The following is a 71,845-nucleotide window of genomic DNA, read 5'->3' on the forward strand; positions in this document are numbered from 1 at the left end:
AGATAATGTAAGTACTATAATAAAATGTAGGTGCTTGGTAAGTAGTTGGAAGGATGAAAGATAAAGAAAGAGAATGGGCAGAAAGTATTGCTTGGGGGTTGTGGCAGAATCTGCCAGTTATTTCCCAATGTTTGTTCTCTCCTTTATTCTTAGTAAGAGAATGCCTAATTTTTAGCAGGGGATATGGTCACCCAGGATAAAAACTACATTGTCCAGTTCTCTGCTAGCTAACTTTGGTTATATGACTAAATTCAGGTCAATGGGATGAAAGTGCAAGAGCTGTATATGAATGTTGTGTCTTTAAGAAGAGGGCATTTTGCTTTCTTCATCTCTTCCTTGCTTCTTGCAGGCTGGAATGCTATGAGAGCTGCATCTCAGACACACATTTTGGATCAAGAAGAGGAAGCCAAGTACTGAAAATGGTGGAGCTGGAAGACTGAAAATGTATGTATCCCTCACTACCTTGTTCAACCAATGGAACTGCTGACTCCAGACTTTTTCACATGAGCAAGAAATAAACTTCTTTCTTCTTTAGGCCACTCTTATTTTTGAAAACTGTCACTTGCCATTGAACTGAAATCTAAGTAGGTTAGGAATCATCTGCAGAGAGGAGGTGATGGAGGGAGAGGTGAGTTATTCAGGAAGAGCAAGGCTAAAATCCAACGCTGCTTCATGAACAGTCATAGGGAGGCACTATCGAAAGAAACTAAATAGAACAAGTGACAAGAGAGGCACCAGTAGTGGACAATATCATGGAATCCAAGAGAAGAAAGGGTCTCAAGAAGGGGGTTGTCATGGATGTTTAGTGATTCAGAGGGTTCAAGTGGAATAAAGACTGAAAATGGACTCTAGGTTTGTCCATTAGGAGGTTATTGATGGCCCTTGAGAATATGGTGCAAGTACGATGATTTGAATGGAGGCCAGAGTCTAGAGGATTGAGAATAGAATAAGTGCTAAGTAAGTGGAAAATCTTGATAGTGAAAGAAAGGGGATGAAATAGAATGGTAGCTAGAGAGGCCAGTAAAACTAATTTACTTGATTTTGTCTTAAAACAGAAGAGATTTCCTGCATATTTATGGACAATTAATTTATGAGAGAGAAACCAAGGACATCTAAGGGGGAAAGGACGGTCTCTTCAATAAATGGTGCTGGGAAAACTGGACAGCCACATGCAAAAGAATAAAACTAGACTGTTATTTTATACTGTAAACAAAGATGAACTCAAAATGGATTGAAGACTTGAATGTAAGACCTGAAACCATAAAACTCCTAGAAGAAAACATAGGCAGCAAGTTCCATCAATCTGAGTGATGCATTTGTAGATCTAACACTAAAAACAAAGGAAACAAAAGGAAAAATAAACAACTGGGACAACATCAAATTAAAAATCTTCTGCACAGTGAAGGAAACCATCATCAAAACAAAAAGGGAACCCACTGAACAGGAGAAGATATTTACAAATCATATATCCGATAAGGAGTTAATATCCAGTATATACAAAGAACTCATACAACTCAACAATGAAAAAACTAATGACCTGACTAAAAAATGGTCAGAGGATCTGAATAGACACTTTTCCAAAGAAGACATATAGATGGCCATAAACACATGAAAAGATGTTCAACATCACTAATCATCAGGGGAAAGCACATCAAAACCACAATAAGATATCATCTTATACCTGTTAGAACGACTATTATCAAAAAGACAAAAAATACCATGTACTGAAGAAATAAAGAGAAAGGGAACCCTCATACACTGCTGGTGGGAATGTAAATTGGTGCAGTCACTATGGAAAACAGTATGGAGATTCTTCAAAAAATTAAGAATAGAACTACCCTATGATCCAGCTATTCCACTTGTGGGTACTTAGCTGAAGAATATGAAAACACTAATTCAAAAAGATATATACACCCCTATGTTCATTGCAGCATTATTTACAATAGCCAAGATAGGGAAATAATCTAATTGTTCATCAATGGATGAATGGATAAGGCAGATGTGGTACACACACACACATACACACACACACTGGAATATATATATAATATATTACATATAATGGAATATATATATAATGGAATACTATTCATCCATAAAGAAGAATTACATCTTGCCATTTGCAGCAGATGGACCTTGAGGGTATTATGCTGAGTGAAATAAGTCAGAGAAAGACAAATACCATATGATTTCACTCAAATGCAGAATCCAAAAAAAAAAAAAATACTACAAAAACAAACTCATAAGTACAGAGAACAGATTGATGGTTACCAGGACAGGTTGGAGGGTGGGTGGGCAAAATGGGTGAAGGTCAACCATATGGTGATTGACCATAACTAGACTTTTGGTGGTGATCATTTTGTAGAGTATACAGATGTCAAATTATAGTGTTGTACACCTGAAACTTACATACTGTTATATACCAATTTTACCTGAGAGAGAGAGAGACAGAAGAGGTTAGTTGGGGTAGGTGGTAGGGAAGAAGACCATGTAGAAATTTCCCTGATCAGCCCTGCTCTAGGTTAGGTGCTCCTACTCATGGGCTCTCTGGAGCTCTGTTTTTCCTTCATGGTACTTGCTATGTTATGTGGTAGTCATGAACCTGTGTGTCTGTTTCTGAGCACTGTGAATGACTTGAGTCCAGGAACAGTAACTTAAAATCCCCAGACCCAGGACAGTACAGGGACACAGACCACTAATGTTTGTCATGGAACAAAGGATGGAGGCAGGAAGTGGAAGGCATAGATTTTCAATCAGAAGAGAGTCATGCCTCATCTGAAGTGGAAGGGGAAAAGAGATGATGAGTGAAAGGACAGAGTATTTTGAGGTATTGTTGGGGATGGGGATAGAAGAAAGCCTGCTTGGTGAGGTGAGGGAACACAGGTTTGAGTCAGGTGGCCTGTGCTCAAGTTCAACCCCTGATATTTACTGAGGTCCTTATCTTACTTTACTACAAGATGGGATGTAATAATACCCATCTCATAGAATTGTTTGAGGACAACTAGAGGTGCTTAACACACAGTGGACATTCTGGAGTAGAGAGGATAAAATAGAAGATAGTCATGCTTGAGGACCGGCATCTCTTTAGTAATGTAGAAGGTGAGGCTCTCTGCTAAGGGTGAAGAGGTGAGGGTGGGACTAGGTAGGAAGTGTAAAGATGAGGAGCACAGGTGTTGAATCCAGGTATATTTGAACCTAGCTATGCTATTTTGAGAAAATTACTGAAATTCTCTGATCCTCAGGTTCTTCACCTCTCAAATGTGGATAATTATTAAATACATTTATGAGGCTGTGCAGTTAGCACAATGCCTGACACATATAAATGATAAATATAAAAATTTTGAGGAAATGCTACTATAAGGAACATTCTAGAGGGTCAACAAGACATTGATTAAGGGGATGAAGGGGTTGTTGAGCAACCTTGGGAGGCCAGTGAGGAAGAGGTGACCCACTCTTTTTATTTTTTAAAGATTTTATTTATTTATTTGACAGAGAGAGACACAGTGAGAGAGGGAACACAAGCAGGGGGCAGTGGGAGAGGGAGAAGCAGGCCTCCCACTAAGCAGGGAGCCCGATGAGGGGCTTAACCCCAGGACCCTGGGACCATGACCTGAGCTGAAGGCAAATGCTTAATGACTGAGCCACCCAGGTGCCCCGAAGCGACCCACTCTTACAACATGTCCCAGTGACTGTGATTTCCTGACTTCCACATACCAGACCACAGAAGGGAGGGGTGAGAAAGACAACACTAGAGGAGAAGCAAAGGCAGAAAAGGCTGGAACCCTAGGGTGTGGGCTTGGGTGTTCACTTAGTGAAGAAGAACCTGACTGTGTGAACTTGGGACCTTGGGAAAGTTAGCAACCTCTCTGTGCTCCGTTTTATCAGTTTTAAAATGAAGCTAATAGTGGCACTTACCTCATAGACGTGTTATGAGAGTTAAAGGAGTTAATATTTGTAAATTTCTTAGAACGGTGTCTGGCATATACTAGGCACTTGTACGTGTGTGTTATATAAAACAAAGACCCGTGGTTAGAGAGATGAAAATAATACCCCAGTGAACTCTGACGGGAAAAAGGAAAGTCGGAGCACCGGATTTCCGAGCAGGGAGCTGAAACCGAGAGCAGAGATGAGGAAGAGCATGTTGCTGCTAACAGCCACCTGAACCATTGCCCTCTCCCGACTTCTTTAGGATCCTTCAAGTAAGTGCTTCTTGTGCTTTGAGGGCACTAGCTAACCATCCCCTCCTCTCCTTCCACCCACTGCCTCCTAGATCAATAAGTGAGGGGAATGACCTCCCTAAATACAGCAGGCACAGAAGGGCGGCTGGAGATGACTGCACCCTGCACCCGTCAGGACAGAATGGGTTACAGTGCGTTACGCGGAGTGAAGGCAAGTAACGGACAAAGAGGAAGCAAAGGGTTGAGTAGCCAGTTTTGTGTCATTCTCTGTGAGGGTGGAAAGTCCTTGGTCACAAGGGCTTAAGTAAAGGAACCTACCACCTCCACACAATAGTATACTAATGTCTACTAGATTTTTTTACTTTCTTTTTTTCCCCTAAAGATTTATTTATTTATTGGGGGGAAGGGGCAGAGGGAGAGAGAGAATCCTGAAGCAGATTCCCTGCTGAGTGCAGAGCACAATGTAGGGCTCGATCCCAGGACCCTGAGATCATGACGAGCTGAAATCAACAGTTGATCATTTAACAGACTCAACCACCCAGAAGCCCCAACTTTCTTATCACCTTTTTTGAGATCTGGGTTGACTTGAATCCGTTTCTTCAAAACAAAAACAAATGCACACACAAATTCTCAAAACCGAAATGGGATCCTGGCCAGCCACTATTTCCCTCTATTGGTGTATAATGAAAAATTGAGTATAACAAAGAAAATATGGGTACATAGCGCCACCAACATCCCAACTGATTGCTCATACCTCTTTCTTTTCCAGCTTCCACACAGGTGAGCCTAGTAATCCCAAACTTGCAGGTTCATTCCTCTCTAAGGTTCAAGACAAGAAAGATTTGATTCAGGAAACACATGACTGGCCTATGTCTACCACTGAAACTTGGAGCTCTTGTGAAAGCATGCTGGCTGCTTGGTCAGTCACCATGCTGATCTCCAGGCCTGCTTCAGTGCACCAGGCTGCCAAGGTAGTCTCTACTGCCTCCTACAATCTTGTGTTTGCACACTGATGCTCTTTCCCAGCCTCTATTTGGAAACAGGATTTTTGAGCTGATGTCTTGATATCCAGTTTCCCCCATACATATTTTTCCATTTCTATATCTGGGCTTCTGCTTTTGAGACCTTTCTGAATGTCTGCAGTAATAGTCTGCTCAAACCTCTTTCTAGAACAGAGGCTTTATCTTTATCTCAAAGGCCCTCTCTACAAGGACTTTGGACTAATAGCAAATTGGATCTCACCAGGACCCCTCCAGCCATGAAATCCTGTGTCTAACCCCCAGGACGATGGTCAGGACCTACTTATCTGTGGACAGATATCCAGGTGGGCCCACTCACCTCTTGGACTTCTCAGTATTGACTTCTGGAATCCTTCTACTGTGCTATACATTCAACAGGACATCAAGACCTTGTTGATATTGGACCTTTGTTTATTTTGAAAAAAACTAATTCAAATCCACTCACATCATATTGATATGACTGATACTTGAACCATGTCTGGATATGCTCATTTCCTTGGATATTCTGCTTCAGTGGCCTGCTTAAACTTCTGTGATTGGCAAAGACCTGCCCACCAGTCCCATTCTCTGCCTGAATGATTCTGTCTTTATGGGAATAAATCACCACTCTCCACTGATAAATCCCAAAATGTGATCATGATCAATAATAGGGGCAGTATTTCCATTCCATTTCAGCATCAAGGGCATCAAAGGCAAAGGCAGCCTTGTTCAGTGGTTAAGTTTAACGACATTGGAGTTCAAATCCTATTTCCTCCACTTTTTGGCTAAATGACCTCTAGTTTTCTGTGTTTCATCTGTAAAACTGGGGTATTCATAGTGCTCATCTCATACAATATTGTGAGGATTAAGGTAAATAATAAATATGACTACTTAGAGAAATGCCAAACATGTTATGATTGCTCCATAAATGGTTAGCTATTACTATTATTGCTGGGGGATAGGAAATGGGAGCCAGGCGAATGGTTGAAGAAACTGAAGCAAGAAAAGTGTAGAGAAAAGGAAGAATTAAAAGAATGTGAGAAAGAACATATAGAAGACAATGGGCATGGAGCAAAAGTGGTGGATTCTTCCGTCTTCCACCCTAGAGGGTGGGTGGCTAGACCCTTGCAGAAGTAGTCAGAATCATAGTCACAAGTAAGGGTGAGAAAGCGGAATTTGGAGCATATGACTGTGAGTCTTGGTTCTTTGAGAAAACTTTTCCAACGTGGACGAGTCATGAGTTTGCATACTCAGACTTCTCTTATTTCAGTGATTTCAGAGGAATTCTATTGGACATGTCATTTGGCCATTTAATCGACTCAGCCACCCAGGTGCCCCAACTTTCTTATCACCAACTTCTCCCATTCAGTAGGTTGTCATTTAATTTTATTGATTGTTTCCTTCACTGTGCAGAAGGCTTTTATTTTGATGTAGTCCCAATAGTTTATTTTTGTTTTTGTTGCCTGTGCCTCAGGAGACATACCTAGAAAAAGGTTGCTAGGACCAGTGTTATAGAGAAATTAATTGGCTGTGCTCTCTTCCAGGATTTTTATGGTTTCAAGTCTCATATTTAGGTTTTTAATCCATTTTGAGTTTATTTTTGTGTATGGTGTAAGAAAATGGTCCTGTTTCATTGTTTTGCATGTAGCTGTCCAGTTTTCCCAAGATCATTTGTTGAAGAGACTGTCTTTTTCCCATTGCATATTCTTGCCTCCTTTGTTGAAGATTAATTGACCATATAATCATAAATTTATTTCTGGGCTCTCTATTCTGTTCCATTGATCTATGTGTCTATTTTTGTGCCAGGGTCATACTGTTTTGATTATTACAGCTTTGTAGTATATCTTGACATCTGGGATTGTGATGCCTCCAGTTTTATTTTATTTTATTTTTCAGAATTGCTTTGGCTATTCAGGGTCTTTTGTGGTTCAATACAAATTTTAGGGTTGTTTGTTTTAGTTCTGTGAAAAAATGCTGTTAGTATTTTAATAAGGATCACATTAAATCTGCACACACTGACACTTTAAAGAGCCTCAAGAAATTGAAAACCCAATGAGAGGAAGCCAAGAAGAGTGGAGCAGAAAAAGCTCTAGCCTTGGGATTAGAGGAACCAACATCCCTTTCCAACCTTACGAATATCAGGTTGTGAAATTTCAGGTGAATTGTTTGAGTCTTAGTTTATACTTTTTCTGTGTGTAATGGGATTAATAATATCTATTTTTGCTTACTTCAATAGCTTTAGTGTGAATCCCATAAGAATATAGGCATAAAAATTGCAGAATGCTTTGCAAATTAAGTGACATCAAATGTCACCCTCCAGCCCTTCTCTGGAAGATTGGGGACATCCTTGGATTTTTCACTTAGCTTCTATCCAACTCTCTTCCCCATCTACTTGCATTTTCTGTCTACCATGCCAGGGAGGTTAGCACAGGATCCCAAAAGTTGTCCCGCTTAGTCGTTGCAATCTCCATGAAGTTCAAATTAAAGGAGCCACATCTTTAAGTGGTCAAGGGAACCAGAGAGACCAAGGTGTATTGATTCTACCTTTTTAGGAAATCTCAACCCACTAGATTCTCCGTGTTCTAACACATAGCAGGAATTTGCTAGTGAGTTTTTCAGAGTGGGTAGGAGAGACTATTAGTAAATTTAGAAATGCCAAGCATAGGGGTGCCTGGGTGGCTCAGTCAGCTAAGTGTCTGCTTTTGGCTCAGGTCATGATCTTGGGGCCCTGGGATCAAGCCCCACATCGGGCTCCCTGCTCAGTGGGGAGTCTGCTTCTCCCTCTCCCTCCTGCTCCCCCTGCTTGTGCTCTCTCTCTCTCTCTCTGTCAAATGAATAAATAAAATCTTTAAAAAACAAGTAAATAAATAAAATCTTAAAAAAAAAGAAATGCCAAGCATAGTCAATTTTTATATACAGAAGGTAATTGTTTGGATTTAATGAGAGACTGCAAAGACAGAACACTCCCAGAGCTGTGTTGATGTTACATAGTTTTCTTTGTACTAACAACAACCAGTATCCATGTGTCCTTATAGTTTACTGTTCAGCTGTAAGTAAGAAAAGCAAAGTTTCAAGTTCTCCATTTCTTTTTTGAGACCTAACTTATTGTAAAATGGAGAAAACAATCTCTTCCTCATTTATTTTGGAGAGTTTTTGAAGGATAGAATCAGAATAATAATTCTGAATGTGCTTTGAAAATAAAGGGGGCTTATAGAGATGAAGATCTTACAATGATAATTATAGATATGCATTACTCTAACCTGATACAGTAATGAAATATAATTTGGAAGGGCATATCTCTGTCAAAAACTATACACCAGAATCTAAAGCCAAAAAGAAATGCTTTTAAGTTATTCAAGGTTTTAGATGATATATTCTTTTGCGGTGCTTTCTCGGTGGGCCTACCAAGTGCTGACTCTCCTGAGCAGAAGGGTTTGCAGAGTGGGCACAGATAAGATTCAGAAACATAAACTCAAAAGCTGAAAAACAGTTAGGTTTGGATCTTAAGTCTCTCCCCAGACAGTTGGATACTTTCTGAAACCCAGGGTGTACTTGTTAAAATAGATGGAGAGAGCATTTCAATGTCTTCCATATGGACAATTTCTAAAACTTAATAGAAAACTAGGAGGGCATCAACAAGAGTCAGAACTCACAGGTTTGCAGGCAAAGGAGCCAGATCCACAGGTAGCGCTGAGCCATGTCCTTCTAGGCTGTAATCTTGTGTGAACAAGAAGGCGTTCCTCCAACAAAAAGCCAGTTGCAAGTAAGGCTCCCTGCTCAGTTTATAGCCACCACTAAGAAAGGAAGTATGAGTGAGCGGATTGGAGAAACATTGGTCTATGTATTATGATGATAATTTTTTCCTATTATATAATACAAAATGCCTAGCATTAATTAATTATTTATTCAGCAAATATTTATTGAATGCTTACTGCATGCCAGGCATTCTTCTGCAAACTGGCACTATACAAAGCAACAAAGCAACTGATCCCTCTCCTTTCACGGAGCTCATGTTCTTGTTGGGGAGATCAACAATTAAATAGGCAATTCCCATATAGTATGATAAGTGTTGCAAGAGAGGAAATACAGGGAACTGGGAGAGCAGCAGGGGACTCTAACCCAGGCAAGGAGAGTGTGAGAAAGGCTTTCTAAAGGAACTGACAGGCCAGCTGAGGCAGACTTGAAGAGCAAGTTAGCATTATTAGGTGAAATGTGGTAGGGGGATAGGGAATAGGAAGAATGTGTTGACACAATAAGAACCTAATAAATGGTAGCAACGCACATTATAGAATTACAGTTATATAATTATATTACATACAATTCTACAATATATAATTGTATTATATAATTATGTTGATTATATAAATTATTATGTGTATTGTATACTATATTACATAATGAGTATATTATGATTAAACTACATGTAATACAGACTGTTCTCTAGTAGAGGCCTCCACTCCCTGTTAGAAGAATAATAGGGGCCTTGTATATGTGTGAGGTGTCAGGGAGAGGTGATGGGAATAAATATTTGGGTCCAGGAGCCAAGCAGTTTAAATTTGAATCCAGCTGTTTCAGGGAGTGTTGGGGAAGCTGAGGACATGGCCTCTGAGCCCTAAGGGCAGTAAGATTGTGTAAAGGTTTTCCCACTGAGAAGTGTCCTTGGCCAACTCCTGGACTTCCAAAATCATTCGCTGAACTATCCTGCTCATCATTCTCCTTATATACTTGCTCAAAATTGAGTAATTGAATACCTTTATCTACATAAAGGTAGTATGTGGTGAACCAGGCAGCTGTTTGGGACCAAAGAAACATTGAAAATAAAAATGAAGTTTCCCAAATTAATTTATTCATTTCATAAGGTTGAACCATATTATTTCCTGAAATATGTAATTGTTACAGGTGCAAAACCACACCTCTATCATCTATTTATTGCACAGAGAAGCAAGAAAGAAAGAATGAATATGAAGTTGCCAAAAGCTGCTGAAAACCCAACTTTGTGTTCCTTTCTTCCTTTTTCCTTCTCTCTAGGAATGTTCAATCCTCTCTGGCCATTTGCAGCTGTTGCTTCGTCTCATGTCTATGTCTTTAGAAATTCTAGATTGGTATCTTACTCAAGGACGTATCTCCTGTTGAACCTGGGCCAGTGTCTTTTCTCTGTCTTTCAGCCTTAGATCACCAGATAACTAGGATATTTTTATCAAGAACATACTAACTTTTTTTTCATCCTTGAAAATAATCTTTATTCAAATTTTTTTATTGTTAATCACCATACATTACATCATTGGTTTTTGATGTAGTGTTCCATGATTCATTGTTTGTGCATAACACCCAGTGCTCCACGCAGAACGTGCCCTCTTTAATGCCCATCACCAGGCTAACCCATCCCCCCACTCCCCTCCCCTCTAGAACCCTCAGTTTGTTTCTCAGAGTCCATCGTCTCTCATGGTTCGTCTCCCCTCCGATTGACTCCCCTTCATTCTTCCCCTCCTGCTATCTTCTTCTTTTTTTTTCTTAACATATGTTGTGTTATTTGTTTCAGAGGTACAGATCTGTGATTCAACAGTCTTGCACAATTCACAGCACTCACCATAGCACATACCCTCCCCAATGTCTATCACCCAGCCACCCCATCCCTCCCACCCCCCACCACTCCAGCAACCCTCAGTTTGTTTCCTGAGATTAAGAATTCCTCATATCAGTGAGGTCATATGATACATGTCTTGCTCTGATTGACTTATTTCACTCAGCATAATACCCTCCAGTTCCAGCCATGTCGTTGCAAATGGCAAGATCTCCTTCCATTTGATGGCTGCATAATATTCCATTGTGTATATATACCACATCTTCCTTATCCATTCATCTGTCAATGGACATCTTGGCTCTTTCCACAGTTTGGCTATTGTGGACATTGCTGCTATAAACATTGGGGTGCACGTACCCCTTCGGATCCCTACATTTGTATCTTTGTGGTAAATACCCAGTAGTGCAATTGCTGGATCGTATGATAGCTCTATTTTCAACTGTTTGAGGAACGTCCATACTGTATCCAGAGTGGCTGTACCAGCTTGCATTCCTACCAACAGCATAGGAGGGTTCCCCTTTCTCCTCATCTTGCCAACATCTGTCATTTCTTGACTTGTTAATTTTAGCCATTCTGACTGGTGTGAAGTGGTATCTCATTGAGGTTTTGATTTGGATTTCCCTGATGCCGAGCGATGTTGAGCAATTTTTCATGTGTCTGTTGGCCATTTGGATGTCTTCTTTGGAAAAATGTCTGTTCATGTCTTCTGCCCATTTCTTGATTGGATTATTTGTTCTTTGGGTGTTGAGTTTGATAAGTTCTTTATAGATTTAGGATACTGGCTCTTTATCTGATATGTCATTTGCAAATATTTTCTCCCATTCTGTCGGTTGTCTTTTGGTTTTGTTGACTGTGTCTTTTGCTGTGCAGAAGCTTTTTATCTTGATGAAATCCCAATAGTTCCTTTTTGCCCTTGTTTCCCTTGCCTTTGGCGATGTTTCTAGGAAGAAGTTGCTGCAGCTGAGGTCGAAGAGGTTGCTGCCTGTGTTCTCCTTTAGGATTTTGATGGAGTCCTGTCTCACGTTTAGGTCTTTCAACCATTTGGAGTCTGTTTTTGTGTGTGGTGTAAGGAAATGGTCCAGTTTCATTCTTCTGCATGTGACTGTCCAATTTTCCCAACACCATTTGTTGAAGAGACTTTTTTCCATTGGACATTCTTTCCTGCTTTGTCAAAGATGAGTTGACCATAGAGTTGAGGGTCCATTTCTGGGCTCTCTATTCTGTTCCATTGATCTGTGTGTCTGTTTTTGTGCCAGTACCATACTGTCTTGATGATGACAGCTTTGTAATAGAGCTGGAAGTCCGGAATTGTGATGCCGCCAGCTTTGCTTTGCTTTTTCAAGATTCCTCTGGCTATTCGGGGTCTTTTTTGGTTCCATACAAATTTTAGGATTATTTGTTCCATTTCTTTGAAAAAAGTGGATGGTATTTTGATGGGGATTGCATTGAATGTGTAGATTGCTCTAGTTAGCATTGACATCTTCACAATGTTTGTTCTTCCAATCCATGAGCATGGAACGTTTTTCCATTTCTGTGTGTCTTCCTCAATTTCTTTCATGAGTATTTTATAGTTTTCTGAGTACAGATCCTTTGCCTCTTTGGTTCGATTTATTCCTAGGTATCTTATGGTTTTGGGTGCCATTGTAAATGGGATCGACTCCTTAATTTGTCTCTCTTCTGTCTTGTTGTTGGTGTATAGGAATGCCACTGATTTCTGTGCATTGATTTTATATCCTGACAGTTTCCTGAATTCCTGTATGAGTTCTAGCAGTTTTGGGGTGGAGTCTTTTGGGTTTTCCACATAAAGTATCATATCATCTGCAAAGAGTGAGAGTTTGACTTCCTCTTTTCCGATTTGGATGCCTTTGATTTCTTTTTGTTGTCTGATTGCTGTGGCTAGGACTTCTAATACTATGTTGAATAGCGGTGGTGAGAGTGGACATCCCTGCCGCGTTCCTGACCTTAGGGGGAAAGCTCTCAGCTTTTCCCCATTGAGAATGATATTCGCTGTAGGTTTTTCATTGATGGCTTTAATGATATTGAGGTATGTACCTTCTATCCCTATACTCTGAAGAGTTTTGATCAAGAAAGGTTGTTGTACTTTGTCAAATGTTTTTTCTGCATCTATTGAGAGGATCATATGGTTCTTGTTCTTTCTTTTGTTAATGTATTGTATCACGTTGATTGATTTGCGGATGTTGAACCAACCTTGCAGCCCAGGGATAAATCCCACTTGATCATGGTGAATAATCCTTTTAATGTACTGTTGGATCCTATTGGCTAGTATTTTGGTGAGAATTTTTGCATCCATGGTCATCAAGGATATTGGTCTGTAATTCTCCTTTTTGATGGGGTCTTTGTCTGGTTTGGGGATCAAGGTAATGGTGGCCTCATAAAATGAGTTTGGAAGTTCTCCTTCCATTTCCATTTTTTGGAACAGTTTCAGGAGAATAGGTATTAATTCTTCTTTAAATGTTTGGTAGAATTCCCCTGGGAAGCCATCTGGCCCTGGGCTTTTGTTTGTTGGGACATTTTTGATGACTGCGTCAATTTCCTTAGTGGTTATAGGTCTGTTCAGGTTTTCTATTTCTTCCCGGTTCAGTTTTGGTAGTTGATACATCTCTAGGAATGCATCCATTTCTTCCAGGTTATCTAATTTGCTGGCATAGAGTTGCTTATAATATGTTCTTATAATTGTTTGTATTTCTTTGGTCTTGGTTGTGATCTTTCCTCTTTCATTCATGATTTTGTTGATTTGGGTCATTTCTCTTTTTTTTTTGATAAGTCTGGCCAGGGGTTTATCAATCTTGTTAATTCTTTCCGAGAACCAGCTCCTAGTTTCGTTGATCTGTTCTACTGTTCCTCTGGTTTCTATTTCATTGATTTCTGCTCTGATCTTTATTATTTCTCTTCTCCTGCTGGGTTTAGGCTTTATTTGCTGTTTTTTTCTCTAGCTCGTTTAGGTGTAGAATTAGGTTGTGTATTTGAGACCTTTCTTGTTTCTTGAGAAAGGCTTGTATTGCTACATACTTTCCTCTTAGGACTGCCTTTGCTGTATCCCAAAGATTTTAAACAGTTGTGTGTTCATTTTCATTGCTTTCCATGAATTTTTTAAATTCTTCTTTAATTTCCTGGTTGACCCATTCATTCTTTAGTAGGATGCTCTTTAACCTCCATGTATTTGAGATCTTTCTGACTTTCCTCTTGTGATTGAGTTCTAGTTTCAAAGCACTGTGGTCTGAAAATATGCCGGGAATAATCCCAATCTTCTGGTACCGGTTGTGATCTGATTTGTGACCTAGGATGTGATCTATTCTGGAGAATGTTCCATGGGCACTAGAGAAGAATGTGTATTCCGTTGCTTTGGGATGGAATGTTCTGAATATGTCTGTGAAGTCCATTTGGTCCAGTGTGTCATTTAAAGTCTTTATTTCCTTGTTGATCTTTTGCTTAGATGATCTGTCCATTTCAGTCAGGGGGATGTTAAAGTCCCCCACTATTATTGTATTGTTGTCAATGTGTTTCTTTGCCTTTGTTATTAATTGCCTTATATAATTGGCTGCTCCCATGTTCGGGGCATAGATATTTACAATTGTTAGATCTTCTTGTTGGATAGACCCTTTAAGTAGGATACAGTGTCCTTCCTGATCTCTTATTACAGTCTTTGTTTTAAAATCTAGTTTGTCTGATATAAGGATTGCCACCCCAGCTTTCTTTTGGTGTCCATTAGCATGTTAGATGGTTTTCCACCCCCTCACTTTCGATGTGGGGGTGTCTTTGGGTCTAAAATGAGTCTCTTGCAGACAGCATATTGATGGGTCTTGTTTTTTAATCCAATCTGATAGCCTGTGTCTTTTGATTGGGGCATTTAGCCCATTTACATTCAGGGTAACTATTGAAAGGTATCAATTTAGTGCCATTGTATTGCCTGTAAGGTGACTGTGACTGTATATTGTCTGTGTTCCTTTCTGGTCTATGCTGCTTTTAGGCTCTCTCTTTGCTTAGAGGACCCCTTTCAATATTTCTTGGAGGGCTGGTTTCGTGTTTGCAAATTCCTTTAGTTTTTGTTTGTCCTGAAAGCTTTTTATCTCTCCTTCTATTTTCAATGACAGCCTAGCTGGATATAGTATTCTTGGCTGCATATTTTTCTCATTTAGTGCTCTGAATATATCATGCCAGTCCTTTCTGGCCTGCCAGGTCTCTGTGGATAAGTCTGTTGCCAATCTAATGTTTCTACCATTTTAGGTTACATATCTCTTCTCCCGAGCTGCTTTCAAGATTTTCTCTTTGTCTCTGAGACGTTTTACTATTGAGAAGTTACTTACTGAGAAGTTTTACTATTAGTTGTCAGGGTGTTGACCTATATTTATTGATTTTGAGAGGGGTTCTCTGTGCCTCCTGGATTTTGATGCCTGTTTCCTTCCCCACATTAGGGAAGTTCTCTGCTATAATTTGCTCCAATATACCTTCTGCCCCTCTCTCTCTTTCTTCTTCTTCTGGGATCCCAATTATTCTAATGTGGTTTCGTCTTATCATATCACTTATCTCTCGAATTCTGCCCTTGTGATCCAGTAGTTGTTTATCTCTCTTTTTCTCAGCTTCTTTATTTTCCATCATTTGGTCTTCTATATTGCTGATTCTCTCTTCTGCCTCAGAAGTTAGTTAGTGCCCCCATTTTTGATTGCACCTCATTAATAACCTTTTTGATTTCGATTTGGTTAGATTTTAGTTCTTTTATTTCTCCAGGAAGGGTGTCTCTAATAACTTCCACGCTTTTTTCAAACCCAGCTACTATCTTTAAAATCATGATTCTGAACTCTAGGTCTGACATCGTACTAATGTCCGTATTGAGTAGGTCCCTGGCAGACGGTACTACCTCTTGTTATTTTTGCTGAGGTGATTTTTTTTCGTCTTGTCATTTTGTCCAGAGGAGAATAGATGAATGAGAGAACAAAATGCTAACAAGGTAACAACGTCCCCAGCAAATATACTCTAAACAAACAGAAAAGACCTGAAACCAAGGGAAAAGAAAGGGAAAGAAAGAAAAAAGAAAGAGAACAAAAAGAAAACGAAAAAGATAAAAACAAACAAAAACAGAACAAAACAAAACAAAACAGAATATGATCAAATATGATCAGGCTAGTGCATAGATCAGTGCCACACAGTAGATTTTGGGTGGATTTGGGTCTGTTAGAAGAAAGTGCCTCCTAAAATTTTAAAGAAAGAAAGACTTATATATGTACAAAATAAGGGTTGATACAATGAAGGGATGGAAGATGACTGTAAAGAAGAAAATTAAAAAAGATTTTACAAAAGGAATTGATAAGATAAGAAGTTGTTTGAAAAAAGAAAGAAGATTAAAAAAAAAAGAAAGAAAAAAAAGGGAGAGAATGTGATCAGGCAGGAGACTAGAACAAAGCCATACACTAGAGATTTAGGGTATATTTTGATCTGTTAGAAGAAACTGTATCTCAAAATTTTAAAGAGAGAACAACTTTTATATATATGTCAAAAATAAAGGTAACTACTATGAAGGGATAGAATATGACCCTAAAAATGAAAAATAAAAAAAATATGTTTTTAAAAAGGGATTGATAAGATGTTGGTTGAAAAAGGGAAAAAGAAAAATTCCAAAAAAAAGCCAGTTAAAAAAATTAACTTTGAAAAACTCATGAATCATGATAAAAAAGCCATGAATTCTATGTGCAGTATTCCCCTAGCGCTGGAATTCTCCCGTTCTCCTTGATCGGTAAACCTGGTCTTGGCTTGCTGGCTGTTCGTGCTGATCTTCTGGGGGAGGGGCCTGTTGCCGTGGTTCCCAAATGTCTTTGCCGGAGGCGGAATTGCCCCGCCCTTGTCGGTCTGGGCTAAGGAAGCTGCTCGGGTTTGCTCTCAGGAGCTTTTGTTCCCTGCAAGCTTTTGCTACAGCTTTGGAGGATGAGAGTGAAAATGGTAGTCTCCCAATCTCCGCCTGGAGGAGCCGAGGACTCGGGGCCCCGCTCCTCAGTGCGCCCCCAGAGAAAAGCAGTCACTCCCGTGTCCCCGGTCTCCGGCCGCACTCCGTGCTCACCCGGCCTGTGACCGAGCGTTTCTATCTCTGGCACCCGACCCCGTGTGGAGTCTCCAAACCCAGCAGATCCCTGCGGTGCGCTCCCACGCCGCTCCTCCTGGGGGAGCAAGGGGAGTCTCCCCGGCTCTGCTAATTATTGGGTCCCTGCTGGAGGAGCAGTGGCCCGACTGGGCCGCGGATCACAGTTTATGGCAACCCCGAGCTGAGAGCCCGCGCCTCGGCTCCGTCTCTGCAGCCGGCTTCCCCGGTCCAATACCTGGGAGCTCTGCTGCACTCAGGCACCCCTGGTCTTTCTGTGACCCCGAGGGTCCTGAGACCACACTGTCACAGGAGGGTTCCACCCCCCGGTTAGCCACTGCAGCGACGTCCCTCAGCGGAGCCGACTTCTAAAAGGTCCGATTTTGGGCTCCGCGGCTCTAGCACTTGCCAGAAGCGGCCAACAGAGACCCCCTCCCCCGCCGTCTATCCTCCCGAATATCGCCTCGGATTCACTTCTCCGCACGTCCTACCTTCCAGCAAGTGGTCGCTTCTCTGTTCAGAGAGTTGTTGCTACTCTCTTCTTCGATCTCCTGTTGAGTTCGTAGGTGTTCAGAATGGTTTGATCCCCATTCAGCTGAATTCCTGAGACCAGACGAAATCCAGGTCTGCTACTCCTCCGCCATCTTGCTCCGCCTCCCTAAGAACATACTAACTTTTGAGACTTCTTCTCTTGATATGATGCAGAAAGATACAAAAGTCCTCCCATTCCATAATAACAACAACAAAAACCAAATAAGAATCATACTTTTCTATGGGACATGCACTGAATGGTGTTTGCAAAAAACCCTTGATGGACTGAATTCCAGTGAAAAATGTGCCCTTTGTAGTTGAGCAGAGAGCTAAATAGCTCAAGACTTCGGCAGGAGGCTGATCTGGGGTTCAGACCAGAAGACACAGACTTTGAGAAGAAGGACAAGTTTAGATGAAACTGGCAAGACAGGATGGAATTTAGAAGCCTCTAATGCAAAACCAAATAGTTTTGCCCAACAATTCCCATCCCCTCCAGAATTTTGCTGAGAAAGTGGCACTGAGGAGGGACTGGAAATCAAAGACACATTGTAAGATACCCCATATTTCATAATAGTTGGATTCTAGAGTTTTAATATAAAAATAGACAAAAAATTTGAAACTACAGCCCAACCCTGTCCCACCTCAAATATTAGCAAGCTCTAAAAGGCACTGGTGGTGAAGGAGGTGAAGGGCTGGGTTAATAACAGATGAATTCAACCTAACGCTGTTGACCTATTCCAGCTCAATTTCATTCTGAGGGAAATATTAATGATCAGCTTCTCCCTCAAACAGCCATGCAGAGGGAAGGGGTTACATTCCAAAGAAAATAAATAAAGCAAAGCAGAATAAAATATATTATACTTGAACATATATTATCTTTTGTTTCAAATTCTATTTTGTCTCACATAAGTATAGCTACTTCAGCTTTCTTTTGTTTCCATTTGTATGGAATATCTTTTTCCATCCCTTCCCCTTCAGTCTGTGTGTGTCCTTACATCTAAAGTTATGTACATCCAATTACATAATGATAAAGGGGTCAACCTGACAAGAGGATATAACATTTGTAAATATTTATGCACCCAACATAGGAGCATGTAAATATATTAAGCAAATATGAATAGACCTAAAGGGAGAAACTGACAGCAAGGCAATAATAGTAGGGGACTCTAATACCCATTTATATCAACACATAGATCATCCAGACAGAAAATGATAAAGAGATATCAGCCTTAAATGACCCACTAGACCAAATGGACTTAACAGAAATATACACAGAACATTCCATCCAAAAACAAGAGAACATACATTCTTCCTAGGTATGCATGGAACATTTTCCAGAATAGGTCATAGGTTAGGCCACAAAGCAAGTCTTAATGAATTAAAGAGAAATGAATTCATATCAATATCTTTTCTGACCACAAAGGTATGAAACTAGAAATTATGCAAAGAAAACTGGAAAATTCTCAAATATGTGGAGATTAAACTGTATGCTACTGAATAATTAATGGGTCAAAGAAGAAATAAAAAATTTTAAGATACCTTGCAATAAATTAAAATGGAAATATGACATATCAAAATTTGTGGGATGCAGCAAAAGCAGTTCTAAGAGGGAAGTTCAAAGCAGTAAATACCTACCTCAAAAAAAAAAAGCAAATAAATAACTTTCCACCTCAAGGAACTAGAAAAGGAAGAACAAGTGATGCCCAAAGTTAGTGGAAGGAAGGGAATAATAAAGGCTAGAGCAGAAATAAATGAAATAGGGATGAAAAAGAAAATAGGGAAGAAGATCAATGAAAAAAAGAGCTGGTCTTCGAAATGATAAACAGAACTGAAAAGACTCTCACCAATAAAAAAAGAGAGAGGGGTCAAATAAATAAAATCAGAAATAAACCCACACATATATGGTCACATAATTTATAACAAAGGAGCCAAGAATCTACAATGGGGAAAGGACAGTCTCTTCACTAAATGGTGTTGGGAAAACTGAACATTCACATGCAAAAAGTGAAACAGACCACTATCTTACACCATAGACAGACTAACTCAAAATAGATTAAAGACTCGAATACCACAAGACCCTAAGAAGAAAACATAGGCAGTGAGCTTCTTGACATAAGTCTTGGTGATGATTTTTTTATTCTGGCACCAAAATCAAAAGAAACAAAAGCAAAAACAAATGGGACTACATTAAACTAAAAAGCTTCTCTGCAGCAAAGGAAACCATCAGAAAAATGTAAAAGCAACTACTGAATGGAGAAAATATTTGCAAATTATATATCTGATAAGGTGCTAATATCCAAAATATAAAAGAACTCATACAACTCCATTGCAAAAAAAAAAAATCCAATTAAAAAACTAACAGAAAATCTGAAAGGACATTTTTCTAAAGAAGACATACAGATGGCCAACAGGTACATGAAAAGATGCTCAACATCATTAGCCTTTAGGGAAATCAAATTAGAACCACAATGAGGTACTTCTACACATCCTTTAAAATGGGTAAAATTAAAAAGACTCACTGGGTTGGTTAATTTTATGTGTCAACTTGACCGAGCCATTGGATACCCAGATGGCTGGTAAAACATTATTTCTGAGTGTGTTGTGAGGGTGTTTCTGGAAGAGGTTAGCATCTGAATTGGTGCACTGAGTAAAGCAGAGGAAGGTTGAATTGGCTCTCTGTGACTGACTGCCCGGGCTGAGACATCAATCTTTGCCCTTCGCCTGGGGCTCGCACCATCCATGCTCCTGGTTCTCAGACCTTCGGACTCTGACTGGAAGTCACACCACTAGCCCTCCGGGTTCTCCAGCTTGCAGACAGCACACTGTAGGACTTTACAGCTTCCATCATCATCATGAGCCAGTTCCTTACGAGAAACCTCATTCTAGCTACCAGATAGATATCCAATTGGTTCTGTTTCTCGGGAGAAACCTGACTCCCTGTTCCAAATGCTGGTAAGGATGCGGAGGAACCGGAACTCTTACACATTGCTGGTATATATGTACCTAAAATGGTTGCTGTAGATTGAATGTTTGTGTCCCCCTAAAATTCATACGTTGAAACCTAACCCTCCATGTGATGCTATCAGGTGGTGGAGGCTTTGGAAAGTGATTTGATCATGAGAATGGAGCATTCCTGAGTGGGATTAATGCCCTTATAAAAAAGGGTGCAGAGAGCATCCTCCGTCTTCCACCATGTGAAGACACGGCACAAAAACAACCACCTACAAACCAGGACCTGGGACCTCCAGGCACCGAATCTGCTGGCATAATGACCTTGCACTTGCTAACCTCCAGAACCATGAAAGATAAATTTCTGTTGTTCATAAGCCAGCTGGTTTACGGTCTTTTGTCATAGCAGCCTGAATGGACTAAGACAATATTACAAGCACTTTAGAAACCAGTGGCAATTTCTTAACAAGTTTAACTTCACCTACCACGTAATTCAACTCTTCTACTTCTAGGCATTTACTAAAAAGAAATGACAGGATGTGTCCATACAAAGACTTGTACACGAATGTTTGTTGCAACTTTATCTGTAATAGCCAAAAACTGGAAACATCCCAAATGCCAATCAACAGGTGAATGGATAAACAAACTGTGTTATATTGATACAAGAGAATACCACCCAGCAGTAAAACATTAATGCACATGCCAACATGGGTGAATCACAGTATAATCATGCCAAGTGAAAGAAGCCAGACACAAAATGTACTCTAAGTTCCATTTACAGAAAAATTTTAGAAAATGCAAACTTATCTATAGGGACCAAAAAAAAAAAAAAGAAAGAAAGCACATCAATAGTTACCTGGTTGGGGGATGGGTGGAGCAGGTGGGTAGGATCACAAAAGGTACAAAATAACTTTTGGAGTGCTCATTATTCTACGTACAGTAATTGTTTTGCGGTGTATACATATGTAAATACATATATATATATACATATATTTTAAGCACATTTTGGAGTCTCCTACACATGTTTTCTTGAGTAGAGAGCACTTTGGGAACATGAAACTCAATTTACACTGTGTTCAATTTTTGTTGCAAGTATGCAGATTGACTGAATATCCCCAAATGTCAGACTCTCAATATTACTGTTAGACATTTTATATATTTGGTGTCACCTTTCCTTGGAAAATGGTGTATTCTCTAGTGATTCCTAGTCCTTGAACTTCTGTCAAGTAGTCGATACACCTGATGTCATCAAGCCTCCAACATAATTCCTAAATTTCCTTTTTATGTGAGCTCTGTGCAATAAGCACATTGTAGTGTGGGGTTTGAGTGAGAGCATGCATGATGATAAAAGGTAGACGCAGTCTGCTTAAAGGATGTAGTGACCGTAAAACTTTCAGGTACCTAACAGCATAGCATTTACATCCATGAAACAAAAATTGCTTGAAATACAATTAGAATTTGTCAGAAGGATGGCCATGTTTCTTTTTATTCAAGTTGACCTGGCCATGTGACATTTTCATGATGGTGCCCCTGGGCCAGCTCGCTGTAGTGTGTCCTCCTAATTTCTTCTTGGTGGAGCATTACATCCACAACCAGGTCAGACAGAAGCCACATTTTCTACTGCCTCGTTCTTTCTCTCGCCAATATGTCCTAATGCCTTAATAGACCGTCCTACATCTGGAAACCAATCGGTTCTACTAGCGATTACATATTACATTTTAAGAAACATATACAGATCTATATTTTTCCATCAGTAATAAGAATTAATTAGTATTGCTATCCCTACCTCCTAACAAAATGACTTAGCATTTATTTCTCTCAGTAAGCTGGAATGATCTCCACATTGTGAATTCCATGGGTCAATTCCTTGTTCTCTTCTTTCTAGAATAATCACATAATTTTATCATCCGAACCAAAGGATGTTTGAGATTTAAAAGGGCACTTAGCTAATTAATACTATTTGATTTCTGAAATATTAATATGTTGGATGACAAATTGGTTTTTATTATAATGGTGAACTGGAAAAATAGTTTCATAAAAATATTTTCAAAAAATTATGTCTACAAATAGACAAAGTTATGTCTAAAAATGACATAATTTTAATGAAAATTAAAATAACTACTAGATCACATACTTGATTGGCCAAGAAAATCAGCTAATATCAAGTGCTATTGAGGAACAGGGACAGGAGAAGCTCTAATATACTGTCAGCAGGAGTATATATTTTGCAGAACGGTTAGAGAGTAAAATATTTGCATAGGTATTTGCATAAATTATGATTTTTTTCCCTCCTCTTCCTAGTCTCAGGTCGGAAGTGTGACTGCCATAAAAGTAAATCTGATATCTTGGTTCGTTTTGGTTTGCTTTGTTTTTAAATTCTGAGCTGCTGTGTCTTATCTTCAGCTGGAAATGTTCTACTTCATTTCCATTGTTACTTCAAACTCCCTACGTAAAATAAGCCTACTCTCCTCACTCCTGAAGTCTTGGCTTTGGTGCACCTCCTCTGCGCTAACTGAGCATCCCTTTCTTCCTCTGCTGAGGAGACTCCCCATTCTGGTTTGCCCGGCCCCCGGCCCATTGTCATTACTAACAGCACCTCCTTCTTTTCACGCGAGTCCCAGTAGGTGACATGGTTGTCTACCTAGCATAAGGCTGCGATCATCGTCTGTGCTCTTTGCCTCTCCCACTAGATGACGAGCTCTGACACTTAGTAGGAACTTAATAACCTTGTTGAATGGGTGAAGCGCTGAGTAGGAATGCTCTGCCTCTCCCACTAGATGACGAGCTCTGACACTTAGTAGGAACTTAATAACCTTGTTGAATGGGTGAAGCGCTGAGTAGGAGTCTTCTGTGACAGAGACTTACTGCAGCGAGCCTTGACTAGAGTCGGCCACCAGTCCACCCTGGGCTTCCTTGTCTCCAGGGGAGGGGTCAGCTCTCCCCGCCAGCCTGTCAGTGCTGTGAACTGATGTGAATCCAGCCCCCGCTTCACTGAGCCCCGCCGCTACCGAGTCCTCCTCCTCCAGACGCGGAAGGGTTTTGGCGAGGCTGGTGTGGAGGGGACGGCGCTGCGACATGTCCCTCTTGTGGCCGCTGTAGGCAACGCGTCACAAATCCCTTCCGACTTTCAACGCAGCCTTTCGGTGGGTGGCTCTGAAGACGTCCGCCCAGATTTCGTTTGGGTTTGAGGTAGGGTTTGGGCATCAGTATTTTTTTAAAGCTACCCAGGCAACTCTATTATTGATATCACCTTGGAAATACTGGCAGGCGTGGGCCCATACAGCTGTCTTCTCTGGGGGACGGTGGCTCCTGACTCTGGTGACTGGGGGGCACAGACCTAACCCTTGCCCGCATCCCAGGAAAGGGACAGACAGCTTCACAGCTCATCAAACCCAATCAGCCACCCTCAGTGTTTCTTTTTTTTTTTTTTTTAAGATTTTATTTATTTAGTTGACAGAGACAGCGAGAGAGGGAACACAAGCAGGGGGAGTGGGAGAGGGAGAAGCCGGCTTCCCGCCGAGCAGGGAGCCCGATGCGGGGCTCGATCCCAGGACCCCGGGATCATGACCTGAGCCGAAGGCAGACGCTTAACGACTGAGCCACCCAGGCGCCCCCACCTCAGTGTTTCATAGCTGCAGAAGCACAAAGCTGTGGAACGTGTCTTGCCATATTGCTATGTTATGAATCTTCCAGGTAGCACAAGACAAAAGGGCAAATTCCTTGATGGACTGTCCGAATTTTATTCATTTCCAGGAGGTAGAAACAAAAACTCAGGAAGAGACGTAACTTACTGTCATCAGTGGTTCTTCAGCCCGCCTGTGCACCGTTCACCAATCGCATGGGTTTGTAGGAGCAGAGTTAAGTGTACTCAGGAGGCTTGGGACTACACCCAGTTGCATTTTGGAGCCCAGACCCTTAAAACCGAGAATGGTCTGTTCCTCTTGAGTTCTCTAGAATTCAGAATATGCTCAGTCAAAAGAAAACATTAGAAAAGAAACATGGGGAAACTGGACTCTAAAGTATCAGTTTCATTTTTTAGGCCTGAGGAAAAGGAAAGCTCCAGCCCCACCAGCAGTGCCCCCAGGGAAGGGTGTGAGCTGAGGCGTGTGCGCTTTCCGACTTGAATCTGGAGCCTGATGGTGCAGAACCTGACATCTAACTGTCATTTGAAGGACAGCCTGAAAGTCCACAAGACACAGCCATCCTCCTCAGTGAGGTCTTGAGCCTCGGTCAGGGAATTTTGAAGAGAGAGCTTCTTCTTTCCCCCTTTCTTTCCTTCCTTCCATCGGGTAGAATTCGGCCACAGAAAAAAACCCAAGTGTTGAGAACTGACGTGCTAGAACACTCTGAGTTGTAGTAAGGGACTGAGTGCTCATAACCCCAAGGTTTACAAATCCTTGATAGTAGCTTCCTCAGTTTTTGAGAACAGACAGCTAATGAGCCTACATTTATATGAGGGTGGTGTAGTGGACTTTTTTGGTTTTTGTTTTTTTCTTTTTTGCCTGCTCAGTGTTGAATCTCACTTGCTTGTGTTTGCAGAATTCCCTAACTTGTAAGAGGCAGAACTCACCAACCACTGTGAAAGTGGAACATGTCAGATATTCACTTCCCAGCCTCCCTTGGAGGCAGAACATGGTTGCATGACCTAACACTGGCCCCTCAGTCCCAGACTCTGAATTAGAAACTAGAACGGAAGAGATGAAGGGACGCTGGAGAGATCACTTTGGTGCAGACAACACGCCAGCAACGTTGACTTTCCAAGTCCAGCGGAGGCAGGGAGGGGGTGGAGGAGTCGGGGTCTAGCTCCAGGAGGACAAGAGCAGTGCCCCAGGTGCCCAGCATCCCTGCGCTGGAAAGTCGGTACCCTTGTTATACGGTCAGGAGATGGCTGGTGGTTCCTGAACCAGTGTTCACCAAGGTCTTCCAAGAACCTATTTAACCAACCGAACTAAGAGCTTAAACTGAAGCAGGCCTGCCTGAGAGCAGAGAATAGGAAGAAAATAGGACTTTGCTAGAAGAGGCTCTTTCTGTCTGCAGCCTGCAATTTAAGTTATTCAGCATGCAATTATTTGAAGCTGTTGGGTTACAATATGTTAATTTTCTACATCAGGATACATTTAGTGTGAGAAGGGGAGTGCAGGTGCCTGGTAAAGACCCAGATGTCATGAGGCCATGGATGTGAACGGGTTCAGGACACAGCGAGAGCATCTTAGCTGAGGATCCACAGGCGTTGCTCAATGGAGTAAACAGAGAAGTAGGGATTTAAAGATCTTTTTGAGAAGTGAAAGATCAGCCTGGGACAAGTTCTGATTACGCCGAGTTCCTCTGTAACGGCGCCACCAAACACCTGTCATGTTTCTTTAAACCTAATGCCATCTGCACGGAATACTTTTAAGTATTCTTATACTTAAACATTACATATGTAAGTATATATATGTTATATAATATTAAACTTAAATATTCTATAATTTTTTGAGAATCTCAGGTGATTTTCCTTCCATTATTCAAAGCTCAGAGACTTCACAGTCATGTTGTCAGTTTATTGACCCTTCAGCTTCTCGGTTTTGCAAATAAAATACTATTAGCTTCTTTCAGAGAATAATCTCAGAGTGTTCTACATATAACAAGGAGTTCACCCTTCACTGCCCGTCCAGAGAGAGAAAGTGAGGCGCAGAGCCTCGATCAGGTCTGGGTGGATCGGGGTCAGCTCCCAGGACCAAGCACAGGCAGCCGAGACGTAAGACATTGCAGACGTCAGCTGTCTGAGAGAGGTACTAGATGTCGCAGCTTCCTGCCTTCAGCTCTTATTGTCCGGTCCCAGCACGGAGCAAGACAACTGGAGGTCTGGGCCCCCTGGACCCACATTACTCGTTCCATCTGCTATGCCACAAAGCTGGAAAGCTGTATCTCTAGTTCTCTCTTCCAGGCCTGGGCTCTGGGGAGCAGGCTGAGTGCTCAGAAAGCCTCAGTCCCTTGTCCATCCCACAGGTGGCTGTGGAAGAAGCATCCCCAGGGAGTTGATCTGAGAAGAGTACAGATGTGCAGAGTGTCACGGGAGCTTGGGACATGGAGTCAAGTTCAGTGTTTATTCCTTCAGGAAGTCCCTTCACTGAGTCTGTGGTGTCAGCTCTCTGGAAGTGTCACACTGGCATAGACTGTGATGGAATTTGGTTCCTGGGGACAAAACAGAAGTCTGTGAGCAGAGGCACCAGCTTCACAGGCTACAAATGGAAAGCACGCTGCTTAGTAAAAGGAAAGAGTCTCAGGTATCAGGTGGCGCAGTGACTTACTGGGAGCGGAACCTCAGGGCTCCAGCTCCCTTCCAGGTGTGTGCACCCCATCACCATTGGGGAGACCCAGAAGATGTCTCTCTTTGCTCTCTGCCCTGACCTTGCCTTATAAGGAAAACCATTTGCTTTGCTGTTGGGCACAGGGCAGAGTTGGAGAAACCCAGAGAATTCTGACGGAGCTTTAGAAAGGGATAGTGAGACCCAAAGAGAGAAGGAAAAATTGGAGCAGAGACGGGAGAGGAAAGACAGGACTGCAGGCGAAGATGTTTTCTAGGTAGAGTAGATTCAAGAGTCAGAGAAAGACAGGAATGGAGGAATTCAGGAAGTTTTGCTGTAAAATGTGAAATACAACAGACTGTTTTTGATGAAGAAAACATCACTAAAAATCTACATTATTTCTTAAAGCTTTTTAAAATCAGAGTCATGTATTTACTTCCCCCATTGAATAGGACAGTGTTCTGAGAATAGACCTCTGGATGCAGACAGGGCATCCTCCCAGGCATCTCCGGGTGTGAGTCCAGTAAGAGCTTTGAGGCAGAGGAGTCAACGTAGGCATTTCTGTGGCCTTTTGTTCCTCAATTATCTCCTAAAATGCTTTATTTAATAGAACGCCACTAGGGCCAAGATTTCAGCCCAGAATTTATTTCTGTCCATTTAGGAAAAGAAATAATTCCTATCGAGTAAACTTGATCCATGCTGGTCTTGCAGTGGGGGTAGATAGTGAGGCTTAGTCTGGGCTGCACACCATATTCTCTTCCGGGCTCATGCCAGGCACAGCTCCAGTCCTAGACATTCTGATGAAACTGGGCTGGATGGAGCCCCCGCATGAGCCTTTTTACAAAGTTGTCCTGTGATTCTGTGATGCAGCTGGACTCAGGAGCTCTTAGACTCGAGATGCAAATCCCAAATGTAAACATGCTCTGGGGAGGCTGTTTTTTTAATGGATAAATGTCTGGTTGCTCACCATGAACTTTCTGATTGAACAGAATCCTAGGAGAAAGCTCCAGGAATCTTTATTTTTAGCAAATATGCCAGCAGATTCTGATGTGGTTTTTGGACAGCTCTCGGAGAAACACTAGTGAACAGAGAGAGAGCTGTCCCATGTGAGCAGCCAGGAGGGGTCCCCCGGAAGTCCCGCAGCCAAGACCATGGAGGATCCTTGAGACCCGCTTTCTAGGGCTTGCCTTCTCCACTTCAGGACTGTTTTATTTCGGCTCTACCCAGGTCCCACCATCCCTTCCCTGAAGAGAAGAGGCTCAGAGAGATGCCTCACCTGGACAGGCTCTGGGACAGGTTCTGTGGCAGCAACGTAAATGGTGGTGCAGGGGTCCTGAGCTGGCAGGGGATCAGGTTTCTTCTGAACAGACTACGAGAGAAGCAAAGAAAGAGGAAATCAGCTGAGCAGAGTTGTTTCCATCTGATTCTCCCCATGGAGAAGCACAAGATCCAGAAGCTTGGAGCCAGAGAGCCCCTCAGAGTCAACTGGTCCAGCCTCCTTCCCAGGTGGAAATGCTCCTGCAAATTCCCCAGAATTCAATTCTCAGGGCTTTGCCTGGACTCCCCCAGTGGCATCGTGGAGCTCACAGCCTCGAGAGGCAGCCCACTGCACCATGAGCCCTTCCCAAATGTTGTACGTCTTCCTGCTGGTGAACCAGCACTGCTGGGGCTGGCCCCGGTGCAGTTGAAGGGAATGGGATCTTCATAACATTTGTCTCACTCCTGTCCTCGAGTTCATCCCATCCCACCCCGCTGCTCCTGCTGTTCCTGACTCTGACAGGGTTTCCTGTGACTTCTCTTTCCTGTGCAAGTACTGAACTTAATAATATAATAAGCATAATAATAAGCATACATACAATGTTTTCCACAAGTGCCCATTTGTCTCACATCAACTCTGCATGTTAAATCCCGTTGTTATATTTCACAGAAGGAGAAGCTAAGGCTCAGAAAGACTTCATACTTTCCTATGTGCATTTAATCATTGTCCACATTATTAGTCTTTATATGATATATCAAAGCTAAGGGTCCCACGAGGCCTCTCAGCTTAAAGTGGATGCTCTTCCCAGCATGCTGCTCTTCTTTGCTTACGCCAACTTATAATGACCTAAATACCCCAGATATTTAAAGTCTAATTTATACATGATGGCACTTAACTGTGCGATATTTAAAGCACTCCGATACATTTACATGTTGTTTTTATGTATTTTATGTATTTTATGTATTTTATGTTGTATTTTATGTTTTATGTTTTTATTCCTATATTTCTTCACATTCCCCACAAAAATAGTACTGGGCACATTTTTTAAAAATCCATTGATGTTACTTTAAATGACTTACAATCCATAATACCAGGATGAAGTCAATGTAGGGGTAAATTGAGACCACATCCCCATTAAATGGAGGTAACAAGACTTATGCCAGGGAAGTCATTCTTTCAACACACTTCAGGGACACCAGTGTAGGATATTGCTACTCCCCACTTCTCCTGGATGTAGAGCAAGACTAGAAACTAAACATGGGTTTTAACTTGAGAAGCTCAGAATCTTGTCCTCTGATGGAAAAGGTAAGGAATTAAAAACGTTTACTAGAGGAAAGAAGATTCAAGGCGGGACATGATCTTTCTCTTTATATATTTGATGGATTGTCATGTAGAAAAAGAATTAGATTTGTCCTGTAGAGTGCTTCGGGTTTAAACCAAGATTGGAATTTGGAGATTCAATATAGTGAAGATCTTTCTAATATTAAGAGATGCTCAAATGTGGAATGGATTGCCTTGGGAGGCAGGGAATTCGCCATTACTGGAAGTGCCTGGGGTAGACCAGGGCTTCTCATACTTGAATGTACATATGCATTATGTGGGTGTCTTGTTAGAAAGCTGGTTCTATTTCAGAAGACTTGGGGTAAGCCCTGAGGTTCTGCATTTCTAAAAATGTCCCAGGTGATACTGATGCTGCTTATTCACAGACTGTATTTTAGCAAAAAGGAGCTAGCCAGCACTTTGGAAGTAATAATGAGAAGATAACTCAAGCAGTAACTGGGTGATTCAAATAGATGACTTTCAAGATCCCATACAACTCACAGATGCTATATTTCGGAGAAAAAATGAATTTAAGAAGAATTACTTGCAATAAGGAGATAGATGAAGAGAATGTGAAACAATTTAAGAGACCTTCATCCCTGCCTGTCTTCCTGTCTGTGAAGACTTTGGTATGACCTGACTTAGAGGCACAGGGGAGAAGTTAGTAACTTAAGCTTTTCATGTTTAGTGAAGAAGTTTGGCAAAGGAGGAAAAAAGTATAAGGGAAACCACCTATACTTACTTCTTCAACACAACATGGTTAGCACATTGTTATTTTTCCCTTCAGGATTTTAACCTGGATTTAGGGAATTCTCTTAAACATAGTTGTAATAACTTAGTACATTTTTGTATCCCTGTGTCTTCAGTTAGGGCATGAGTCCAGGGAGCGTGATTTACAGAAACTCCAGGGGTGTCATTCTCACATATTTTTCATGAGCAGTGTTTCCCAGAGTTGTACAATGTAGCAGTCCTGAGAAGACCTAGGAGAGTTCCCTAGCAGACAGCAAATGTGTGTTACATAATTTTCCCTGTTACCCTAGTCTTTATAATGGTATCATATCATTGTTACAAATAAGAACAAAGAAAATATTAACATTTAATCATTGTCTACGTTATTAGTCTTTATATGATATCATATAGCATTGCAACTATGAACAAAGAAAATTGTAAAAACATAGGTAAGTGCAAATGCATATTGATGTATAAAACAATAACAATTATGTCTCCTATGTTTAAAACATACATGAAATTAAAATAATGGCCCAAAAAAGGCACATAAATCAGAAGGTGAAGTTAGAGGGAAGATGAAGTTTTGTCCAGGAAGAGAATAAACACTAGACTTTGGTGAGTCAAGGATGCATTTTATAATTTCTAGGTTATCAACTAAAAAACAGGAAAAAATTTGCTTAATTATTAAAAGGGAGGAGAATGGTGTAATAAATTATAATTTAAAACCCTCCTACACTGTTGGTGGGAATGCAAGCTGGTGTAGCCACTCTGAAAAACAGTATGGAGGTTCCTCAAAAATTTGAAAATAGAGCTACCATACGATCCAGCAATTGCACTACTGGGTATTTACCACAAAGATACAAATGTAGGGATCCGAAGGGGTATGTGCACCCCAATGTTTATAGTAGCAATGTCCACAATAGCCAAACTATGGAAAGAGCCAAGATGTCCATCGATAGATGAATGGATAAAGAAGAGGTGGTATATATCTACACTGGAATATTATGCAGCCATCAAAAGGAATGAGATCTTGCCATTTGCAACGACGTGGATAGAACTGGAGGGTATTATGCTAAGTGAAATAAGTCAATCAGAGAAACACATGTATCATATGACCTCACTGATATGAGGAATTCTTAATCTCAGGAAACAGAGGGTTGCTGGAGTGGTGGGGGGGTGGGAGGGACGGCGTGGCTGGGTGATAGACATTGCGGAGGGTATGTGCTATGGTGAGCACTGTGAATTGTGCAAGACTGTTGAATCACAGATATGTACCTCTGAAACAAATAATACATTATATGTTAAAAAAAAAAAAAGAAAGAAGAAGATAACAGAAAGGAAAGAATGAAGGAGGGGAAACTGGAGGGGGAGACGAACCATAAGAGACTATGGACTCTGAGAAACAAACTGAGGGTTCTAGAGGGGAGGGGGCGGGGGGATGGGTTAGCCTGGTGATGGGTATTAAAGAGGGCACATTCTGCATGGAGCACTGGCTGTTATACGCAAACAATGAATCATGGAACACTACATCAAAAACTAACGATGTAATATATGGTGATTAACATAACATAATAAAAATAAATAAGTGAATAAAAATATAACAGCTTCAAAAAAATTATAATTTAAAAGATTCATCCCTCAGAGGAACCCCTGACTCAGATAACTTTACCCGTGAGTCCTACCAAATATTTAAGGGAAAAATAACATCAATCCTGCCCAGAGGAAATGTACCCTGTAGTGGGTTGAACTGTGACCCCCAAAAGATGGGTCCATCCAGAATCTCTAAATGTGACCTTATTTGGAAGAGGATCTTTGCAGATGTACTTAAGGTAAGGATTTTAAACTCAGGTCAAGCTGGATTAAATCCAGTGATGAGTGTCCTTTTACTGTTAAAAGGAAAGGAGAAGACCCAGAGATAGAGAGAGAAGAAATGTATGCAGAGGTGGAGGCAGAAATTGGAGTTCTGTAGCTACAAGCCAACTAAATGTCAAAGAGTGCCCGGAGCCACCAGAAGCTGGAAGAGGTAAGGCAACATTTTCAGAAAGAGCAGGGCCTGCCCACACTTCCATCTTGAACTTCTGGCCTCCACAGCTGTTAGAGGATGACTTTGTAGCTTTAAGTCTCCATGTCTGCAAACATTTGTTACAGTAGCACTAGGAAATGAACATGCACTCTTACTCATCTTGTGAGATTAGCATAATCTTGGTATCAAAACCTCCATTACAAGAGAGGAGAAATGCAGGCCAATTCCACTCAGAAGCCTAAACAGGACAGCAACAGCATCCTCTGAACAAAATATTAATAAAATAAAACCCAGCGATATTTGAAAAGGACCAGACTACATCGCCTCTATTCCAGGAATGCAAATGCAGTGTAGTCTGTGCAGATCAGTGTGGTTCAGCAGATAAATAAAAAAGATAATATAAAAAAATCCATATCAATAGATGCAGAGAGAGTGTTGATAAAATTCAATGCCGATTCCTTAGCAAACCAGGAACAGAAGAGAATGTTCTCAATCAGATGAAAAGGCAGCTATAAAAACCTTCAGCAAAAACCATATTTAATGGCCAGATGTTGAAAGTTTCCCTTTTGAGTTTGGAACCATCCAAGGACGCCTCTTTTAACACTTCCATTCAACACTGGATAGGAAATCTCAGCCAGTAAAACAGGAAGAGAAGTTATGTGGTTTGAAAATGAAGAAATATAGTGTAATTTTTTTTACAGATGGTACAATTTTGTACAGAGAAAATCCAAGTCACCTGTAGAAAAATGACTAGAATTTATAAGTGAGTTTAGCAATGTTGCAAATATAAGTTTAAAATACAAAAATTAATTGTATTTCTAGGTATCTATAATATATAGAAACTAAAAAATTTTTAAAAGATAATGTTGATGATAGTATTCCAAAATCTCAAATGCTCAAATGCCAAGTAATAAATTATGATGGACAAGTGTCTTATGCAAAACACTATAAAACATTGTTTAGAGAAATTAAAGAAGGCCTACATGAAGGAAAGGATGTATTATTTTGTGAATGGAAGGACTCAATACTGTAAGTATGTATGGTCTCCTCAAAGTGATCAGTGCAGTTCTGATTAAAGTTCCAGCAGGATTTTTAGGTGGAACTTGACAAACTGAAGGTAAAATATATATGAAAATACAAATGACCAAAAATGGCCAAGAACTCTTGAAGAAGAACAAAAACAAATAAGAAGACATTTTACCAGATATCAGACTTGTCATGAATCTGTAATCTATAACGAATTTGTAAAGATTGTATGCTACTGGCACAAGCCTAAACAAACAGGAAAGGGAGCAGGATAGAGAACCAAAACAATGGATCCTCACATATACGGACTCTTGGTTTGTGATTAAGATGGCACTAACAGGGGCAAGGGCCATCTTTTCAATATGTGGTCGATAGGACATCCATTTGGAGAAAAATGAAACCTGACCCATCTCACACCTTACTCCAAAAGGCATTTTCAGGTACATAACAGATATAAATGTGAAAGATAAACCACACAGCTTTTAGAAAATGATAGAATATCTTCATTACCCACGAGTAGAGAAAGATTTCTCAAACAGGACACAAAAATCGTTATCTACAAAGGAAGAGATTACTGAATTGCTCTATACTGCAGTTAAGAACCTTTCTTTATCAGGTGTCACTGAGAAATTGCAAAGGCGAAACACAGAATGGGTGAAGGTATTTGCTAAAATGTAACTGCCAAAAAAATTTTTTTAATTAAAAAATAAAATAAAATGTAACTGCCAAAAAGCTAAAAACATTTAAAGAACTTATGCTAATCGTTTAAAAAAAGCCTGAAATTCTAAGGAAAATGGACAAGAGATTTAACAGGCACTTTAAAGAGAGAGGATATTAATATGACCAATAAATATAAGAAGCATTGTCCAATTTCCTTAATAATTAGGGGAATGCAAAATAAAACTATAAAAAGACACGTCCAACAGAATGACTAAAATTAAAAAGGCTGATAACACCTAGTTTTGATTAGAATGTGTAGCTGGCCTGAAAGTAAATTGATGCACTCAGTTTGAAAAGCAGTTTGGCCTTATCTAGTGAATTTGAAGATATGCATACTGTATGATTCAGCAATTCTACTTCTAGGTACATACCCAACAAAAATAGGGTGCACATATCTACCAAGAGATACACATGTGGATGTTCATAGTTGGAATTTTTATAATAGTTTCAAACTGGAAATAACCCAAGTGTCCATCAATAGTCAGCTAGATAAATGAACTCTTGTATATTCATGCAGTGATGTTCTATAAAGCAATGAAAATAAATGCATTATATCCAAGCACAAAGACATATGAATCTCATGAAAGTAATACTGAGGGGAAAAAACCAGACCCAAGAGGAAAAATACTGTAGAATCCCATTTTTATAAAGTTAAAGAGAGAGAGAGAGAGAGAGAGAGAGAGAGAGAGAGAGAGAGAGAGAACGCTAAAATATATTTTTAGAAGTCAGGACAGTGATATCTTTGGTGAGGAGAGAGAGAATAGAGATGAAGGAGGGGGTACAGGAGGTCTTGTGGGGGTTGCTGGCAATGTTCTGTTCCTTGATCTGGCTGGTAGCTATATGGTATTAGAGGACTCAATACTGAAAGATGTAATTTCTCCTCAAATAGATCTGTAGATTCAATGCAATCCTAATAGGATTTTCTCCCCTTTTCTGATACTTGAGAAGCTGATTCTGAAATATATACAAAAGTACGAAGGGACAAGACTAGTTGAAAACTGTTGGAGAAAAACAAGGTGGGAAGATTCGCTTTACTAGATAACACGATAGGGTAATTCATTGAGCTGACATTTATACTTTGTGCACTTCTGGTATATATGTCCTGGTTTACAGTAAAAAGAACAGCATCAGACAGAGTAGATAGGGAAGGCACCATGCTAAAGTTGAAACTGGTTACCAAATGTGTAAATGCAAGGGTGGAGTTTACTCTTGGGACTCTCCTATATTTAAACGGAGCCTGGTTCTCAGCGGTAGTGATGGCCTATGTATTAAACCCTCCAAGCCACTAGAGGGCAGCAGAAATAAGAGCTTTGTCCTAGAGTCCTCTGAATGGCCAGATTCTGGTCTGTACATCACCTAGAATTGCCTTCATGTCTGAAGAACTAGAGTGTCTACCCATCTAACCATATTCCTTTAGCCTCCCTCTTACGCCTAACATACCTGCTCCTCAACTTCACCGTGGCTCTCCCTCAGTCCAACTGCCTTCCGTCAGGTCTTTCATCTCCAGCCTACATATCACCTTCCATCTACCCAGCCAAAATCCTCAAGATCCTCCTTCCCTGTCTCCTGGTGCTTTGCAAACTCCTACACTTGGATCAGACCAGCACATCATACAACAGCCTTACTGCACCTTCCTTCTGACCTCAAGCCTGCACCCTTGTCCCTAGAGAGGGTTTGGTAACAGGGAACCACAGACACTCGGAACGCCAGGGCTGGAGGAGTCGTGTGTCATGTGTTTCTTGCTTCCTCATTTTTCCCTAAGAAGACATGGATGACCAGAAGAGTACCCAGTGTTTTCCATTATTTCAAATAACAAATAGTCCCATCTGACACTGAAGTTTAATGCCTTTTGCAAGATGGACTGGCCAGGAATCCCACGGGGAAGCAGGCCCACCCCAGACAAAGAAAATAGAGAACTTACACCTGATTTCTGGACTTGGGCATAAATAGTAAGGCTTTTTGCTTCCATTGTTGGCTGGTAATGATTTGCTTTACCTGGGGAAAAGAAACCACAGTGGTTATCTCTGTCTGGCATGCCCACAAACTCTCCTCAGACCTGTCTGGTCTTTACCCCCCCACCACCTCCCCACCTGCCCCAGGAGTCCCAAAGGCACAAACACCAAGTCCCAACACATGTGTCACATGACCTTAGGTTAGTTACTCCATCTCTCTAATTCTATTTCTCTATCTGTGAAATGGGACTGAAGTATCTGCACCCCCAGGGTTGTTGTGATGATCACAGGAGATATTATTTGTAAAGTGTTTAGAACAGTGCCTGGCACGTAGTAAATTCCCAGTATGTGTTCCATGCAATTGGAATGCCGTTCAATTATTTTAATCTCTATTGTTTAATGTGCATATCTAGTCTCCTAATAAGATTCTAAGTTCTCCAAGGACGGGGCTCATTACTCTTTTGTACCCTCCCGCTTGTTGTACGTTGCTTCACTCAGCTTCTCATCCCTCTGTTTCTGGGGCACTTGAAGGCCTCATACCATAACTGTAAAATGACTGTGTAATGTCCTTTCCTACTGTGTCCTGAAGCACGAAATTGTCCTTTGTTAGCAGGACTTCATGTACTTAAATTGGCTCTAAGGACTATTCCCAGATGCTCCTTGTGCCACCCCCTGCTGGCCATAGGACTTAAACATTGATGTGTTAATTCAACTCCATTAAAAGATTTGTCTATGTGTGTAAGTATCCATCCATCCATCCATCTATCCATCCATCATGCACCTGTCCATGATCCATCGTCTAAGCATGGACGCCACTGTATTTGGTACTTTCTGTGTATGGACTCATGGATCCCCACAACAATACCATGTGGTACATAATATCATCCCCATTTTGCAGAAGAGAGTTCATTTATTTAGTCACATAGCTCGTCAGTGGCAAAGTCTTCATTTGAATGTAAGTTTGTCTGATGCCAAACCCTATGTTTTTAACCACTGTATTCTGGATATGAAATTGCCAGAGGAACCATTTGAACACCTTCAGAGCCAGGCAGCATTTTGGAGGTGACAGCATTAGAAAGTGCTAACAGAATCAAAACAAAGTCTTGCAAAGGGTACAGGAATTAATGTAGGTTTTCCCGTAAGTTTGAGGCCAAGATTTCATGTTCCTGGCTTACAAGGAGTACAGGGTGGCTGGAAACAAGGATGGATATGTGTGCTGAGGAGGGTGACAGGGACTTGTGGGGAGATGGGGGGCATTACTCCCTTCAGAGCGCAAACATGCGGTGAGCAGAATGTGGTTGAGGAAAGAATGTGAGTTAGGACCCTGGCACCCACTCCGGCTAGGTTAGCATGGCTGCGTTAATCTCCGTTTTCTCCGTCCTGGTATCTCAACGTTTCCTTCCTATCCGGCCAATTGTGGGTGCCCTGCCCCATCGCCTTAGGCTCTCATCACAGTTTCTGTCTGAATCACCCTACCCTCACCACTCCCCATCTAACTCTTAGCTGGAGGAAATGAGATAAAAGTAGGTGGATGTGCTGTGATCTAGACTTTCTTATACAAGCAAACCCAGCAAGAGTGCTGTGGTAAGAGCTTTTTTGAGAAGCTTACACGTGAGAACGCTGATCTACTTGAGAATAAGATCAGCCATCGACTTGGTGGTGTGAGGGTCAAGTCCTGTCCTCACCGTGGGAAGGCCAGCCCAGGGGCCTATCCTGGTCTGGGGGCAGGACCTCTGACTTCGGTGGGGGTGGGTGATGAAAGTGTGGCCGAGCACATGTCCCTGTGACGTGGAACAGGGGACCCTTTGGAGGGGAGGCCAGGAGACACATCCCCCAGGCGTTTAAACTGCCAGGGAATAACTGGGCCTTAATAACTACCCTGGTTGATCTTCTATACTGTTTAGTTAGGCCTTAAGCAACCTCACAAATTGTACAGTTTCCCAAGATGAGTCAGAATTTGTGTAAAAATCTTAGTAAAAAGCGTTCCCTCTGCTGTGGGTCTTCCCAGTGGCACGTGGCCTGGTTGTTGGGAGACGTACAGTTCTGGTTCTCTCATTAGCTGGGCGGGTGAACTTGCACAAGTCACACAGCTTCTCTGTGCCTCTGTTACCCCACTGCTAAGTCACGAAGAGACAACTAACTTACTATTCTCGGAGGGAAACTGCAAGAATAAAAAGAGGTTTTAGAAAAGTTTCAACCCTTGGATGAAAACATCTTATTATAATGCCCCTTTTTTTTGGTCCGTAATTATAACTTTTCTTGAACAAGATCCAAGAGTCCCCTGGATTCTGTGTCTAGTGAACGTTGTCAAGTCTCTTGTCTGGACGCCTTCAGCATCCTGTACCTTCCTCCCCAGCAGTGCTAGTCATATTGAACATGAACGATCTCTGTCGTGTCTCCCACGTTCAACCTCTGTGGCTCATCCCTCTTTCCATCCCCATGGCCTAATTAGGGATCAAGACATACTGAATTAGACTGAATTGAGCAAGGTCCCAGGATATGTGTATTTAGTGTTACTGCAAAGGTGCTTCAGGCAGAAAGCCAGAGTGGTGCAAGCAGATCTGCCTGTGCGGAGAGGTTCCCTGCTTACCACAGAGTCTGATATGAATCTCTTTATTGGCAGACACCTACCTCTTCTTCTCAACAGCAGTATTACCACTTCGAGAATCAAGATGACACCAACGATGCCCCCTAAGAACAGCCCAGCATACAGTCCCCATTGTGTTGATTCTGAAAAAAAAAAAAAAAGTCAAAGGGCAATCTCAACAGTACTGTAAGTTTAAAAACATCCTTCACGGAAGTGGGGAGCCCAAGCCCCGTGCTCTCTGTCTATATTCTCTCTCAGGGGACACATCCATTCTAATGGTTTCAGACAGCAGTTGCAGACCACTAACGATTTCCTACCTCTTCTCTTATCCTAATTCCTCTCACCATATTTGACTTTCTTAATTTCCTATGGAAATGTCCTAACTCCTGTAGCAGTTTTTCTATTCAAATGCTTGATTTGCACCTGCATGACCACGTATCCAAAATCAGACTCATCTTTGTCTGTCCCAAGTCCACATCGCTTGCCCATTTCCCTGGTTTTAAGTCTCTGAGGAGTCCTGCAACCACTTTGGTAAAGAGAACATGCCGGTTCCACCTGCTGTCCCCACACTCTCACACCACGCTCATGTGACACTGGGAGGAAGAACGACCGACTTTTGTTCTTTAAAAATAAACATAATAGTACTATTATTGTCCTCCCATGCAAATAACTCTATTGAACCCACTGAACCTGAACTGAAAGAAAAGCATGTGTGTTTTCCTCTCAGGGATTCCAGTGCTTAATACAAGTCCTAGAGTAGCAGTCAGCCAGGCTCAAGGTCATAGAGCTACTTTTTTTCTTCTTCTTTTTTTTTTTTTGCTTTCTCTCCTGTACGCACTTCGCCAAATCCTTCCAAGCCAGGAGCAGTACCTTGAAAAACAGTGAATGAGACCTAATGCCCCAGCAAACAAGACATCCAGCTTACTCAGATAATAACAGACAACTATGGAGCATTGTCAATGGGCCAGGCTTTATTTTTAGTGCATTGTGTGTACTAATGGATTTAATCCTCACAACAATCCTACAAGGTAGTGACTCTCATTACTCTCATTTCGTGCATAAGGAAGCAGGCACGGAGACCTTCATATACTAGAGCTTGGTCTAGGGGTGGAAACGTGGCTGAATGCTGAAGACAGACTTCTTGGAGAGTCAGAGAGACTCATGGTAATAGCATTAAGGCTCTAAACACAGTTGACACTTGCACGGCAGCAGCCAAGCCCCATCGTGTTCCATCAGCCCATGGAACTGACCCAGCAGATTGTTACAGTTGTTCTGACTGTTTTGAGACTCTTTCCTCTTCCTTCATCCCTCACCTAGGTTGGGACCTTCTAAAACAGCAGTTCATTTAAGAACAAAGACTCCAACCATTTCAATCCTTTTAAAAGGTACTATTTCTCTCAAATTTCCTTTGAGATACAAATAAAGTAAAACCAACCAACAAGGGGTTGCCTCTGAACCACAACGTAGCAGATAACAAAATTGCACTGGGAACACCTGCCAAGCAAGCCTTTCCCCTGTCGCCTGGTGCATGCTGCTGATGCTCTGTGGCTCACCTTCTCACATGAACTAAAAAGGACTGCGCCCCAGCCTTCTCTGGCTTTTCCAGGGAGTCAGGAGGATGAAAGCCATCTGCTATCCTTGTCCTATAACATAAATGTTCAGCATCTGCTTGTCTCCCGCCAGATCTGAGAGGCCTTTGTCCTGAGAGATCTTTCATAAGCCCTAATTTTTCTCTTAATTTGAATCTGTTCGAGGACTTAAGTGATAGGTCCACAGAGGCTTTTAATTGTTAAAGGGAGCTATTGCACTATCTTACCCAACTCACTAATTTTATGTTGAGGACCCTGAGATTCAGAGGTGTCCCCAGAGTCACAGAGAAGCCGATGGCAGAGCTGGGCAGGATGAAGACTTGATATTTTGTGTTTTCCCCTACGGCGATGGGCCCCCCACAAGGAAAGCCCTGGGAGGTGCCCATACCGTCAACATCCTCCCTCCAACACCTGCCCATTCTTGTCCCCTGTGCTGTGCCCCCCCTTCAACCTTCAGCTGCCCACCAGGCCTGCCCAATGCTGGCCCCAGGCCAATTCTACCCTCTCTGTGTCAGCTTCCCTGACCATTCCAGCTCCCATTCTTCCTTCTCCCTGGGACTCTGCAGCACCTTGGTTTTCGTCATGTGTCTTAGAACCTGAGTTGTGACACTACCGTTGCGGTGCAGACCATTTTCAGCGAGGTCATTTGGAACCAGATAGGTGGATTCAGATTCTGGACCTACCACTTGATAGCTCTGCGACCTCAGATAGATTGCTCATAACCTCTGGGGCCTCAGTCCCCTTGATTGTAAAATGAGTACAACAATATTTAGTTCACAGAGTCTTTCTAACAAGCCAAGGAAATAATTATGGGAAGTGCCCAGAGCAATGCCTGGAGCATAAATGTGGTGCAGAAATGTCAACTCCTTCCACTAGCCTCAAATCCCCGACCTAGCTGCTAGCCTCTCAGAGGCCAGAGGCCACCTCTTTACCTCTTTTGTGGCTGTCTTAGGACTTGACACACAGTAGGTCCTATTGATTGATTGGAAAGACAGAAGATAGGTTTGATCTCACATCCAGAGAAGTCCCTTCACTGGTGTTCAGAGACACTCCAGCCCCATCCTATTGTTTGCCTATGACTTGGTTTCCCTATCTAGCAGGTCCAAGTGGTCTTGCACTTGGTGCTCATCTATTTGGCACTATTATCTAGTGATTTGAATGTTTATATGGAAACTGAATGTCAGAAACTCTATGCCCTTAGCAATTTGGATAAACATGGACAAAATGCTACTTTTATGGCTTGTTGGGGTCAGGCTGCAGGGGATTCCTGCAATTTCTGGTAATTACTTCCTGGTGGTCCTCCAAGTCTTTGCTCTTGTGGCTCTGCTTGCTGCAGTCGGGGCTATCCTGCGTGCAAGGCTCTGTGCTTTCATCAGTTTCCACACAAAAAATGCCCAAAACCTACACCAAGAATTTTGTGGATATGAATCCTCTACTGAAGAGCTGAAAGGTCACAGGGAGCAGAGTCCATTGTAAACCGGGCAGCTTTACACCATCTGACAGGCTCAGACCCTCTTCTTCTCTTCCTATATCTGCACAAGCCATATCTGTCCCCTTTCTCATACAGAATCATATAACCCACAGCTGGATTCCTTGGGGTGGGTCTTACCTTCTGCCCTCTAACATTTACATGAAGGTACCCTGTTCCTTATGAGAAGAATTCTAGTAGAGGTTTCTTAAGATGATAATATTTTCCTACCTAGTAAGGTCCCACCTAGATTGTAAATTCCAGAAGGTAGACCCTGTTCCTTGTGCTTTATTTGCACTGCCTCCCACCTGATACAACGTAGGGTTAGGGGGGCACTTAATAAGCGCATGATGAAGGAAGGTAGATTAAATTAGAAGCCATAAAACAAAGCTGGGGGGGAGGACTGTCCTGTATCCTTTGGTTAAGAATGATCACAGCGCTGAATATCAGAAGGTCTCAGAAGGAATGCAGGGTTACTTACTTTTGAATGGCTCAAAGCAGCAATCGATGGGAATGAGTGATGACCTACTTAGCATATGCTTCACAATAATGAGATGGAACCAGAAAAAGAGGGAGTGCCTGTGCCCTCAGCACCACCTGTGTTCCCATTTTCAAACCACCGTTTCCTGTGACAGAAGACTCCAGTTCTCCATCTTCTTCCTCAGTGAGGACTCTCAGATCGGTGCTTCTCAGCAATCAGAGCAATGTTGTTCGTTCATTCGCAAAGAAACCGAATCTGAATATTCCCGTACAGGAAAGTTGGGGCCTTTCCCCTCTGGAGCCTCTTAGAAGCAGCCAAGGAGGCCGGTTGAGAACTCCAGCACCACTCCTCTACCCTACTGGCTGTGATTTAAACCGTGACAACTTGGCAAGTAGGCATGCCTCCAAGGAGAATGCTGGAGGACCTTTTTTATCTTGAAAAGTTGGCTGCCACAGAAACACAAAAGCTTCTCACCTCCTTCAAGTCCCCAAAACTTATTCTTTAAGGAGATAAAGAAGTAAACAAAAGAGACTCTGAGAAACAAATATAGTTTGCCCCCAGGAGATCCAAGACGCTAACATAACGGTCTGAGAATGCTAGATCTCTTTCCTGCCTTTCATGTGGTTCTGTCAGCAAGCAGTCTGCAAGGCACACAACTACTTGAAGAAGCCAGCCATCTTAAAAAAAAAAAAACAAAACAAAAAAAAACCACCTTCTTGCTGATGGTGGCTTCCACTCAGAATTGAGGGTGGGGGAAGGATGCTCACACAAACCATGCACTAATTTGAGATCTGGGACCATCCAAGTACACATTTTTACAGAGTTCACAGTTTCCAGAAAAACCCCTTACATTGCCTGTCCCAACCAGCATTGTGGGTCAGAGGCTGGCAGCTGTGCCCACAGTTTGCCCCCACGCTTCCATGGCAGCACAAACCTCGTCCAGTCACATGGCTGTCCAGCTTGGGCTTACCCATCTCAGCTTCCCTTGCAGCAGCTGTGGCCATGAAACAAGGCCCATGAGAGGTACCAGGTTCCATCCTTCTACCACTATTGTCATGCTTACTTGACTGGGAGTACCATGAAGAGGGACTTGCCTCTGTGCATGGAACGTCTAGATGACTCTGTAGCAGTGGGTGCTCCCATTATTAGAAAGTCCTTGTCAGAGAGGGGGAGCCCCTGGGGCTCACTGGTAGGTGTCATTTGTTTCTTCCTCTGAGCTAACCCAGACTTGCTGAGCCAACTTTCTGCTAATCTACTGAAAAGGGTCCTCTTTTCAAGATGAGCTTCCAGGGGCATTCCCTTTTAGCTGAATTACTTAAGGTTTTGTATTATTCATTCTAGCATAGATACAACTATTTCAGAAGATGGTCATGAAGAACAACAGCAGGTCATACACGATTGACCCACATGAACATGCTTTGCATGACTCCCCAAGAGTGCTCTGTAAGCAAACTAAGACTTGGACTTTGCAATAAAGATGCTTCATAGCAAGAGACATTAAAATGTCTCTTACTGTAAAGTAATGATGTGGCAATTGGAAAAAGGATGAATATATATGACTGAGAGCCTGGACAAATGTCATTAGAAAACTGGCATGGTGAAGAGACCTTTAATAAACTCTCAGACCCCACCACTTCATCCCAAGACTGGAAAGTCCCTTGTATGAAGTCTTCATTAAACTAATGGTCACTGCTTTGGTCCAGGCCTTGTCATCTCTTGATGGATCACTGCAATGGTAGCTCTTCCCCACAACTAGTTTCTCTTTCTGCTGCCTCTGCCCTGCCCCCACCTCTTCTCCACACCACTGAATTTTCTCTCTGCAACGCAAAGGTGATCATGTTACTCCTCTACCTAAAAGCTTTATTACTTCCCATTGCCTATAGGATAATACCAGACAAGACCCAGGTGCCTCTGCTTTTCCTTCTGCCTGGAATGTCTTTCTTTTATCTGCCTGGATAATTTCTGTTTATTCTTCAAAATCCAGTTTATGTCACATCCTCTATGATGCTCTCTCTGATTCCTCCAGATGGTGTCCATCATCACTTCCTCTTTTTACCTCCATTCTGCCCATCACACCACACAATCTAGGATAAGTTATTTACAGAAACTATCTTCTTCCTTAAGGGCAAAAATCATGGCTTTTTTCGTCTTTGTGTACTCAGCACCGAGCACAGTGTTGGAACATAGTAGAAGCTCAATAAAAGTTTTGGCAAACTAAGCACAGTATTTTAAAGAATTAATAATATTCATTTGCAAACACAAATCAATAAACTAATAAAACTCTGCTTTCTGTCTTTAGGCAACCTGGTGGACTAGGAATGGCACGCCACAGACCAGCTATGTAATCTTTGATGTGCTGTTGTCCCTCATCCTTAGAGGAAGGGAGGAGGGATCTCTATTTGTTTTTTGTTGTTGTTGTTGTTTTTAAAGATTTTATTTATTTATTTGAGGGAGAGAGAGAGAGTGAGAGAGCACGAGAGGGAGAAGCAGACTCCCTGCTGAGCAGGGAGCCCGACGCGGGACCCGAACCCCGGGACTCCGGGATCATGACCTGAGCTGAAGGCAGTCACTTAACCAACTGAGCCACCCAGGCACCAGAGGGATCTCTATTTGTGTTATGATTGAATTGTGTTTCCCCCCCAAAATTCATATGTTGAAGTCCTTAGAACATGGCCTTATTTGGAAACTGGGTCTTTATAGAGGTAATCAAGTTAAATTGAGGTCATCAGGGTGGCACTATGAGCTGCATTGTATCCCTCCCAAATTCTTAAGTTGAAGCCCTAACGCTTAGTACCTCAGAATGTGAATGTATTTGAAGATAGGATCTTAAAATACGTGATTAAGTTAAAATTAAGCCATTAGAGGAAGCCCTAATCAATCTTACTAGTGTCCCTATAAGAAGAGGAAATCTGGACACAAAAAGAGGCACCAGGATGTGCATTCACAGGGGAAAGACCCTATAGAGACACAGCAAGAAGGTAGCCTTCTGCAAGCCAAGGAGAGAGGCCTCAGAAAGAAAAACCAGCCCTGCCAACACTTGATCTTGGCCTTCTAACCTCCAGAATTGTGAGAAAATAAATTTCTGTTATTCAAGCACCCAGTGTGTGGTATTCTGTTATGGCAGCCCTAGTTACAGGGGGGGGGCTTAATCCAATATGATCAGTGTCCTTATAAGAAGGGGGAATTTGAGCAGAGATATGCTTCAAGGGGAGACAGTGTGAACAGACAGAAGAAGACAGCCACCTGCCAGCCACAGAGAGGGACCTCCACAGACCCCTCTGTCACAGCCTCAGAAGGAACCAGCCCTGCCAACACCTTGATTTTGGACTTCTAACCTCCAGAACTGTGAGACAATAAGTTTGGGTTGTTTCAGCCACCCCATCTCTGGTACTTTGTTACAGCAGCCTCAGCAGACTAATACTTGTTGTAACCTTTTGTTAGCACTTCTTATGAATGTACGTGCAAACTGAATCATAGAATATGGACTCTGGACAGAACTTCACTAGGTCACCCTTTTCATTTTACAGATGATGGAACAGGGGCCCAAGACAGTGAAAAGACTGCCTCATGTCAGGTGGTTCTCCTAACAGCTGAGTTGAGATCCTCACAGGGCTTTCTCACGATGCCATGTTTCTGTTGTTCATGTTCCTTCACCCCTCAATAGAGCCTGTTCCATACTCAGTAAAGCTGGTCATATTGTGCATACTTGGTCCTTAATGTAGCCTAGGCAAGTGGGAGCATCTGCACCTGTTTCTTTAGAATGTCCTGAGCCAAGTGCCCCTACCTAAGCTTCATGAACTATCAAGGCTTTGGGATGCACTAATTCAATTCTTCTTAAGTCACACTGAGAAGCATGAAGAGAGTTCTTCCTTTTTTGAGATGGGCCAGGGTAAAACACTTGGTGTCCTGTCTTTGCTCTAAGAGGGTTGCTATAACCACAGAAGCTTGTGCCCCCAAGAAAAAACCCCGCGATTTTTGTGCATTATCTCTTCCACTAATTCCTGTGAGGATTCCAGGATCAGACAGCTCAGCTGTTACTTGCTCTGCGTGTGAGCTTTTGATATCTTTCTTTCCTCATCTATAAAGTGGGAATACTAATATTGTTTGGTGGCTGTGAAGATTAAATGAGATTCCACCTAAGTGGCACACAATAAACAATTAAGGTCTGTCAGTTGTTATTATTTTAGATAAAGCATCTAAGTCTTAGGTGAAGTGACCTTATCCTTGTAAGTAAACAGAACAGCATTGGGTCGAGGGTCCCTGGGGCCACCTTCTGTAAACTCTATAAAGCCTCCTGCACAGACACCAAGTCTACTGCGGGCTGAAGTCTCCTTGGAATGACTCCTGTTCCCTGTGGTGGATGCAGGAAGGAGAATGTCATGACATAGGTAATTCTTTGAAGGCAAAACCCAGGTCCTTCTGTCCCCATGCACCCCTGAGGCATGGACACACGATCTGTTATTGAAAAGGCTCAGTGGTCTGTCTTTCCTGCTTCCGACCTCAAACAACTACTTAATCAGCCAGCCCTCCCTTCCTCCGACAGCAGAATAATGAGGCTCTTCTTCCTGGAGACTGAGCAGTCGGAAGGTATGAGTGCAGGTGCTGATTCTGCTGTTTATCATTTGAAGAAACTCGAGCAGGGTACTTAAATGCTACGACCTTCAAGTTCCTCATCTGTACAATGAAGACGATGATACCACGTATCTGGTAAGGTTATTGTGAGGATCAGAAGAGATCATACCACTGAAAGTGCTCTGCCAATAACAAAGTACTACATGATTTATTATTATTCCCAAACAGTCCAGGTCTCAGTCTGAGAGCTGACTCCCCTGGCCTTTGACTTGCTATGAGATTCACAGTCCATTCGATAAAATGTGGCCCTTCATTACATCCTGCTGTTCATTATTGAGCAAATATTTCATGTCTTATCTTTACAACATGTTGCTGGAGTGCAGAGATCATGTATCATATCCATGCCCAATTTTCTGTGCATAGGTGGTCAACTGTACTTATTGATGGTACAGACCTGACCCACCATTAGTGGAGTATGGACTGGGGAGTCGGGACCTGCCACCTTCATTCTCTCACCCAGCTGCCCTTGCAGCTTGGAGCCAAGACAGGAGGGGAGAGGAAGAGTCACAACTGGGAGGCCTGCACTCTGGGTCTGGCCCCATCATTTCTTATTGTTGTCCTCAAGTATGAACCGAGCATAATGTCAACCCGGTGATGATGAGCTGAGGCAATTCACTGAATGCATATGAGGAGGCTTTTCTCAACTATAGAGAAAATGGAAAGTGTTATTACCAAGGTGGAGGCCACGGCTATGGGAGCAGAGCATTTACTCCAGGTGAGGACTGAGCCCATATCATCAATGTGCCACGCCCACCCCCACCAGGGCACTCACCTAAAGATTCTGGCCTGCACTTGGACTGCGGGGTGAAGGTCTGTGAGCGGCTGCTGATGGGGTTGCTCGCGGTGCAGAAGTAGACATTGTTGACATTCTGAGGGCCAAGGCGAAGGTGCAGGAGGTGAGAACCGTTGGCTGGGATCAGTGGGTCGGTGGCCATTTCCTCACTCCAGCTGTAAACCACATAGTCCCCCTTCTCCACTTCGCAGGCCAGGGTCAAGCTGCAGTTCCCATTCTCCTGCGTCCAGTTCAACACCTTAATTTCCGGAGTGGAGACCTGCTCTGTCAGGAGGGGGAGGAAGGAAGCCATCACTGAACCCCCTGAGATTCTAACGTGACCTTCTTGTTAGAAGAAAATGCAGCCTAATGGTAGTTTTCCCTCCCTGTGGGTCTGCAGTGTGATTTATTTCTAGTGGGGATCTGCTGGTTCCCCCAAATCCCTCTCTCTCCACTATACTCCTTTCCAGTACGACCTCAGCACAAAATAGGGAAAAATCATTTGTCTTTTAGTTCCCTCCTACCACTACTGTTAGGAATCTGCTTGCTCTTGCTGATGCTCCCAATCTGAGTTGCTCTTCTGTTTTCTACCTGTGGTGTTTTCTGCCAACTAATCCTGCATGGTCTAATTGTCACTGGCTAAAGTATTACCTCTAGACATGAAAGAATGACATAGTGGTGGGGTGTTACCTGGAGTGTGTGCGTGGGTGGATGGGTGGGCGTCTGTGAGTGTGTGTCTGTGTGTCTATGTGTCCGTGTGTGTATGTGTCCGTGTCTGTGTCTGTGTGTGTCTGTGTCGGGCAGTGGGGCAGGGGTGGGGATCTCACTCTAATGCTGTGAAATGGCCAAGGCAAGGGGGCAGGTTGTATTTATTGAGCAACTACTGTAGGATGGGCATGATTCTGGAATTTTACATCTGTCATAGTCTTTAATCTTCTCGACAACTTTCTCAACAATTATAACCTTAGTTATAAGTATTCCCATTTTACAGATGAGGAAACTGAGTCCCAGAGAGGTGGAGTGTCTCACATAATATCACTCAAGCTGAGATCAGAACCTAAGGCTGTCTGACTCTGAAACCCAGCCTCTTTCTTTCATGGTTGCAGAAACTGTTATCTTCCAAGGTAAGAATTTATGTGACAAGATGTGACAAAAGCAGTGAACTATTCTAGAAAATGCATGATGTGTCATCCCTAGGCCACTATTGGAGTAGTCAGAGCTCTCCGGTACCTGGCAGAGGGCTGAGGGGAGCCTGCATACACTATGTGGAGGAAGGGGAATGCTGGGTAGGTGGGGCTCTCTGTCCCATCTCAAAGACAAGAAAGTCTCTCTATGAGAAAGCAGGACAACCTGCATGGCTGTTGTCAGGATTCCTGGAAATTCAAAGAGCCTCCGGGCCAAAGAGACACAAACTCTGCGTGCATTCAAGAGGGGCTGGCAGTTAAAGAGGCTCAAAAAAGCACTGGCCTTGGTTTCAGATGGACCTATGTTCTAGTTCAAGTTCTGCAGCTGAGCGGCTTTATAACCAGAGCCTCTGTTTCAATGAGAAAAAGTGCTTTTCCCCCAGGTAGATGCGGTCCTGTGCCAGAGCACAGGGCATGTGAGTGGTGCATGGGCTGATTCAGGGAACCACCCACGAGGACTTGTATAAGCACAAGCCAACCACTTCTCCCTGGATTTCAATGTCCTCATCGATGGAAAAGAGGTTGGGCTCGATCTATGGTATTCAAACATTTTAAAAATTGAGGGAAAAAACCTTTTTTTCAAACCAAGTCTTATTTGCTAATTGAGACTCTTGGGACCACAGGCCCTATAGTCCATAGGCAACTGGGTTCCTTTTCTTTGGGAAATGGGGGTAGGGCTAACTAGTGCTAATCAACTACCATCAGTGAGCAATTTGGACAAAAAGAGTTTTGTGAATCTCTAAAACCTCTTCCTAGAGCACAGTTTAAACACCCTAGACTAGGTGACCTTTCAAGTTGCTCCCAATCCTGGATACTCTTGCTTCTGAGAGACGCCTAAATCCTTAGGTAAAGGATGATCTCGGGTGCCCCCCACCCTGGCCCGTGCAGACTGGGGAAGCCCCATTATTACCATAGAGCTTCAGCTGCAGACAGAAGTGTCGAACTGAAAAGTTCTCCTCCAGGGTCATGAAGTACCAGCCCTCATTTTCCTTTCTGCTTTCCAGGATCCCCAGGCTCAGGTTTTCCAGATGAAATGTATAGCCATTTTCCAGATAGCGTGGAGAACCCCCTTCTGGAAGATCCAGAGACGCTATTTTCTTCTTGACACTGTTTCTCGGTGACTCTGCTCTGGTGACGAGGATGTGGATGCTCTTGTTCATGCTCTTACTTACCCCTTCAGATGCCAGGGACAGCAGTAAACTGCTTCCCAACCGCCCAGGGATCTCTGGGCAATTCATCAAGCTCTCACCTGTGTGAGGAAGAATAAGAAAGTCCCTTTTTGTAGGGGCCTTTGAGAATCACATCCTGTCTGTGGATCAGGAATGACAGATGGAAGGTGCTCCCTCTTCCTCTTGCACTATCCCTGGGGTTGCCAGGTCCTTAGTATCCTATAAGAATGGTCATGACAGTCCCACTATATTCTCAATGTTTCAAAAATCCCAATGTAAATCTTAAAATTACTTACAAAGGAGATGTACAGACTAACTAGGACACTGGGTTTCTTTGATCTGGGAGATAATCCTGTCAACTCAGATTTATAGTTAAGGCACAGAGAAGTTAAATGACATCCCTAAAGTCACACAACCAACAACGGGTCTAGAAGCCAGGTCTGCTAATTCCTTGACCAGACTTCTCACCACCCCTGGGTACATAGTATGAAGGGCAGAGAGCAACTGAAGCTGATTCTGATCTCGTGAGCCCAGGAGACCAAGGCTACAGAGCATCATTTCAGATAATGAAGAAAGAGAAAAGTCTGAGGGATGTAGAGCTAGGAGAGTGGTGAGCCCAGTGTTCAAACTGTGGAATTCTTGCTCTCGAAAAGACCATAAGATAGTTTCTAATATCAAGGGTAAGAAATTACTTTATTTCTCTTTTTCAAAAGAGCTGAGCCAACAACAACAAAAAAAAACAAAAAACAAACCCAAAACAACAACAACAACAAAAACCACACCCTTTCAAATCACTGTAAGAGATCCTACTGCTGACTATTTAACACCTCCTCTCTCCTCAAACCCATGGCCTCTGCTGATGACTCTGCTTCTCATTGCACTGAAAACGTAGAAGAAATAAGAAGAGAACTTCCATTTGAAACTACCACCAAGAAACCTACCTACCCAGATGGATGGTCTATGCTCCCATTAAGGTTAGCCTCTTCCATCATGGAACACTCACCCACCTCAAGCCTTTGCTCTTGCAATAGCCCCCACCCCTTGCACCATCAGCTTTGTTACTGGTATAGAATGTTATGGGTTATTTCCACCAACACACAGCATACCAACCCGTTTCCCTCATCTTACAAACCCCTCCCCTGACCCCAGGTTCATCCCTGGCTGCTGCCTCATTTCTCTCTTTTCCTTTATTGCAAAGTCCTTTAATGTGTGTTTGTATTTTCTGTTTCTGTTTCCTGACTCATTTTTCCTGTACCTACTCTTAGCAGTTGCTCTTCCCTACTACTCACTGGAACCACTCTCATCAAGGTCACTGTATGTGCCGTGGTGCTGAATCCATTCTCCATCCTCATCTTGCTTTCTCAGGAGCCCTTGATATTGTTCATCAGTCCCTCTTTGAAACACTGCCTTCATCCAATCCCTAGAACCCCACTCTCCTGGTTTCCTTCCCATTTCACTGGCTTCTCCTTCTCGGTCTCCTTGACTGGAAACTGCTGCTCTTAGAGACCTCTAAATATTGGATCATCCCGGGATTCAGTACTCAGACCTCGTCCCTCCCAGCCATGCTCATCCAGCTGCATGGGTTGACAGACCTCTGGAACGCTTACAGAGATAGATCTCCCACCCAAACTGCCTACATGGATCAGTATTTGGAGGTCGAAAGGGCATTGCAAACTTAGCAAACAAACTCTTGGCTCCAAAGCCCCTCCCACTGACAACATTGAAACTCCCCCAAATTCTGAGACCAAATGCTTGACTCATTTCCTTCTCTCATACTCCTTACGGAGTCTATCAGCAAATCCTGTTGGCTCTAACTTCAGAACATGTCTGCAATCCAAGCACCTCAAACCTCCCTCATTGCTGCCACCGGAGTCACAGCCTGACATAGCCATTGGCTTCCAACTAATCTCCTGGCATCCGTGCAGTAGACAGAGTCATCTTTTTAAGCCTGTGTCAGATTTTGTCTCTCTCCTGCTTTAAAACTTCCAGGGATTTCTGAAACCCATAGAAAAGATATCCACAGGCTCTGTTATGGCTTCAAAGACTCTGGGTAAACCCGTCCCTGACCCCTCTCCTGCCCTCTCTCTCCACTCACTGCACTATGGTTGTACTGGCTCAAACACCTCATCAAGAACATTCCCTGCTCAGAGCTTTTGCTTCTGCTGTTCTCTAGATATCTTTTTTCTTTATATATCAGGATAGCGCACTCCCTCACTTTATTTTCAAAAAATTATCTCCTCTAGGGGAAGAATGAAGGGGGGGAAATCGGTGGGGGAGATGAGCTATGGGAGACGATGGACTCTGAGAAACAAACTGAGGGTTCTAGAGGGGAGGGGGTGGGGGGATGGGTTAGCCTGGTGATGGGTATTAAAGAGGGCACGTTCTGCGTGGAGCACGGGGTGTTATGTGCAAACAATGAATCATGGAACACTACATCAAAAACTAATGATGTAATGTATGGTGACTAACATAACAATAAAAAATTATCTCCTCTGAGAAACCTGCTCTGACCATCCTATATAAAATAAACACCCCTTCTGACTGCACACTTACCCCTGTCAGATGATACATCGTACATTATTTTATTTTATTTTTGTGTCCCTGGTTAGGATGCAAACTCTTTAAGAGGAAGAATTTCATTCTGTTCGTTGTTTTTTTTTTTTTTAAGATTGTATTTATTTATTTGACAGAGAGAGACACAGCGAGAGAGGGAACACAAGCAGGGGGAGTGGGAGAGGGAGAAGCAGGCCTCCTGCCTAGCAGGGAGCCCGATGCGGGGCTTGATCCCAGGACCCTGGGATCATGACCCGAGCCAAAGGCAGATGCTTAACGACTGAGCCACCCAGGCGCCCCTCTGTTCATTGTTTTGTGTCTAAGACCTACAACAATAGTTAACCCACAAAACATGTATATGGTAGGCGTTTAATAAATACCTGTTCAAAATATGAGTGCTGAAAGCTACATTACCTAACTAAAATCTCTTTCATTTAGCTTTGTCCGTTATGTAACTGAACTTAACCATAAGCTAATTCTCATAAAAGAATGAGCCCATGACTCAGAGAGCATAGATTGCTTTAGTTGATAAGGAAGCCAGAGAAGTAAAACAAAACTGCCGGGTTAAGGAGTGCAGTCACCTAGAAAGGACACCATTGACTTGTGGCTCACATGGGCTGTTGGAGAATTGGACAAACTGGTCCAGATGTTCTTGATACCAAAATGCCCTGAAATCTCAACACGGGCCCATAAAGGGCCCAGCTAGTATCAAGCTAGAGATCCAGAGATTGGGAGAAAACAATAGGCAGTCCACCGGGGCTGAAATTACGGTGAGATTGGTGGAGACTAGAAACGATTAAGGAAAAGTGAGGGGAAGGGAGGATGTAAGACAGAATAGGGAGGAGCCACCACGACCACCAAAGAAATCAATGAAAGAAAATAGGAAGGGAAAGAGAAAAAGAAAAGGAGCAGATGTGAAGGCAGTCTGGGCAGCATCTGCACACTCACGCACGGGGAGTGAGATCAAAAATCGGTTAGGAAGAAACCCTCACACCCTGTAACCCACATGAAGCTTGGTGATCTCACAACCGAGTGTGTGTGAGTGGCTGGCTCTGGAAGGGGTACCAGAAACCAGCACCACCTAAGCACAAATGGAAAAACAAGTGGGGACTTTAAAGTGGTTCACAAAACCCTTCAAGTGGAGTCCCCCCTCCTGAAACATCCTACTGCCTGATGCGTGTTTTCCAGCGGGCTGTGATTCAGTCAGTCCTGTTTACTCAAAGAGTCTGGAGGAAACATTTGTAGCCATTAACACCAACTCACTTTCTTCAAGGGTAATTCTACTTAGAAAGTAGAGTGATTCACATGGACCCATGGATATTTTCCTGAAATGAGCCCCACTTGGCCAACCCTTCACAAGACGGGATTCCCACCTAATGATAACCACTCGCTTTGTTTTGCTGGGTCATAACACGTTCACATGGGCTCACAGCCTCTCGCCATAGCTTTCAGGGAGAGGAGGCGGGCGTCTCTCCAGTCCTCACACTTCTTACAGCAAATCTAGGCCCCGGAAGAGAAGCTGTTCTTTAACCTCCAGTCCCAGGAGCCATCCTCTTCAACCCTGCCCATCCCCCGCCACCCTGTTCCTTGATGCTGCTGGGTCTTTCTGACTCAGAGTACTTGCATTTCCATGCCCCAGCCTGAACACACCAGTTACTGCCCTCTTTTTTCCTGACTAACTCCTTCCATCCTTCCCGTCTCTGCCTCTGACCCCTAGCTTCATCTAGGCCTCCCTCCAGTGCCTTTGTATGTCCCCTTCACATCACTCATCACGCTTTTAACTCTGATTCTATGCCTGTCATCCTTACTCAGGAATAAGCTTCTGAGAGTAGTGACTGTGTCTGTTTTGTCCACTTATAGTCCTAACAGCCACCTGGGACATAGAGGAAACTCAGTAAATCCTTGTTGCTCAAGAGAATGAAAAACTGAATGAGTGAGCAAATGGCTACAGAGTCTAAGTTCCCCCCTTCTCCAAAATCAGAATGTACTCTGTTTCATCTGTAAAACATCCCTAAGAAGTACAGTGTGGGGAGAAATGATGGGGACCCTTCTCCCTGCTTGCCAGCTGAGCAGATGGAAAAGCCTTGGCTATGGACCCTAGGCTTCAAGCTCAGCAGGTCACTTGCCATCCCCCTGAACACTCGCAACACCTCACCTCTGCATTGGTGCCTTCATCTGGAATACTCTCTTCAAGTCTTACAAAAATCCAGTGTATATATTTGGGAAGATACACAAGGAACTGGTGATAGCAGTTGCCTCCAGCAGGGGGGACGGTAGGGGGATTTGTCTCCATTGTATATACCCTTTTGTACTTTTGAGGTTTTAAATAGACATATGTGTGATACTCTTCCAATAAACAAACTAGTTAAAAAAAATTAAATGAAAACTTACATGATGAAAGAAGTTCCTATCCACTTTCCCAATTCCAGATCAAATACTTCCATATGCCCTCTACTTCCTTCTATAATTTTATCAACTTCTCTCACCTTTTGAATACTCCTGCACTTCATTTCAATTCAATTAAAATCAACTTATATGTTCCAATTATAGATAGCATATTCTAATTTTTACCATGGGACCTGGATACAAATTTTAGCATGCCTCCCACTCCCACCGAACATAAGTTTATCCAGGTTCATTTATTGAGGTCTCTGAAGTCAAGCTGTGTGACTACAGAGAAAGTGCTAAGCTTCTCTGTGCCTCTCATTCCTTCTTCTATAAAATTGTGCTGGTAACAATAATAACATATCTCATAGAGTTGGTGTGAGAATTAAATGAATAATATACAGAGCACTTAGGACAGTGCCTGGTATATTGCAAGCAAGCTGTGCATACTATTATTATTCATTCAACAATCATTTGTGGAAGGGCTCTGATGTGCCAGATACTGTGTCAGGTGCTGGGCAGAAGTTGTGGATGTTCATTTTGCTTCCCCCACACCTTGCACAATTCCTGCCACATCACATATCCTTAATAGATAGTTACTCAATGGGATTGTCCAAAGTCAGTCTATGGATAAAACCAATGAGCCCTGATGTTCTGATTTCCAGTCTGGTGCTGGAGATGTGAAGGTGATGGCATTATATTCCCAGTATTAAATCTCTTGAAAAAAAGTATCCCAGTATTAAGTCTTTTGAGAAGTGCTTAGATCTACATCTTGGGATAGAATGGCCCAGTGAACAAAGATGGGTCAAGTCTGGAACCCACACACTTGTCCTTCATGTGTGTGAAGGAGGTGGGGCAGACCCACATGGAGGAATACAAAATCCCCCTGGGGCAACTCATCAGTTGTAAGAGATGCATCCCTCTGGTGGGGGATGCTTATAATAGGGAGGCTATGTATGTGTGGGAGTAGGGGGAAATCTTGGTACCTTCTGCTCACTTTTGCTGTGAACCCAAAATTTCTCCAAAAATAAAGTCTATTTTCAAAAAATACCATTGAGGGAATGGAAAATTCACTTTATTGGTGGAAGGGACATGTGGACTTTTGATTTTACAATTCTGACAGGGAATTGGGAGGCAAGCTGAGTAGAGATGGGAAAGAGGGTGGGTCCTGATTTTACAAGAATCGCACTTCTTGGTTGAGTAACTGTCATGGTTGACCTGTCCCACTTGCAAAGCTTTTCCATCTGTGTTTAATTGGGGTTTCACAAAAGGGTGTGTATTTAAAAATAAAAACACTAAAAATGTGCATATTTCAGAGAAAACAGAATGCAAGGAAGACAGATGCCAAAGGTTGGTCACAAAGCCCCCACGGGGCTGTACTGCTTCTCACTAACAAGGGACCTCCAAACCTCCAGTGGAGCGCTGTCAGCACCTGCTGCCATGGGCACACCATGGGCCAGGCTGGCCAGCAGGCAAGCAAGCACAGAGATTTAAAAAGTCCAGCCCACTGTTCAACCCCATCATTCCTGATAGTCACTGAAAAATATCCCCAAATGGTAGAGTCACAAATGAGGTGCACTGGGAAGTCTTGGCTCTCTCTTTGGTGGCTTAAAGTGGTTCAGTTTGGTTTTCTGAACTCTGAGCTCGATCACCCCTTCCCTAGACCTCAGAAAGCAATAGCTATGGGTCTGTCTGATTTCAAGGGAAACAGGGGGTGGAGAAATGTCCTCTTTATCTGGGAGTCTGGCAAAAGATAGATCCCATGCACAGCCTCTCCGACATCCCTAGTGTATCTCTGGACTTTTCCTGGAAAAGTCCTTAATGGATTTGCGGTCTTGAAAACCCCAAGTGCAAAACACCCAGAGCCTCAGGATTTCCCCCCTTCCCTAATGCTGCTTCCACTCCAGGCTGCCTCCTCTAGTGTAACCGGCCTCCAGGCACTTCAACACTCCTCACTGAGCCCAAAGTCCACTCCTTGTACGGCTTTTTCTTTCTCAAATACTGTTTCTCATAGCACTGATACTACTAACAGAGAACCCCAGCTCGCCTCTGAGAGGAACACAAGCCAGAAACACAAGAGCAGAGCCCAGCCCCAAACCCTGTGTTGTGTGTCTGGCTCTACCGCTAGAGCTGCCCTGACCCTGGAGAGTTCCCAATTTGCATTTCCAGAAATCCTGGCCTCTCCCTATCTCACTGCCTTGGGAGGGTCTCTTCCAGGAAAGTAGCCACCAGTATGACCACACTGTGGCCACTGTCTGTTCTCAGCTGATGCCTGAGGTTTTCACTTCACTTCTACCCTCCCTTCCCCCTACAGCCCTTCCTTGTTGTTGGACCATAGCTCTGGTTTGCTCACATGTGTGAGGATCCCCTTCAAGGGCAGGGATGTAGGAGTCATCTTCTCCCCAAGCTCCATCCGTCCTTCTCAGCCCCTTAGCCTGGGTCTTTGTCAGATGTGAAAACAACCACTCAACCAGAACCTTGACTAGAACGTCCCACCCTGAGAGCCTGCTCTGGAATGTGACCAGTGCCTTTGGCTGAGGGCTCCTGCTTTCCGTGGAAACTAAGATTGGTGGGGCTGAGCCTTGGCATCCAGGAACCCACAATATTCCTTCCCCTTTCAAAGAGTCAGAAGGAACTCTGAGCCAAGCCCTGAGAGAGAGGCAGCCAAACCACAACCCCCAGCCCCTACGACTTCTCTCCATCCATGGGCTCGCTGACTCCTGGCAGGTAATGGCAGGACTCACATCCTCAAACAGATGAACACTCACCTGTTCCACAGCTCAGCTCAAAAGCCAGGGAGAGAAACAGCAGGAAGTTCAAAGAGAGGAGCCCCTTAGGATCCATCAGCCGGTGAAGAGAGGGAAGGGAGCCGCTTGAGGAGCCCAGCAGCTGCTTGCAGATGCCACGACAGAATGAGTGAGGTCCGTGTCAGGCAGAGGTGGCTCTGCCGCCTAGTTATGCATCAGGAACCAGATGGCTTCCTGTATCACTGGGACTTTTTCTGCCTGAGTCTCGAGGATTGCTCATCTCCTTTCAGGCTTTAAATCACTTTGTTGTTCCCAAGAAGTTCGTGTCAAATGCTCAGACTGCTAAAGACGGGAAAGTAGTTCAGCAAACCCAGCCTTGAGCAGAAATTTACCCCCCTCCTACCCACCCCTGCCTTCCCTGGTAGTTCTGTCTGGTAACTCTTCTTAGAGTGCAAAGAAGAGATGGAGTCTTGTTAGACCGTCCCGAAATCTGGGTCAGTTAGTTCAAGGCTGAACTTGGATGACTAAACGTTAAAGAGTTCTTACGTCTCATGTTTGATTTGTTCCACAACTTCACATGCAGTCAGGTCCTGATGCCAAAGCCACAGAGACATGGGGAAGGCAAGGACAGATCAGTTGGCAGAAACCCAATTTCCCAGCTAGGTGCAGTGTGGTAGAATTTAATGAGCTCTGGGTTGTGTTTGGAGGGGGTACCTTTATTTCAGAGCTTGTGTCTAACTTTTTGTGGAGGGGAAGGGACTAAAACTGGCAGAAGAAAGACATATTTTTCCATGAGTTAAGCTATAAAAATGAAAACACTGGAAAGATGCTTTTACCATCTTTTACTTTGAGAGGCTAGACTCTTGTTTTTAAAGTCCATTTTAGGGACGCCTGGGTGGCTCAAATGGTTGAGCATCTGCCTTCAGCTCAGGTCATGATCCCAGGTCATGGGATCGAGTCCCATGTCCGGCTCCCAGCTCAGCAGGGAGTCTGCTTCTCTCTCTCTCTCTCTCCCTCTCCCCCTGCGTGGGCTCTCTGTCTCTCCCTCTCTCAAATGAATAAATAAAAAAATCTTAAAAATAAAAAAGCCCATTTTAACAGATGAGAGACACTCTCCAATGGGCCTTCCTGAGGAAATTAGGGTAACAAGAGCTGGTGATATATGTGAACTTACTCTTTATCTTCACTGCTTTTCTCCCTCTCTCATGTGACACTCAAGCATCCTCCCCACAATACTACCTGGTGGTGTGAGGGAGCCAGCATGTACCAACTAGTGAGAGCCGATTGTTAAGTTTTCAGGAATCTTGTGAGCTGGGTGATTGATAAATATTACCATTATTAAGAATTCAAATTGTATCAATTTACAGTTAAGTAAATTATATTAAAACTAAAGGAATAAAAACTCAAAACTCATTACTTTCTAATTAGTTCACAACATTTTACTGTTATCTATGCTCTTGAGGACATTTACCACTATTGTATCTCTATGGTGGAAATAAAATACCAGATATCATATGGGCTGCTGTACTACCTTCAATGACACCATGTTGGTAGCTTGAAATCAGGCAGGGTGGGAGCCTACTGGCAAATGATAGAACCAGAGCTTTGGTTTTAATGTTTTGTTGAGTTTATAGATGTAAGAAAGTGATAAAGAAAAGATAAAGATTCAGATTACACTTAAAAGTATATCATGACTGGGCACCTGGGTGGCTCAGTCATTAAGCGTCTGCCTTCGGCTCAGGTCATGATCCCAGGGTCCTGGGATCGAGTCCCACATTGGGCTCCCTGCGTGGTGGGAAGCCTACTTCTCCCTCTCCCATGCTCCCTGCTTGTGTTCCCTCTCTCGCTGTCTCTCTCTCTGTTAAAAAATAAATAAAAAATCTTTAAAAAAAAAAAAAGTATATCATGACTGTAGCCTTGATGTTGTAAATAGCATGCCAAATTTGAGGAAGTACTATTCCAGTATTTAATAACTACCATCTTATTCAGCAAAAAGTCACTAATGTCACTGACCAGCAAATGAAGTTGCAATATATATCTTTGATGTTGCTCATTTCTTTAACCTAAAAAAAAAAAAAAAGTGACTGGAAGCAAGAAGAGAATAGAGTGAGATATTTAAAGAGTTGAGAGAAAGAAAAAAACCCACCAACCTAAAATTCTGAATCCTAAGAAATTATCCTTCAAACGTGAAGGAGGAACAAAGACTTTCTTGGACAAACACAAGTTGAGGGAATGTGTTGCCAGTAGTTCTGCCTTGCAAGAAATATTCACAAAGGTTCTTTAGGGACAAAGAAAATAATATAGGTCAGAAACTCAGATCTACATAAGGAAAGGAAGAGCATCAGACAAGGAATAAGTGAAGGTAAAATAAAAACTTATTTTTTTACTCTTAATTGATTTAATAGATAACACATTGTTCAAAATAATAATAATAACAACAATGTATTCAATTGTGTGTGCTTATGTATATTTCTTATGTATATATATGCTTCTGAATGCTTATATATAAATGAAATGAAGGACAATGATACAAGGGATAGGAGAGAGGAATTAGGATTATTTTGTTATATAAGGTACTCACACTACACATGAAGCAGTATAGTGTTATTTGAAAATGTGCTTGGATTAGTTGTAAATGTATACTGCAAAATCTAGAACAACCACAAAAAAAAGTTTAAAAAAATAGTATACCATACATACTAAGAAAGGAGAGAAAATAAAATGCTCAATTAAACCACAAAAGGCAGAAAAAGAGTGTAAGGCAATAATAACAACAAAGAACAAGAAAAACAAATAGAAAACAGTAACAAATATGGTAAATAATATTCTAACGATATCAAGAAACAATTTGAATGCCAATGATCTAAATGAACCAATGAAAAGACAGAGATTGTCAGAATGGATAAAAAAAAAAACGAGACCCTTTTGGCTCCTGGTGGACAACAGGGACCATTAGGGAGGTGGATAGGGGCAAGAGGTGGCAGGATTGGCAGGTCCAGAATCCTGCCCCTTCTGTTTCTCAGGCCTGATCTTCCTGTAGCTGGGCTGCCCACTAAGCCAGCACTGACATGTCCTTGCAAGTTGGCCAGAGGCACTGACTCTTGAGACATCATGGTGGTGTACTGGTGACAGACTGGACTCAGCTACATCTGATACTCCCAGATTTGTGCAAAAGCAGTGAGAGATGCACTGATGATAGAATTCAAAACAAATGCCCAGAAGACTTCCAGCAGCAGCAAAAAAATTGTGAAAGTGAAAAAGGAATAATCTACTCTGACTGAAGCTTGAAACGCTGCATTTTCCAGGTGATGATGTGTGGGCACATGTTAGGGCAGATTGAAAAAGATCTCCCTTCATGGGAAAAAAAATACCTGTCTTGTTCACAGCCTGACAATGCCAATAAATTGAAGTATGATTCAAAAAAACAAAGCAAAACAAAAACAAAACCCACTTTAGTATAAAGACATATAAAGATTAAAAGTAAATGGGTAGAGAAAGAGAAAACATGCTAACACTAATCAAAGAAAGCATAAGTTGCTATATTAATCTCAGACAGCGTAGACCTCAAAGAAATGAATGTTGTTATCAGAAATATAAGGGTATTATATAATGACAAAGTGGTCAATTCTCCAAGAAGACATAACAATCCTTAACGTATATGTGCCTAACAACAGAGCTTCAAATACATAAGGCAAAGACTGATAGAACTGCAATGAGAAATAGATGAATCCACTATCATCACTGGAGATGTCAACACCCCTCTACCAGAAACGGACAGATCCAATAAGCAGAAAATCAGTAAGTACATCATTGAATTCAACACCACCACCAATCAGCTGACACCTATAGACTACTTCACCTAATAACAGCAGAATATACATTCTTCTCAAGCTCACATGGAACATTCACCGAAATAGTCCACCTTCTGGGCCATAAAACACATCTTAACAAATTTAGAAGAATAGAAATCATACATTGTCTGCTCTCAAATCACAGAGGGATTAAACTAGAAATCTGTAACAAAAAAACAACTGGAAAATCTGAAAATATGTGGAGATTAAATAATACACTTCTAAATAATACATGGGTCAAAGAAGAAATCTCAAGAGAATATTTTAAGTATTTTGAACAAAATGAAAATGAAAACAAAACTTATCAAAATTTGTGGGATTCAGCCATACACACAAAAAAAGTGGTGCTTAGAGGAAAACTGATAGCAATGAATGCATACAATAGAAAATAAAAAAGACCTAAAATCAGTAATATAAGCTTTCACTTTAGGAAACTAGAAAAAGAAGAGCAAATTAAGTCCAGAGTAAGCAGAAGAAAAGAAATAATAAAAACTAGAGTAGAAAGCAATGATATTAAAAACAGGGAATTAATAGAGAAAATCAATGAAAGCAAAAGCTGGTTCTTTGCTAAGATCAACAAAATTGGTAAACCTCTAGCCAAGCTAAATAAATTTAAAAAAAAAGAGGACACAGATTACTAATATCAGAAATGTAAGAGGGGACATCACTACCAAACCCATGGACATAAAAAGGACAACAAAGGAATATTATGAACAACTTCATGCCTATGAATTTGATAACATCGATGAAATGGACTAATCCTTGAAAGACATAATTGGCCAGAACTCACAGATGAAATAGACAATCTAAATAGGTTTATTTCTATTAACAAATTGAATCAACAATTAAATAACCTTCCAAATCAGAAAGCATACTCACTCACTCACTCATTCTATACTGTCTTTCTAACTCATTCTATTCAATATTCTAACTCATTCTAATATCAAAATCAGACCAAAACATCACAAGAAAAAGAAGGCCACAGGCCGGTATCTCTCATGAACATAGGTACACAAATCCTTAACAAAATATTACCCAATCAAATCCAACGATGTATAAAAAGTGGGATGTTTTCAACCAAGTGGAATTTGTCCCGGGCATGCAAGGCTGGTTCAACATTCAAAAATCAATCTATCCTATCAACAAGATAAAGAAGGAGAATCACAAGATCATATTAACAGGTGTGAAAAAAATTAACAAAATTGATAATAAGAGCTTTTGGCCAACCAGAAATAAAGACTTTCTTGACCTGATAAAGAATATTTACAAAGACTTACAGTAAAGCCACATCAAGTTTGTTATTATAGTTGATATAGTTGATATACAGGAAACCAAGATAGGACCTGAGGGGCAAGGTGACCACCATGAAGTTTGTAGTTACTGTTATCTAGTATACCAAGCTGTTTCCATCAGCTGTAAAGAGCAGATGTGGACAGACCCACAACCAAAGATATACAAGTGATAAAGCCTCATATTTATAAGTCCATTTTCAAAAGCCTTCATATTCACTACCTTATTTGATCTTTACAACAACCCTATGAAGGAAGCAGAGCTGGTGGTGGTGGAAGGCAGGAACTGAACCAAACTTGGGAACCCTGACTCCAGGTCAAAACCTGTTTCTCTTTCCCTGGAGTGTACTCATTATCCCCATGAATACTCAAGAAGGTAAAGCTGAAGGAAATCCTACTAATTGAACTCCCTGGATGCCTGGGGCTTCCACATACGTTATTTCATTAATTTCTATAATAGGAAAAAGCAGGTATAATTATCACTATTTTACAGCCTGAGGTACAGAGCTGCTAAATAACTTGTCTAATGGCTCAGAGTGCCCAAAATGGAAGAATTGGATTCAAATCCTGCATTACCTGACTCCAGAGTCTGTGCTTTCTCCACTCACCATACCACTTCCATTACACTTGGCAAGAACTTTAACCAATCCTTAGGCTTGTGTTGGTCAATCACCTGTTATCCATGGAATATTCCCTCTGGCACAGATGAAGGTATGGGCAACAGGAGAATCCTGAGTGAGCAGCGTTTCCTTCCCCTTACTTCCATCACTTGTGACAAAGCAGCACTTCCTTCCCTTTGGCTATATGGAACCCCCCTCTGAGATTGAGGAAGACCATATGTCTATGGAAAAGAGCTCTCCCCAATCCCGGGTGGGTGCACAATGAGGTTATCTCCTAAGCAGGAGGGTGTAACATCCCCCTAAGATTTGCTACTCTCTCTCCTGACACTTTATGGCTAGGGTGGCAAAGTGACCTGCCTGAATTTGCCTGGAGCTGGGCTGCTCCTGAGCATCCTTGCTTCCCAGCTTAAGACTGTGCTCATTATAGCCTCTAACCAGAGAGGTCCCTATAACATGAGCCACCACCAGAGGGAGGGATCACAGAGGGGCAGACCAGACTACCTGGCTACTTGGAGCCCATGATAAGCACATCCATTGGAATAAGAAAAATTAAAAAAAAAAATTAAAACAACAACAATAAAAAAAAAACCCACGAAAACAAAATGAAAATACAAAATTCCCCCAAATTCTGAAACATCTCCTAGGAGACCTGATTGCAAAGTCTAAAATCAGCCCGGGGAAATCACTGGAAAAAACACCCTGGCTCAGCCCTGTTGGGTGAGATGAGGAAGCCCACGGGACAGGTGTCTGATACAGAGACTGAGCAGACCAGTGGAGCAGACAGCCCTCCAGTGGGTTGGGGCTGTGGGGGCTGAGGGGCATGGGGGGGTGGAGGGGGGGTGGAAACCAGGCTCTGAGGTGGCTCTATCACAGACCAAGGCCCAGGTTTTGCCCAACATCTTTATCCTCTGTGTTCATGCCAGTAGCCATCCTCCTGAGCAAATGGATGTGCTGAGTGACCCAGGCTCAGGAAGAGAAGCTGGAGACATGGCCCAGAGTGGCTTGTGAAGATGCCACCTGCAGTGCCTTCTGGCCTTTACCGAGCCCGTGAGGCTGAAATTACTCACTCCAAGGCCTTCTGCAGGTTTCCCACATCAGCGCCTCCTCCAATGTTCGGATCCAGGTCAGAACACTAGAATCTAGAGGTTGAGGAGAGATATCCATGGGCATCTGTAATCTGAGGGTTACCTCCCCAAACTCTAGTCACTTCCACTGATGCTCCTGCCCTCCTTCCAAACCCCAGAGCCAATATGTGGGGATCTCTGCCTTCTGGGGCTTCCCTGGGCTGACTCTAAATTTCTCTTGTCCTTGTGTCTCCACAGCTCTTTGAAAAGTATTCTTGGTAGGGTTGGGGGTGCTTCCCAGTATCCCCCAAATTACCCTACATGGCAGCCATGTCATTTGCTGGCCTGCTTTCTACCGGCATAAGCTGCTAGAGAGAGGGAAATGCCCATGCCATTCTACTCCTTCTAGGAAGGAACTGAGTTTAGGAACCAGTAACAATACTGTTGAGTCACCAACCTCAGACTTTTTCTGTGCACCAAAAGCTGCCCCCCTTAGTTCTGATCTACCTTCTTAGATAGAGTTATAAATATAACAATAATTCGCAAAGTATGCTACAAACCCTGGATGACCGTGGTCAGCCTTCTTCTTCCCTTCACGCAAAGCTCAAACTAAGGGCTCCTCCTTAGCAGTTCTAGACGGCTCTTTGGCAAGTCCACTGAGCACTCTTCTTGCAAAGCCTGGCAAGGAACAGGACTCACTCCTTTCTGAATAGTCCCAGTCCCTAACCAGTGATCACTTTCCTGAGAGATGAAGACAGCTGGGGAGGAGGGATTGCATGCTCCATGAGGTCAATGAATGACCTTCTGAGATGCTCACAGGCCACGTATGTAATGGGATTTCTGCACTGACATGCCAGTGATGTAGGCTGACCTGAAGTGAGTCCAGGGAAGAAGGAAAAGCTAGGACACTTGAGCAGCTCGGAAAATGGAGCTATAGAATAGGGGACTCGAGTGAAGAACTCTAGCTGGGATCACTAGAGAGGGCGATAAAGTGTGGGGATACCCTCGGATGACACACAGCAAGGAAATCCAATAGCTTCCTCTTCATGCACTTGCCTGACCCCACGCTAACCATGAGGAAAACATTCTATCAGATTTAAATATAATGAGTCTCAACATCCCTTAACGATGGAATCATACAAGGACTTACACATTTAATTATCAACCACTTGAATGACTTTATCAAATAACATTTCTAGTTAAGAGCAGGATTGTAGGAAATGGGATTTTTAAATATTAGGGTTCTGTCTCCTCTTTTTAAAATTGGAAATGTAATACAGTATTGAAGAACATTTTAAAGGAAGAAAGAGGGGCACCTGGGTGGCTCAGTCAGTTAAGCGTCTGACTCTTGATTTCCACTCAGGCCATCATCTCAGGGTCCTAGGATGGAGCCCTGGGTCAGGCTCTGCGCTCATCAGGGAGTGTGCGGGAGATTCTCTCTCCCTCTCCCTCTGCCTCTCCCCCCACTCTCTCTCTCAAATAAATAAATCTTTTTTTTTCTTTTTTAAGATTTTATTTATTTATTTGACAGAGAGAGACACAGCGAGAAAGGGAACACAAGCCGGGGATGGTGGGGTGGGAGAGGGAGAAGCAGGCTTCCCACCAAACAGGGAGCGCGACATGGGGCTTGATCCCAGGACCCTGGGATCATGACCTGAGCCGAAGGCAGCCGCTTAACCAACTGAGCCACCCAGGAGCCCCAGTAAATAAATCTTTTTAAAGAAAAAGAGGAAGAAAGAAAGAAAATAAAATCTTCCATAGTCTTCTAGCCTTTTCACAACTGCTTTCAAGTTTGCAGATCTCCGACTCTTTGTTTAGGAGGCCCTAGATTAGGCTGGCTCAGAACTCTGGCTCTGGGGTCAGAGAGATTTGGGTTCAAGTCCCCAGTCTGTTATTTATAAGTCGTGTGATCTTGGGCAAGTTGCATAATCTCTCTGAACTTTTCTTTCCTCATCAGTAACATAAAGATAAGGAAACATCTCACAGGGTTGCTGGAAACTAAATGACATCAATTCAAGTAAGGCACTCAGCGCAAAGCCCGGCATGTGGTAGCCACTTTGTACTTGGTATCTCTCGGTTTCATCCTTTCCTGAAAGTGGGCATGAGTGATTAGATGATGAACCACATGTAGCTGCAGCAGGTGATGCACAGGAAGTACTACCTTGTGGTCAAGCTCAGGGACAATCCTTAGAGACTGGACCAGAATGCTATAGGCACCCTGGCAATGAATGTCATTCCTGGGCTTCCCCATGAGAGGCAACAGTAACTTTGCAGCATAAATTAGAGATGAAGCGTGTTCGAGGCCATTAAGGACTCTCAGCAATTTAAGACAGAGAGGTGAGTGGGGTGCCTGGGTTGCTCAGTCGGTTAAGCATCTGCTCAGGTCATGATCCCACGGTCCTGGGATCGAACCCCACATTGGGCTCTTTGTTCAGCGGGGAGACTGCTTCTCCCCTGCCTGCCGTTCCCCCTGCTTGTGCTTGCTCTCTGTCTCTCTCTCTCATTCTCTCTGTGTCAAGTAAATAAATAATCTTAAAAAAAAAAAGGTGAATATTCTGCAACAAGTATGTAAAAGCTCTGTTATAAAGGAACATCTCAGTATAGAAAATCACACTTCATAAATAAAAATATCAGCATAGAAAACATAACAGGAACCATACAATTACATATAAATCAGAACAGAAAATATGAAACAGAATGAAAATGTGAACTGAGCCGTTAGCCACACCTGATTCAGTTTTGCAAAATCTACATGTGGAGGGTTTTGAAGTCAAGATCAAAATCAGCATAGTAATGAGTTATTTTTTAATTTAACCATGACTGTAAAAATACAGAGTTCTCTCTAAGATGGGTCTGGTCACCTAAATTTATTCTTTTGCTGTATTACGAAGTTCCAAGTAAAAAATGCCTCTGGGTGTCATCCTAAGTAAACACCTGAGAGTTGGGCTAGTTCTAAATAACAGTTGTAGTCAAGACCCTGGAGCCCAGCATGGAAGCCACACTCCTTCCTGGGCAGTAGCTTAGTAGGTTACCCCTTCCATGAGCACGTTTGGAACTAAAATGACGGTTCTGCACACACTTTTGTGTTCTTTTTTATTTAACATAATACATAAAAATGTATGATTATATGCTGCTGCCTAGTTTAATGAACAGGGATTTCTTTTTTTAAAAAAAGATTTATTTGTTTATTTATTTGAGAGAACGAGAGAAAGCATAAGAGGGGCGAAGCTCAGAGGGAGAAGCAGACTCCCCGCCGAGCAGGGAGCCCGATGTGGGACTCGATCCCGGGACTCCAGAATCATGACCTGAGCCGAAGGCAGTCGCTTAACCAACTGAGCCATCCAGGTGCCCCTGAACAGGGATTTCTTAAAGAATATTGTATTAATAATTATTGCCTTGAAAAGAGAGCAAAAGAAGATCATGAAATTCTTTAAAATGTTAAACTATACACGGCATTCCATGGGGTGAAAGTATAGACCATACCTGGACACAGAGGCTTCCTTCCTTAGTTTAACTGTTTGCTTTGTTAAGCAAGATAACAGAGTTAAAACGAAAGCCCTGGGTTCCATCCTGAGATATTTTTCTAGGAGTGAATAAGCCAGTTAAGAGCAGGCTTCTATTTCTGTTGTACAGTCTTCACAAGGTGGCTCCCTGATGATAGAACCAGGGTAAAGGCCATTAAAATACTAAACCCTGGTCTTGTCTGGACCCCAAGTGGCCAGGATATTAAACTGTGTGTGCTCAGATGGCACCCCAAGACCTAGCTGTCCTTCTCAGCTTTCCTTCTAGCTAACACCTCCCATGGGGGCTTCCTTCTGTAGATGTGTACCCACATCCCAGAGTGTCCACCATTCCACACTGAGATAGAAAGCTGGGAGAAAGAGGGGCAATCATGGTGCTTCCTATGTTGCTTACTGAACTTCTCAAAATACAAGAATTTGCTTTAAGATCCTGGGTTCTAAATTTGGCTTGTTGACACAGGTATGCTAGGTCATGGGCATGGAAGAATATGAGAATCCCACAACAGAAACAGCTTCTCTTTCCCACAAGCTCTGCACCGGATCTAGACCTTACTATTACTACCCCAATTCACAGATGAGGAAACAGAGTCTTAGAGAGCTAATAACTTGTCTGAGGTCACATAGTAAATAAGGAACAGGGACAGCACTTGAACATAAGCTCCACTACCTCCTGCCACACTGGCCTAGGAGACATGCTGCTTAGCAAAGGCTTCATCATTCTTTCTGAGTTCTGCACAGCATATCCTAATGTATTTATCATTAAATATCTATGACCCTTGACTTATTTGGTATTTCCTGTCCTCTTCTTAGAAACTGCCTCCGTTTGGGGCGCCTGGGTGGCTCAGTCAGTTAAGTGTCTGCCTTCAGCTCAGGTCATGGTCCCAGGGTCCTGGGATCGAGCCCTGCATCAGGCTCCCTACTCTGTAGGAAGCTCGCTTCTCCCTCTCTCACTCCCCCTGCTTGCGTTCCCTCTCTCACTGTGTCTTTCTCTGTCAAATAAATAAATAAAATCTTAAAAAAAAAAGAAAGAAAGTGCTTCCATTTGACCTTAAGGCCCTCTCTTTCCCGCTCCCTTTGGTCCCTCTACCATCAGCCCTTTGAGCTCTCTAACTTGCCGGCCACTTTTGGCCACTGGCCCCCAGGTCTGTGATTGTTGCCTTGCTGGCTTTTCCAGCTACCAGTCCTCTACAAAGACCCATGTTGGGTCTGCCATAAGTATGATTCCACTCTGCTTGTCCTGGCTTTCACCTGGAGGCCCCACAGATCTTGAAATTTACACTCTCTGTTCTCGGAAATCTCTAAGACCTGAAATACTTGGCCCCACTATGGGTTGGCTCTAATTCTTCCTCTAATGATTAATATGTGTGATAGCTTATGCTGCCACCCAAAGTCCCTGAGGGTTCAGGTTTGACCTGACACCAATGAAAGTTTTTCTTTTTCTTCTTTTTTCTTTTTTTGAAAGTTTTTCTAATTGCAGAAGTATTTGTAGTCAAAGGAGCATGGAGTCCGAAAAATATGAATTGTTAACTACAGGGATTTCATTCACTACTTGTATGACCTGGAATAAATCATATTGTTGGTGACACTGAGTTTTCTCATCTATAAAATAGTGCACTACAAGTTTACTCATGTAATGGGTGCTGTGATGTGCTGCTCGGGTCTGAGAACCAAAGCAACCATTCCCCAGTTGCCAGAAGCACTGGTGCTTGACAGCTTGCAGTCAAGTCTCTCCTTGGGAGCCACCCTCAGGCAGTTCCTTCCATGAGCACCACCTACATTTAACAAATGGTCAGCTGGTCACTGAAAGGGTATAAAAGTCTAGTCCCCTTGCCTCAATTTGGAGCAGCCCTTAGGGGGCATCCCGGCTCCCGAGCTCCTCGGATAGTCAGCTGAGGCCTTTGTTCCAACTGCTTCTGGAGTTCCACTTCTCCCTCTGCTCAGTCCTTTGTCCTTCACTTCCCACAGGGATTGATTTCACAAGTACCCTTGGTACATTTCCTGCTCACAAATCTCCATCTCAGAGTCTACTTTGGGGGGAACCTGACCTTAAATATCTCATATATTTTCCAAGGGGTAAAACAACATAGTGTCTATAAAGTACTGTATTTGATATAGCATGGACACTCAATGCTTGCTAGTTCCCTCCTCTTCCTCATTGTTTTGTCTTTCACTCATTCCTAAGGATACTCTACCAAGGGAACTGAGGCCTTCCAAGAGATAATGTCCCTCCTTCCACCTGATCAAAACTCTTTCTCACCCATAAATAATTAAACCCGCTCTTAGAAAATTGTTCATCCTCTTGATGGGAGCCACCAAAAGTTTTGAGCAGGTGAGTAACCATATTTCTGCTTCAGAAAGGTTACTTCAGACACAGTATGGGAGAGATTTAGGTAAAACTACAGACAGGAGATGATTAGAAGAACTAATAATCTCCACTAAAGAAGTGGCAATGAGGTAGGAGAGAAGGAAGTCCATTGGAGACTCATTTCATAGGTGGATTTGGTGAAGTTTGGCGACTGATTGGACGTGGGGTGTGACAGAGAAGAACCCGTATACAATGGCCTTTAGATTTATGGTGTAGTCTTCAAACGTATAGCAATGCCAGTCTCTGAGATAGGAAGTATAGGAGGTAAAGATAACTTTGGGTCAAAATTGGGAGCAGGAGTATAAGATTAGTTTGTTCACTTGGGATATGTTCAGTTGACGTATTTATGGTTCATCCAGATAGAAATTTCCAGAGAGTACTTGAATACACAGAACTCAGTTTCAGAGAAGATATAAATCTGGGGACACACACACACACACACACACAACCTTAGAAGCTATTTTTCCATGTCCCTCATCTCACTATCAGAAAGCAGAGATTTAGAGGTTAACACTTACTACTGAGGGACTTGCCAGAGGCAACATGGCCAGTTTTTATAAAGCAATGACCAGAAACCAGGTCTCTTCAGTTTAGTTCAATCTACTCACCCCCTCACTGAGTTTCATTTTGCTCTATTTATATTCATATTTCCCCAATGTAACAATACCTTACATACAGTAGGTATTAAAAATATTTGTGGAATAGACATGCTAATTACAACCATTCTTTGAGGTAGGACTGGCCTCTCCTCTCCACGTCATCACTGGAATTATATCTCAGCAGCATCTTGGAAATCATCAGACCCAGGGAAGTCCTACTTAGCCACAAATTTGCATTTCCCCAGGTACCTCCCAACTCCCCTCTACTTCCTCTGAGAGTGAAAACTCTGTTGTGCAAGTCACACCCTTGGGCAGGTTTTGTGCTCTGTCCACAGACCTGAAGGGAAGATTGCTAAAAGCAAGAAGAATAGAAAGAAGGTATTATTTGGGGTACAGAGATCACATAATCAATTCCTTCTTATTTTACACCTGGAAAAAGTTAGGCCAAGAGATCTTGTCTTGATTCAGTCAAATTAAAGCCCTGTGCCTGGGAAAGAGGAGGGAGCAGTATGAGACAAAAGAAGGCAACTAATACTTATTGAGTACTTACTGTATGCCAGACCTTGTGCTGAATGATCTACTAAGGTTAACTCATTTAATCCTGATGAAAAGAGCATCCAATTTTTCACATGAGGAAACTGAGACTAGAAAGTTTACTTTTCCTGGGGTTCTAAAACTGGTAATTGGTGGGTGTTGGAATTCAAACCTAAGAAGTCTGGCTCCAGAGTTTATGCTCTTTCCCTTACATCATGCAGCCTTCCAGAGGCTTCCATTGTGGTTCTAGATGTTAGGTATAAGCCTAGAAGTGGAACTCATTCCAGAGCTTTCTTGAGGTACCAACAAATCTTCTAATGTTGCCATCATAGCAAGCCTTGCAAAATTCAGTGGTCTGGGGTTTGAGAGAATCCAGGAGACCTTTATAAACAGAGGAGAGAAAATAGGTCAAGTCCCAAAGAGTGCCCAAGTGGACATCAGCAAACTCCAAAGGAAGGAGAAAACATCTTTGACTTCCAGCTTCAACTCTGCTGGTAACTTGTTACATGGCCTCGGGCATGCCACTTCCCTCTCTTGGTCTTCCAAGATTGAAAAAAATATGGGGAAATACAAATTCTGTGGGCTTCCCTACTGATGATTTCTGAGTCTTCTCTGCAATAATCATCTCCGTCTCACAGGGGATATAAAGAAGTAATATATGGGGGAGGAGAGAGTCTCATCCCTAAGAAGTGGTTTTGGGGCTTTGGAGAAGCAACAGTTGGTCTGAATCTTGAAAAATGAGTAAGAGTTTTTGGGCAAGCAAGGAGGGGAGGGGGAGGGGAGATTCCAGGAAAT

At 42.6% G+C, this 71,845-nt stretch overlaps 3 protein-coding genes and 1 long non-coding RNA gene across 9 annotated transcripts in view; 2 read left to right on the forward strand and 2 right to left on the reverse strand.

The window, feature by feature from the left end:
* The window catches only part of CD84 (CD84 molecule), a 34,106-nt gene extending 25,122 nt beyond the window's left edge, over positions 1–8,984 (reverse strand). For 3 of the 5 annotated variants that reach the window (XM_025860615.2, XM_025860614.2, XM_025860613.2), the window contains exon 1: positions 8,830–8,984. In XM_025860615.2, the coding sequence (XP_025716400.1) occupies positions 8,830–8,875 (46 nt within the window). In that variant the 5' untranslated portion in view covers positions 8,876–8,984. The remainder of the gene's footprint in view (positions 1–8,829) is intronic. The other 2 variants (XM_025860617.2, XM_025860616.2) reach the window with 2 other exon arrangements.
* Positions 3,748–6,852, forward strand: LOC112814877 (uncharacterized). The gene is made up of 3 exons (XR_003205892.2): positions 3,748–4,199; positions 4,948–5,149; positions 5,424–6,852. It is a non-coding gene; the product is annotated as an uncharacterized lncRNA (long non-coding RNA).
* Positions 8,985–24,041: 15,057 nt separating the features above from the next.
* On the reverse strand, positions 24,042–57,595 carry SLAMF1 (signaling lymphocytic activation molecule family member 1). 2 transcript variants are annotated; one of them, XM_025860655.2, is made up of 8 exons: positions 57,229–57,595; positions 49,264–49,602; positions 47,170–47,454; positions 38,234–38,370; positions 37,337–37,371; positions 35,610–35,693; positions 27,889–27,981; positions 24,042–26,499 (listed from the first exon to the last, which is right to left on the reverse strand). In XM_025860655.2, the coding sequence occupies exons 1-8, from the start codon at positions 57,302–57,304 to the stop codon at positions 26,466–26,468; spliced, it is 1,083 nt and encodes a 360-aa protein (XP_025716440.1). In that variant the 5' UTR covers positions 57,305–57,595; the 3' UTR covers positions 24,042–26,465. The 2 variants fall into 2 exon arrangements, with proteins under 2 accessions (XP_025716440.1, XP_025716439.1); XM_025860654.2 differs by lacking the exon at positions 37,337–37,371 and having other exon boundaries at positions 35,610–35,683; positions 38,272–38,370; positions 57,229–57,588.
* A 2,723-nt stretch (positions 57,596–60,318) lies between these two features.
* Positions 60,319–60,474, forward strand: LOC112814893 (ATP synthase F(1) complex subunit epsilon, mitochondrial-like). The gene is given in 1 exon segment (XM_025860656.2): positions 60,319–60,474. A coding segment is annotated over 1 exon segment (156 nt).
* Positions 60,475–71,845: the final 11,371 nt, after the last annotated feature.

Source organism: Callorhinus ursinus, unplaced genomic scaffold (assembly GCF_003265705.2).
Source record: "Callorhinus ursinus isolate GAN/ISIS: 27379988/994484 unplaced genomic scaffold, GSC_fseal_2.0 scaffold88, whole genome shotgun sequence".
NCBI lineage: Eukaryota > Metazoa > Chordata > Mammalia > Carnivora > Otariidae > Callorhinus > Callorhinus ursinus.

Excerpts from the sequence above, each read along its gene's own strand:
- SLAMF1 (XM_025860655.2), bottom strand. The coding sequence starts at position 57,304 with ATGGATCCTAAGGGGCTCCTCTCTTTGAACTTCCTGCTGTTTCTCTCC. Across the intron at positions 37,372-38,233 it reads AGAGATTCATATCAGACTCT|GTCCTGCCCCCAGACCAGGA; the intron begins GTGGTAAGCAGG and ends CCGAAGTCAGAG. Across the intron at positions 27,982-35,609 it reads CCCAAGTCCAGAAATCAGGT|TCTGTTCAGAAGAAACCTGA; the intron begins GTAAGTTCTCTA and ends CTTCTCTCGTAG.